This window comes from Trachypithecus francoisi, unplaced genomic scaffold (genome assembly GCF_009764315.1).
Source record: "Trachypithecus francoisi isolate TF-2019V2 unplaced genomic scaffold, Tfra_2.0 Lachesis_group6, whole genome shotgun sequence".
NCBI lineage: Eukaryota > Metazoa > Chordata > Mammalia > Primates > Cercopithecidae > Trachypithecus > Trachypithecus francoisi.
In genome coordinates, this window is record NW_022681471.1 from 113,337,164 (window position 1) to 113,409,252 (window position 72,089).

The 72,089-nt window shown below is 40.3% G+C and overlaps 1 protein-coding gene across 3 annotated transcripts; it reads left to right on the forward strand.

Annotated features, from left to right (window-relative positions):
- The first annotated feature begins 4,886 nt into the window (after positions 1–4,886).
- On the forward strand, positions 4,887–56,480 carry SMPX (small muscle protein X-linked). 3 transcript variants are annotated; one of them, XM_033201518.1, is made up of 6 exons: positions 4,887–5,250; positions 8,881–8,937; positions 19,308–19,394; positions 25,566–25,714; positions 26,301–26,304; positions 39,800–39,810. In XM_033201518.1, exons 2-4 carry the CDS (start codon positions 8,893–8,895, stop codon positions 25,698–25,700), a joined length of 267 nt encoding a protein of 88 aa, XP_033057409.1. In that variant the 5' UTR covers positions 4,887–5,250; positions 8,881–8,892; the 3' UTR covers positions 25,701–25,714; positions 26,301–26,304; positions 39,800–39,810. The 3 variants fall into 3 exon arrangements, with proteins under 3 accessions (XP_033057409.1, XP_033057408.1, XP_033057410.1); XM_033201519.1 differs by lacking the exons at positions 26,301–26,304; positions 39,800–39,810 and adding exons at positions 7,696–7,757; positions 56,057–56,480 and having other exon boundaries at positions 5,024–5,250; XM_033201517.1 differs by lacking the exons at positions 26,301–26,304; positions 39,800–39,810 and adding an exon at positions 56,057–56,480.
- Positions 56,481–72,089: the final 15,609 nt, after the last annotated feature.

Genomic DNA, 72,089 nt, shown 5'->3' on the forward strand with positions numbered 1-72,089 from the left:
ATAAATGTATCTTTTTGATACATGTTGCTCTGGCTCACTCTTTTGATTATTTGGATTCAATCAAATGAATAAATCATTATTTATTATTCTCTGTTGATAGGCATTTAGATTGTTTTCAGATTTTTTCACTATTATAAGCAATACTGCAATGAACATTCTGTTATCTGTCTTCTCATACACACTTGCCAAAAATTACAAATACTGGCCAAATCATGAAACTGGTCAAAAGATATGCACAACTTTAGCTTCATAAAATATTGAGAAATTATCCTCCAAAGTAGTTGTATGAGTTTATGCTTCCATTATTAATGCATAAGAGTATCAATTTCTTTAAAGATAATGACAACGAATTTTTTTTCCTACCTTGCACATCAGTCTTTTTAAAGGTGCCAGCATCTGCTGGGGAAGGAGGGATGTCATCATGCAGCATGCAACCCAGGGGACAAACCTTGTCACCTGCTCTCCTGGATTAAAAACAGACATTGATTTGATCACAGTCATGCTGTTAAAATTCAAATTGAATATAGAAGTAAATATTATGGAAAAGTGTTTTCATTAGATCATAGCTAGTTTCTTTTTCATAATTTTTTCTTCCTAGCTAACCATTCTTTATTTGCTATTTTTTATTCTCTTTGTCAACCTATAATGTTTTTTGGAGGTTACACGTTTATACATAATGGTACAAAGAGTTACCTATTAATTCACTTACAAAATTCTGTAATATGGTTTATTTTACTCTTTGCCCAAACTGTAGCTAGGCCTAAGATTGAGTAGAACCAAGCAAAGACAAACCCAAAAGAAGCCTGTAATTTGGGGCACATGCCAAGAGGGCATTCACAGATGGGACAATGGTATGAGCAGCCTGGCTCCTCCTGTTGGTTTGTGCATGGAGGAATAGGGGAAACACATGAAATTTGGAGCCTGCAGACCTAGATTAGAGTTTTGACTAAGCCACTTCCTAGGCATGTGACTTGACCTTTTCCAGTGTGTTTTGTCATTTATAAAATGGAGATAGACAAACAATACCTGCTTCATAAGGTGGTGAGAATTAGATGAGATTATGTGTGTGGAAGCACATTTTCCATTAAAGCTCTGTATGTGTGTGCACGTTTTGTCTGTGTCACTGCTGTTTCCTTTCTTCTTCATTGCTAAGAGCATCCCAATTTTATATGGGACATTTGATCTTAGCTAATAATTTCTATTCCATCCACCTGCTTCCATTTATTTCTTTTCTTAGCCTCCTTTGCAGCCACGAGACCCGGTTCCAGCCAAAGAGATGTAAAGGGAAGTCAGCTTGGGGCTTCTGGGAAAGAGTTTCCTCCTTGGGAAGAAAAGCCCCTTTTCCCATCATCACTGCTATTCCTTCTTGTTTGGATGCTTGTAAAATGTCCTAACACTTGGAGCTGTGGCAGCCATCTTGGGAACACACGTTAAGAAGCATGAGGATGAAAAGCTGACTTGTTGAGAGTGGCAGAGTAGATCCACCTTCCCAAAGAGGATCTGGGAAGAGCCTGAGAGTGTTTGACTTTGTAGAATTTCTGAACCAGCCCATAACTACCTTCCTTTAAGTTCCTAGGTTTGTGAGATGATTAAATGACTGTTGATTGAGCCACTGCTAGTTAGGTTTTCTGTTACTTGCAAGCAGATGCATCCTGTTACCATATTTGTATGTGCTTATGTGGGGCATACAGATGAGTGTGGTTCCTTGAGGGCACTGTGGTATAACAGGAAAGAGCACTAACTTTGAAAGTCAAAAGCTGGGGATAACTGGCTCTGAAATGACAGTCTGAGCCTTGGCTTACTGATCGATAAAATTGGAAGAATGCCACTGAACCCACAGGGCTGTTGGGAGGACTAAATAAAATAATACAAATGAAAGCACTTTGCAACTGAGCAAGGGTTCTATAGATGTAAGATGTTGTTAGATATCCTGCTCTTTGACCATAGGGGAGGAGGGGTGAAGGCATGCAGGTAGGAATGACTTAAGTGAATTTTGATTTTGTCAACATCCCCCCAACCATACCCCTCTTTGTGATCTCCACTGAAATATGCCCAAAGGACTCAACCTACCCCTCAATGCCCAGTACCCCTAGCTCTCCATTTTTCACACTTAAGGCTATGTTTTTCCAACTTCTCCTCCTATCTCAATCCTCTCAAAAAGAAATGGACTCATCTTGTGCCCCATCCCTTCAGGCCCAGTTAATTGTCACTCACCAACCTGGTATGTGTTGGTGTGTGTCAGAGACTTCTTCTGTTACCCTTGTCAAACAACATGTGTTTTTTGTGTTTGTTTGTTTGTTTTTTGAGGCAGAATCTCGCTCTGTTGCCCAGGCTGGAGTGCAGTGGCATGATCTTGGCTCACTGCAACCTCCGTCTCCCAGGTTCAAGTGATTCTCATGCCTCAGCCTCCTGAGTAGCTGGGATTAGAGATGCGCACCACCATGCCCAGCTAATTCTTGTAATTTTTTTTAGTAGAGATGGGGTTTCACCATGTTGGCCAGGCCAGTCTCGAACTCCTGACCTCAAGTGACCTGCCTGCCTCGGCCTCCCAAAGTGCTGGGATTACAGGTGTGAGCCACCGCACCCAGCCAGCATATGTCTTTTTATGGAATCTTAAATCAATAACCTGACAACAGGAGTAGAAATTTCAGGCTATTGCAAGAAGTCAAGGAAAAGCACTTGGCTTCTTGGTGCCTCTTGGAGACCCAACTGGGAGAGCTGCTCAGCTCACAACTATTCCCCTTTCTGGGAAGGACCTAATGCATAGGTATGTACCCCAATGGCCTCCTCTATGCTCGGTAACCTTGCTACTAACCAGGAGTGCGGTATTGACTCAGGCTGGGGCAACCAGAGCCCTGAGGTCTTTAAAATTGGAGCTGCAGAAATAGATTCATCATTCTCTAGTGAGGTCTGAGTTCTTGGTTCCGGTAATTGATGAGGTTCACCTGCACCCCTGCCCTTCCTCTCGCAATATGAAACCTTCCTAATAAATTCTTTTTTCTTAGTTTGGGTTGCCTCAACTCCAAATGCTGAGACAAGGACTTGGTTGCAGGTGATCTACTTGGGGGATGATCCAGAGAATGCAAGCGGGGGAAGTGAGGGAAAAGAGGAAGCCAATAAGGGTATATTAATGAGCAAATCCCCATGGTGGGCAGCTGGGGCTCGGTCCTGCTGGGGACCTCTGGGAAACTGTAGATCACACCTCAGAATCTTCCGACCACAGGATGAGGAAGTGGGGACATCTATCGCTCGACTTTCATTCCCATTGGTTGAGGCTTGTCCCTTGGGGTGTTTTTTCCTGGCACTTATGGGTTATGTCTCCTGCTTCTGGATGATATGCAGAGCCCCAGTGTAGAGAAAAAGAGAGAGGTGTGAAGCTGACAGTGTACTGGAAGCTGCCTATAGCTACAGAACTCAGGTGGACAGAAGTGATATTGAGAAAGACATTGACTGTCTGCCACACCCCTCCTGGCTTAAACTTGTTCCCTTTGGGTTACTGTGACTTATGACCAACAGAGCCCTGGTTATGCAGCTCACCTTAGTTTTTCCCACAGAGGCAGCCACACTCACATTGGGCCAGCCCTGTGTACAAGGCGAAATGCCAGGAGCAGTTTCCTCAATGTATACACCATCAGTGGCTACTGAGAGGCCACTGGGGCAAAAGGACTGTGGTAAAATGCATGGGTTAACTTCAGGACAAGGGGCCAAAAATGGCTCATTGTTGGTCCATGGAGTGATGCCATCATTTGTCTGGTGAAGAGCTCTGAACACACAGAAGTAGCCAAACACTTGGAGAAATATTAAGGTGCTCACTATATTCTCTTCTCCAGTGTATAAATAACTCACTTTTGGCACCATGTGATCTCAAAGGATGATGTCTAAACTGAATTTTAAAGATACAATTCTTTTGAACAGCACATGAACAGAACTTATGGTGAACCCCAATCTAAAATGAACCAAAATTATCTGTTGACCTCCTAAACTCCCAGAAAGTTGGTTTTCCTTTTACAGTTCTGAAAAAAGCCAACTACTTCCATCTGGAATGCATTCAGCTACAGGGAACAGAAGCCTGATGTCTAGGGTTCCTACAAATTGGAGCTTTTTTTCCTCACGTAACAAGAAGACTGGTAAGCGATGATTGCTGGCAATATAGTTCAGTGGCTTGACCATACTGTCAAGAACTCAGACATGGAGCTCACTTCCACAGTGGATGGATTTTAAGTCTCTCCACTCTGTTTAATACTTCTACTGAAGTACAACTCTATGTAAAGGTAATTTCAGAGACTGGAGAGGTTAAAAAATATTAAAAGTAGTGTTAAAAATAATGAGCATCTATCTTAGGATTTGGAAGTTTTCTCTTAAAAAATGTTTTGCCTTGTACTGCTCCTGGCCCTTGTCATATTTAAAATAGACATTTCTTCTTTGTTCTGTTGTCTCATGTGCTCTAGGGTCAAAATCTTTGTCACTAGTAGAGGCAGTAGAGCAGAGTGGGCAGGGCTCTGGGTCCTGGAACCTCACCAGCCTGTCGGTCTTGGACCATTTTTGACCTACAAAAAGGGCAATGTCATATAGTTCAACTTAATAGGATAATTATCATATTTGGTGACTATTTGTTGAGTACTTATTATTAAGTAACTTTAACAGCTCCCAAGTGACCAAGCTAGGATTCAAGCCTTGTTTAATGTCAGTACCCCTGCTGAGAGGCATGGTGCCATGCTGACACCCTCCCCCCTCCCCCCAATTTTTATTGAATGCTCATCTTCTGGCATCCAGGTAATAAAGCTAAAGATAGACTTTTCCTACTTTTTGAACTTTGCTATACCCCCTCAGAATATATGAGAAAATGCAGCCAGCATCTTCTGGAAGATTAGGAGGGCACATAAGATACCATAGCCACCTCCGGCTGACATTTGAGCCCTGCTTTCCGCACGGTCAAGCCTTTTGGAGGCAGCCAGCGTATGGCTTGTATCAAACTCTATATTTAGGAAGAACAACTGTGAGCTATGACAGGAATTCTCTTTACACTTAGCCTTAACGGTTTAAGTTCCCCTCCAGCCCCGAGCCAGGAGCAGCTCTCAATACTGGGAGAGGCACAGAGCACTCGAGCTATTTCAGCCACATGAAAAGCATCGGAATTGAGATCGCAGCTCAGAGGACACCGGGCACCCCTTCCACCTTACAAGGAGCTTTATATTCTTGCATCTGGCTGCCTGGGACTTTCCTTAGGCAGTAAACAAATACATAAAGCAGGTAAGCAGAAGGACCCAGCTCCCAGCAACTGGGTTTTCTAAAGGAAATTTCCTTGATACCTAACTTGAAGTGACTACTTTTAACTTTGTAGGCTTGTAACCAGTGAGTATAGCTTCCTTGTAAATTCATTTTTCATTGGTGGTATTGCTGATTCTGTTTATAAATTGTGAGGGGTGAGGGTGCTGAAAGAATATTGAACTAGGCAAATACTGAAGGGCAGTTTTCATCGATAGTGGCAATAATAAAATGTCCACAGTCTAGAAATTATAACTGTGACCTTGAAGCTGTGCTGGCCAGGATTAGTCGGTCAGCTGCAGATTGATTGAAGCCCTAAGCCAAGAAATCATCAGAATTTGGGCCAGAGAAAAGCTATAATGCTAATTCTTTGATTCACCAAAATGCAAATTATTGCCAGAGTTTTTATACAGTACAAGTTTAAAATGATTTTCTCCTTTCCCTAAGCACTAGGCTTGGTCTTAATGATAAAGTTCTATCAATGATAGAACCATCTTTTAAAATCTTCACTTTGGTCACAGTATTCCCATACTCAGCAGGGTAGAGGGCAGCACTCACTGTCCCTTTCTATGTGGGCACCAGGTTCTGAAGCATGAGAACACTAAGAGTACCTCTTTCCTCTCAGCATATTAAAGCAGAGTGAATAAGGAGTTAGTTCAGACAGCTGAACATCTTTCTACACCCTTCTCAGGAATTATTTTTAGCTACAGGACAGAAGATAATTCCCTTTGAGGTGGAGCTTTACCCACTTATTCGAACTTTAAAAAGAACAAACAAAGCTCTTATCTCTGAATAGTGATTGATTTTCCTCTGAATCCCTTCTTATTAAATGAGTGATATTACTATTGACAAATTTTTAGTAAGTCAAAGAGTTCTATTTAGAAGTCAGATATTAGGTGCTACCCAATCAAAGACAAGCAGGGATATATCATAGGTGACTCAGCATACAGACCATTAATGGTCCCCACCGACTTAAAGAACTGCCAGGAAAACTCAGCGGTGCTCAGCTGGCAAGCGTTTTCATTATATTATAGGCTTTGTAAAAGTCAGTATATGCCTTGTCAAACTTTCCATGTTTCAAAACTTTAGCCAGAACCGGGAGACATAGTAATTGAGTGCTGTAAAGAGTACCTCTTTGGATGAAAAGCAGTGGCCCTCATGGGAGTGGAGTGTGTATCTAAGGCATAGTTTTCTTTTCTTGGTCCGGGGACGAAGCATGCAGATGAAGAAGGAAGGTGTGTTCCACACTCTACATCCCTGATAGAGGTGACTGCATGGCCAGGGAAACAGGGAACACTGTCTATTTTATTCATCAGTATGCTTTGCCCTGATTTCTCTGAAAATAATGAGGACAGCAGGAACTGCTGCTGAACTGATTTACACAAATGTTATCCAGCCTGTTTGTGAGGAATGAGAGTTGGGATCTGACCAGCTTTCTATAGATGTCTCTTTCAAAGATTGACATGCATGTTAAGAGATTTGTATGCAAATTGGAATATACCAAAATTATACAGGAGACAAGGCCCATCCATTCTTGAGGCTCAGAGGTTCACACAAAAGCAGCAATCCAGTAGTAAGTTAAATCAGTCCATTGAAAATATAAAATTGGTTTTTTAAAAAAATACAGTATAACATTCACTGACTAATTTTAAAAAACATTTCAACTTGCTATTGTCATAACATGAAGAAATTTTCTAATCTCTGTTTCAAACTGATATACAATAACTTTTTGGACAAGTTCCCAAGTGATATTAGTTAAACTTTAGTTGTACACACACAGAGAATACCATATGCTGAGATATTAAAGTTCTATGAAAATTATTGCTTTGTATGACTTCTAACAGCTTTTGAGGAATAAAAACATTAAAAATTAAGCCACCGAGCTTTTCTTTTTGGAATTAAGCTGTGTGTCCTAGATCCACAAATTAAAAATCCTTCATTCTTTATGACGCTGCAGGAAAGACAGCAATCTATTTGAAACATATCATAGAGAAAAATGTATCCTTGACTGTTCCATTTGTTGTTGCTTTTTAATTTTGTAACCATATTAAAAATAATTCTACCTAGACCCTTATGCATGGAGGCTATATCTATATGTTACAAAGACATTCAGGTGAAACTTTAAAAAAAGAGTCCTATTGTTTTCATGTATGTGGCTCCAAAAACTATATATTTGGATACCCTGAGTATAGAGGTTTTTAAAAAATATGGAATTGTTTAACTTCACATAATAGAGCCTAAGACTTTGGAGATTTCAAAAAACTTTTTTTCACAGAGTTCTTTTCAGATCTTTTATCTCTACAGGTGTTGGGGAACATACCTATAAAAATTATTACTCTGAACTTAAAGCTGGAGATGAGTACAGCACTCCAAGGTCATTAGCTATGGATGATGGTAATAAACAATAAATATTTGCATCATTCTTTACAGTTCACAAGACCTTTTCAGGAGCATGTATGTCATATGGATTCTTACCACAACCTGTGAAGCAGGTAAAATTTAAAGAAGAGGAAATGCACTTAGAAATATTGAGTGACATTGCCCAGGTTACACAAGATGTGTGGCAAATGCCAACACTGCTTTTTGCATTCTTTTACTCACCAGTGAACACATCACTTACACCAGTTGATAGACCTCAATCAACCTGTTTTACAGTTTGGGCTTAAAACACAGCATGCTTTGAATTCAATGAATTTTTAATTTTTCAGTTGGTCCTGCTGACATTTAATAGGCCAAGCTACAAAAACAGGCCAGAGCTGGGCCATTCCCTTCTCCCCATCTCCAGTAAGTTGCATCCCGCATCCCCTAATGTGCTCTAGTCACTGTGCACTAAATCAGGTCTCACATGCTTAAAGAAAGCAAAAGTCCTTTGGGAAGAAGCACTTCTACATCTTGAGGATTTGATATGGTCATGTGTAAGTCTTCCTTGCCTCCTAGAAAGAAAAGTTTACAGGTGAGGCTTGCTGTCTGCCTGTGTTTACAGAGCCTGGGCTCTGTATGAGGCACCTGGTTGAAAGCACAGGGTAGGGGCACACAGAGCAGGAGATGGGACCTACGTCCTCAGAGCATCTCCTAGGTTGCTGGGCAGAACAGATACTGCACAGCAAGTAGAGAGCATTGCAGCAGTTAAGGAAGTGGTACAGGCCATTTCTTTTTGGGTGTTCAACAAAGAGGAGGCACTCCCAATGAACTATAGCAGCCCTGGCAATTATGAATTCAGATTAAAAGTTCAGTTTCAAACCAAGAACTTCAGAGGCCCGGAACAAAGGTGTTTTATTCCCACAATCTCTTTGCTTTGCTGTTCTTGGCAGAAGGTCAGGAGGGCAGGGAAGGAGATGATAGCACCTTTCAAGTTTCTGATTGTATATCATTAGTATCAGGGGCGAGGCGTCTCACCATTTCTCCTCCTGAATGATTTATCCTGGCGCTCTAGTGTTCCCTCACCCGAGGCATTGGGAAGGAGAGTCTCTTAGTAACTTTGGAAACTGAGACTGAAAGAATATATGGCCAGTGAAAGGGGTGACTGCCCAGTTGAATCATGAGTTAAATTCTAATTTATCAAGACTGAGAATCTGAATGCTGCCACCTCTAACAGTTTCTTACTTGTTTTTTTAGGGATAAGACTGCATGAATATGTCGAAACAGCCAGTTTCCAATGTTAGAGCCATCCAGGTAAGTAGGTATATTTGTATTTTAACAACGGCTCTGCAACTTCTTGCCTGATTGCTTAGTAAGTCATATTTCTGGTGATTGTTCACTCCTAGCTCATGATGAACTTCAAGAAGAAAATAAAGTTCTTCATAAGATTTGTAAGGTACAATTGAGAAAGGATATAAAACCAGTTAGGTACAAGTGAGACAGGAGAAGTAAGCTATTTTTGTTTAATTGTTCTGAATTATAAGACAATCAGTCTATAAGTGAGAATTAAATTATCTTCTAAAAAATGTAGTGTGTATGTTTTTGATATGTTTTTGATGTGTTCATTGATAGAGGATATATTCAATTTTATTTTTAATTTCCAATTGATATGTGCGCAAACAGATGAGTCACAGTTGTTGACTCATCTGTTTGAAATACATCTTTCTTTAAATAATATCCTTTTGTAGTTAAGTGTCCTTCCAGGGCTTGGGTATTTATCTTTTCAAATTCACATGTTATTAGTTCTCCACATGCCCTCCCAGCAAACAAATTCCTTGGTTGTTTAACTGACTTAAGTGTCACCCACAAAAAGGGAAGGAGGAAGCAGGCATTTGGAAACAAAAATACAATTATGAAAATAACTTTCAGTATTTGTTTTTACTCAATACTTAATTTGTTATTTCTCTTAAGGGCTCTGTATTTGACTCTCAACGGGCTTCCACCCTGAAACTCTGGGCACAATGCTTTATTGTAAAATTCCATCTTTCCATCAACATGGAGCCTGTCTGTGCTTTCTCCAAAGGAACTTTTTTCTTGGACTTTCCTGAATACTGCAGGTCATGTGGCAGTTCCTGAATATTTTAGGCCTAATGTACCATCACAACAGAAACACAATCATAAATGGTTGACTGTATTGTGGAGGGCTGTGCTTGTGGCCAGGTTGTAAACACGTCATCAAGGGGTTTAGAAATCCTAGCAAACACCACTGATAGAAGTAGGTGGAGGGACAGATCTTTCCTTGTCACGACTAATACAGATCCTTAAATTGAAGAGGTTCTTAAGTGGCAGGATGTACAACAACCTCTGGAAACATGTCATTGAACAAACCACCAAGGAAGGGCCTATGCATTTGGCAAGATTCCACTCTGCATTGTCATATCCAGTCCTCTCTGGTGTCTACCTAGTGAGCCTCTGACTTCCATGACAGTGGTAGTGGAATTATATTTGTATCCCAGACCTGTGGACATCCTTGAGCCTTTGAATCTTCTCTTTTACCCAGTGTAGAAGCAGTTAGTAGCATGGGCTCTGAAACTATATTACTAGGGTCCTTAATCCATCCTGGACTGGTGTAAGATCATGGGAAAATTACTCTCCCTAATTGACCTCTCTGCGCCTCTATTTCCACATCTGTAAAATGGAGAAAAAATAACAGTATTCACTTCCTAGGGCTACATGTATAAAATGCTTAAAACGGCATAGTAGGCCGGGCGCAGTGGTTCATGCCTGTAATCCCAGCACTTTGGGAGGCTGAGGTGGGCGGATCACGAGGTCAGGAGATCAAGACCATCCTGGCTAACACAGTGAAACCCTGTCTCTACTAAAAATACAAAAAATTAGCCAGGCATTGTGGCACATACCTGTAGTCCCAGCTACTCAGGAGGCTGAGGCAGGAGAATCGCTTGAACCTGGGAGGCGGAGGTTGCTGTGAGCCGAGATTGTGCCACTGCACTCCAGCCTGGGCAACAGAGTGAGATTCCATCTAAAAAAAAAAGGAAAAAACAAAAAACAACATAGTAAGCACACATTGAGTGTCAACCATTATTAGAATTATTATCATCATTCAGGAATACTTTATGTCAAAGTTGTGAGAAGTAATATCTTTTAATCACTGAATTTGAACCTCTGGAAGTGCTAAACATAAAAATTCCTTTTTATTTTTTTAGGACACAAAAACAGTCTTCTCTCGGGCTGCCTTTTTTCCCTCTTACTTTTAAAACGGAAAGTGTGTTAGTTTTTCTTCCTTAATGGTCCCTGGCCTCCCTCAAATCCACAATGAAAATTCACTAGCATTTTATTTACTAATTTTGACCTTGATATATTTTTAGATTGTAATATTTTAAAAGCTGTGACTGACTGTTCTCAGTAGCCGTTATTATATCGCATTACAAAAGATCCATCCATTCTGCCAACAAAGGCAATACAGTGGTTCCTTATAGATGTGGTATTGCCTCTTTCGATATATTTTATGCCACACAAAAGGCCCAATTTAATGCACCTTCAAATGAAATATTATTTCTTGTGGGTAAATAGGATCAGCACTATCTGATATTTTCCTATTATCTTTGCATTAACCTTAAGTAGGGTACATGAAATAAAATATGAACATGGTTACACCATACACAATGGTTTATAGTACGGACATTATCTAGGTTAGTCTTGTCTGGAACAAATAGAAGCCCTGATTAATAAGGGACTCTCCTCACTGTAAATACCATTTAAAGCTCTGAAATGTTCTACTCCATATCTTCTAGTCACTTATTTTTATTAGGATTTTATCTCCAATTCAGTTCATTTGTTATTTCCTGAGTGCATAATATGTGCCAGGCACTGTGCTAAGTGTAGGGTATACACAAAGATGAATTGATCCCTGATCCATGTGTTTGAGGCGCTCAAGGTCTCCAGTACTTACTAGATGCAAGACTTTGGGAAAGTTATTTAGCCTCTTTGTGCCTCAGTGTCCTCATCTATCAAGAGAAGAATTAGTAAAGTCTTTATCTCATAGGATTACTATGAAGTTTAAATGAATTTAATGCTTGTCAATACTCAGCTCAGTGCCTGGTTCACCATAATTGCTTAATAAATATTAGCTATTATCATCATTCACCACCATCATCTCCTTCAACAGCTCCCAAACTATGTTCCTTGGCATACTAGTTTTATGGGATGTTGTTATAGATTAGAGACTAATATGGTTAATGTTTGAAAATTTTTCTCAGAGTCCATAACTTGCTAATGGCATCAAGTTATTCTAAGAGGGCAGAAGCATATGCAATGTTTTCTAAACATATTGGACCTTTTCAGTGACTATCTTACAAGATAGTGTTTTGCAGTGCAAACTTCCAGAAACAATGACTTAGATTTCTAGTGTGTCTGGCTTGGGTGAATTTAAGTTACTTTTGACCATAGTTTGAACAGTCAGGCATTTCAGGAGTGAATTAATACACCTCCAGACAACATGGAGTCAAACAGTTACAAATCTCTGCAATGTTAGTTCACCTTTAGTCCACCTTTCTGTAAAATGGGGGCAATCATACTACTTAATAGGGTTATTATAATGAATAGACAAAATAATCTATGGCAAGTGCCTGGTTTATAGTATGTAAATTCCTTCAGAGATGGGCCTTCTAACTATCCAAATAATGCATGGAATGGCCTTGGCTTTGTCTTCAACTTATTCCATCTCCTCCGTGCACCAGAATAAGAGGGAGGCCAGAACTAGAACCACCCTTACAGGAGGTAGACAGTAGTCTTTCACATCCACACTGAAGAAGAGATGACTTTTGAGTTGTAAAGGGATTCTAATCCTACACTTCTCTTTAGTTGTATTAGTTAAATCTCTGCCAGGGGCATAAAAATATCCTGAAAGAATCAGTTGATTCTTTCTTAGCCTGGAGAGGCCTTTGTCCCCTAAGCAGCTGATAAAGTTCTATGCCAGAGGTTGACAAATCTTTTACATAAAGGACCAGATAATAAATATTTTAGGCTTTGTGAGTTGTTTGGTCTGTTCCCGCTACTGAGCTCTGCTGTTGTACCACAAAAGCAGCCATAGGCAGTACGTAAATGAATGACTGTGGCTATGTCCCAGTGAAACTTTATTTACAAAATCAGGTGGTGGACTGGATTTGGCCTGTGGGCTATAGATTGCCAACTCCGGTTCTGGTCTCTCCAGGCTGCTTCTTACAACCCCACTGTTGGTGGGAATTGAGCTGCAACCAAGGTAACATCAGCACACTCTGCATATTGGGTCCTGTCCTCAAATGAAAGAATTTGACATGACAGGTGGTGGGGAAAGCTAGAACTGCTGGAACCTAATCCCATCAGCGATCTGTTTGGTGACTCTAATGAGACCAAGTGACACCAGCCACTGGCAGCACCTGCCTGTCTTTCTTTCTCCTGAACACATCCACTTTGGGAACCACCACAGGCCTCCTTAGGGCCCCAATTCACACAGAGCCAATCTTCTCTGGATTGTCACTGATCCTTTCTCTCCACCGTTAATGAAAGTAAGCTGAGTATTACTTGTCCTCTCCCATGAGATCTGAGAACTTCATGGCTAACAAAAAAGAGTCCTGTGCCCCAGTCTTAGCTCTACTGTGTAAATTCACACCCCTGGTCCTTGTGATCTTCAAAGGGAGAGGCTTCAGTTAAATGACTTCTAAGTCTCTGTCCAGCTTGTAAGTCTGTGAACTTCTTGAGAATAACTTCTAAGGTTTATTATCAGGATGACAATAATAGTTTCAGTTTATTCAAGGTTTACCATATACCTGGCCCAGTGCAGTGGGATTTCTATGGATCATAATATTAGGTTTAGAAAAGTGAAGTAACTCCCCCAGGATTATACAATTTGTAAGTAGGATAGTCAAGCCCTAACATCAGTTATTCAGTCTGATCCCAAAGCTTGTGTTTGGAACCACTCTGCAATGCTGTCTTTACTTACTGTCCCCACCATTGGCACAGAGAGTAAGGCTGGAGGAGTGGGTGTGGACCATCTTAAGGATAATCATAAGCACCAAGGCTACTTGAGAGGCAATTACCGTTTTATGGATGCTTGCTGGGTGCCTCCCTTTTAAAGAACTCAATATTTAGAAACACTGTCGGCATTTCAGTGAAGAAGATAGTCTACACTGATTAAAGTCACCTTAAGAGTAAGTTGCCTTGGAGTTAAAAGTACAAAGTAAAGAGACGCAATGATAAACATGGTCCTGAAATTCAAACAACCATGGCTAAATCAACTTAAGCCGTTTGTAAAACTAAATCTAACTTATGATACATTTGAAAAAAATTATATGAGTCCTACATCATTAGTGAGTATGTGGCGTCTTAGCATGGGAAGTTTTCTGTTGCTACCCAATCTATGTGTAGAAGAGAAAGAGAATATTCTGACGCTCCATGTTTCAGTACTTCTTTCCTTCCCCACTAGTTGTCATTGTTCTTCCACTCTTCTTCATCTAGGGCATAATGTGGAAGAAGAAAGCAGTTTCCATGAAAGATGAAAATATTTACAGATAGGCATTAAAGACTCTAAGTGTTTCCTGTGTAGGATTTCCAGTTTAAAAATGATTCCAAATATATGACAATCATTGGTATAGAGGAATAGACTATCACCATCCATTGTTAATCTGATAGATTAAAGCTAAAATCATAATGATCATACATGCCTTCTTTCAATATTTTATTTAAATTTAAAACATTAAAAATTAACTTTCATTTGCCATTTGTTTTAATGTAGAGACAAGCCCTTTTCTTTGATCATAGATCTACTGTTTCTTACATAAACCACTATAATACATTGTTTATGATTTCCAATGCTGGTTTCTTTTAAGTGTATTAAGAACTGGAATGTAGGAGTCTTACTCTCAAGTGGGTTCAGTATTACCTCCAGCTAATGACCATTGCGGCTCTGCCTAGCTCTATATTTGTGACATGAGGCAAAGCAGTCATACACTTGCAAAAATATGTCATGTTTTTTTATATTGACATCCAAAAGCACTTCAGAAATACAACCTGCCCCCGACCAATTGTGCACATTATCTTAATAGCTGTACAGTACATTCTTGAAATCTGCCTTTCTCTGGATGATGAGATTACAGTTGAGTCATTCAGGAAATTATTGAAGAGAACAAAAAAGTGTTGAGAACAGAGCAAAAATAAAAACATTTTCAATGTGAAACATCATGGGTGAAGAACACTGGCAAAGTAGAAGTTTCTCAAAATTGTGTTATGTGGGAAAGTTTTCCGTGTTTTGAATCCACTCCACATTTCAAGAATCCCTAAGCAGTTATGCATTCCAGTGATAAAGAATTTTATTTTAAAATAAGTTGACTATATTTTAGTAGGTAGATATGTATGTGTCTCTCATTTTATATTAATATATCAAACAAGAATCTCATTTTCTAATCTGTTATGAAAAAACAAACCTCTTTCTGAAGTCTTCTGTAAAGATGCTATAAATCTCAAAATGTCATATCTTGCTCCGTTCAGAGAACGACTAAGACTGTGAGAATAGGAAGAGCAGAAAGAAAAATAATGCAAAATGCAACCCTGTAGAATTTCCTCTGCCCATACTACAGAAGAATGGCATGGGGGAGGCTATAGATTCTGGCACGAGCTGCTGGAATCCTTTGAAAAGTAAAGATCGAATCAGTATGGGGTCATCTGAAACAAATAATGCATTGGGAGGAAACTCCAGAAGCCTCTGAACTGTTCAGAAAACTCACAGTGGGTTCAGAAAAGGAGAGACAGAGTGGGACAAAAAGAGAGGGGGAGATAAGAGAACAATGACTGTGGAAAGCAAAGTTCAATAGGAATTGTCAGTACCCAGCCGGCTGGCAGCTATCAGAATCCAACCCACTGGGAAAGAAGATGTCATTCCATTGTAAGCCACACAGAAAGGGGTGTGGAGGAAATATTGTTTCCAGAATCCTCTGGGCTTAAAGCCCGGAGCCAAGCAAAGAGAACAATACAAATAATTAAGGGAGTAGTGGAATTAACTTACAGGGAATTCTTTCTACTTTTCTTCACCTAGTGAGATCAAGTGTAGTATTAATTTCACATCAGATAGGTCTTCTATCAGGGAACTGTATCCTATTCTGGCAAAAGATGATCTAGTGGATTTTTTTTCCATTCCCAACTTGGAGGATGTAACAAATTATATATCGCTTGGGAAAGTGATGCACCAGGTCTGCTGCATCAGGGGCGTATTTTTAAATCTCTAAAATGAATAAACCTCAAGGAGGGAAAAGAAATACAAAAGATTGCATTACAAAAGGAAAAAAAGAGACTGCTTCCTTTGCATTTACATAGAATCTGTGGGGAGAAGGAAGCTTAACCTGATATCAACTCTAGCTCATTGATGTTAAACATTTCTGTTTGTTTATTCTTTCATAAAAGTTTAGCTTGTATTTTAAGCCTATTTTTAGTAGCAAATACCATACTCAATTTGTAGGTAGAAAAATTAGTCGCTGAGAAAGTATTTCATTTGTGTTTAAACACAGAGTAAGTCAGTGAAAGAGACAAAATATGACCCAATTTTCTGGCCAATGGAATAAAAACCGAGAGCTACAGATCTACATATTTTCATCAAATTCAAATTATAAGGAATTTTTCTTATGGCTATAATTTATTCTATGACTTGTCACTCAAAGATTACTGCCCTACAATTATACTAATGAAACATCTCTAATCGTCTTGTTAATAGTATAATGCATGCTGCAATTGACAAAGCATGCCTCTTATAATCCCTTATTGGTGCACATTATGATTGAATGTTCGACATATTTTCAGGCTGCTTTGGTTCCTGTCAATATCTGCTGTCAAAAAAAAAAAAAAAAAACTCCATTTAGGTTTTTCTGATTTCTTGAGTGATGCTTTTAAAGAAGAAAAAGTGTCAAGTCGGTGAGTTAATGGCTCATTTTTCAATGTGGCTTTTCTTGGTATCTATTATGAAATTATCCATTTTATGTGCCCCTTTTCAAAGGCCACTCAAAGGGTAAGTCTCCAATATCAGAGCTGCTTTAGAGAATTTTAGAGCTGGTGAGAGTTATTTTTGGCCACGTGAAAAGAGACGGGTTTGAGAGAGTGAGAAGGTCTGTCCCTAAAGTCAGGCAGCTTCCATTTGGAATCTTGCCTTTTCCTGGAACTATATGTATGACCTTGAGGGAATTAGCCTCTCCGAGGATTCATTTCTTCATCAGTAAAATGAAGATGATAATACTAACCTCAAAAGTTTGTTGTGAGGATGCAGGTATTTAAACCCTCCACCTCTGCCTGCTTTGCACTGTAGATATTCTTACAGTACTTCATTTGAAGGAAGGAAGGGTTCCCTGGTTAAGACGTTTGAAAACCATTGGCACAGCCTAACATTCATATTACAAATGGGGACAATGAGACCCAGAGCAATTGTTACGTTTTCAAGCACAGATAACTTGTGGCAACTGCTAGCATTAGGCTCTTTTCACTACTGTAAGCCACCCATGAAACATGTAGAGGCCACATGGGGGCGCATCACTAAAATTAATCTCCAAACAGGAAAAGTAGTCATCTCATAACATGCCCTTCACAATATTATATTATTCTGGATGACCTTTACATGTCCCCTTACTAAAAACTACAATCTACTATAGAGCATATATACTTGATTAAATGAGTTAATTTAGCAATCAAGTCTTTCAGAAACAATATGATAACTTGAGCTCACCATTAGGAAGATGCCCCCTGTAGATGCTTAATAAATGGGTTGGGGTAGGGACAATTTAACTAAACTTTTAACTGGTTAACTTTTTCCCCAAATAATCTCTATATTGATTTTTCCTCTCTTTCATCCAAACTGTAGTGATGGAAATAGTCTATTGGTCCAATATGGATTATCTTCTGTATTATTTACACTGTCTTGGTCTTCTTTATTCAGGCCCCTATGATATTTCATCCAATCTAAGATGCTGTCAATTGTAAAATACCATTATTTTACATCCTGCCAAAATAAAGCAAATGTGCCAACTAAAATTGTAGGACACTGCTGGTTGTAAGACACATTCTGACCAGAGATATTAAAAGAGATGCATCTTGGAATTCATGGAGTATGGCTCCATATTTGCCACCACATAAGACAAGTCTTTCTCCTCTCTTATGCTCCCTCCTCCTCCCACTCTAGGCCACCTGGTATTTCCTTGCACGTAAGAATAGCATAGAAAGCTCAGCCTTAGGTTTTTAAAATGCTTTTCTCTAAAGTTGTGCTGGGTTTATATTTTAACATATGTGGTACATACTGATTAAAAATACTCCTTGGTTTGTTGGTACTAGGAATGGCTCCACAATGATGTACCTCTCTGGTTACTTTCCACGAATACTTTGGATCTATTTCTTTCTGTGGTATCAGCATTATTCTAGTAAGGATGGGGTGTTTTAAAGCTCCTGGGTAGAAAAGTCACCTCCTGCTCCTGAAGGGAGCACAACACAGACCTGCCATGTTGCATGAACATGGACACTGGATGCTTCCTGTTTCATAGGGTTAATCATTGCCCTGGCAACAGAGCTTGTACCAGGCAGTTCCAAATGGGACTTACCACACTTCCTAATAACTTCCTTTGGTGTGGTGCCAAAATCATACAATCCATGTCATAAGATAAAAAAAATATTTTGCTCCTTTTGTTCAGGCATCATTTACATGCATAACATCAAAACGAAATTTCAACTTTCAAGCCCACATATCCAATTACTCATAAGGCAACACTTTATCTTCAGTGGAAAAATATTGTATTCTACTTTAAAATAGTATTTGATGGTTGTTTTATGTGAGTGATAATACTGGTTGAAGACATTTTTGATCTGCATTACATATTTTCACCATTTGACATCAAATAAGTATGGGCAAAATTCAAATTTACACATTATCTCACCAAGTTCAAATTACAGTGTCAATATATCCCTACCTAATTCAATGTTTAGAGGATGTCATGAAGGTATTTTATGTTTACCACTGATGGAGATTAGTATGTTATCAACATGAAAGAGAAGAGTCAATGAGTGGTGATACAAAGGGAACTTGGCCAAGTACCCTCTTTACTCCTTACTGACTCATACAAGTACATGTTGGGAAGAAGGTAGAAGAGTGTCAATTTCAGAGACTAAGGCAATAAAGTGCAGGACATTATGGAAAGGAGGAGGTAGCTTAGGACGTGTAAATGTCTCCCCTCCCATGTGGAAAATTTGAAGGACTGGAAGGAGGGCTAAGGTGTGGGATGACTTATGCAGATGCTCTTTCCTCCTTGCCTGTCATTATATGTTCCCTCTTTATCCTCGAGAGAGAAAAATAATATGCACCTCAGGAGGGCAACAGCCAGAACAAACTGTCTTCCAATTCTTCCATCCAACAAGAAATTGTAAAATCACTGCACAGACCTAAGCATGTGTAATAAATGAAATCTGTAATAAATGTAATCTGTAATAAATGGAAGTCAAATTTTCCTTTGCATATTTTTATGCTGTCATTACAGCAATTTTCCTGAGATAAAAAGCTTTGAAGATGTACTTTTCAGATGCATTTTTCTTCACAATGATTACTGTCTCAGAATGTCATTGCAATTCTTACTTTTCTTGAGCTAAACTTACCCCATTTTCTCTTTTAGGCAAATATCAATATTCCAATGGGAGCCTTTCGACCAGGAGCAGGTCAACCCCCCAGAAGAAAAGAATGTACTCCTGAAGTGGAGGAGGTGAGGAAACCTCAGCTCTAAGAACACAGCAATGTTTTTCCTTTCTAAAATCTTCACTAGAGGGGGCAGAGGCAAGGCAAGGGCTAGCTCTCCAGGACAAAGGAGGGGGCAAATGACTGTGTGTCAAGGAATCACATACAGTATGTACGTTTCTTTAGTTGTCTTACTTAATCAGCCCTGAAACGCACTGCCTCCTCCCTTCCCTTCAGCCAAATTTAAGTACTGTACCTGGCACCATTATTTGAAGGTACTGAGTTTAACTTCCAGTCTGTTGATTGACTGATTATTTGATTGATTGATTGATTGTGTGTACGTGTGTGTGTGTGTGCACATGTGTGTGGTGGGGAGGATAAAGCCTCTGATAAGTTTTTGGTCTAGCAGTAGTCACTAGATTGGTAAGTTTTCACTTGGGATCATTTATCCAACTGAGCAGGATGTAATAATATTTAGTAGAGCTTCTGATAAGTGGGAATGCAGGAAGTAAGCACATTAAATTATTTGGGGATTCAAATAAACAACAAACAAACAAAAACTCAATCTCTAAATGTTTCCTTTGAAAAGGGTACTTTGCAAGGGAGTCTATCAAGCCTCCATTTCTGTAGTTTACCTCTTTCTAATTCTTTACTTCTCCCCCAAATTCAAGTACCCGGTCTGCTAAATTGGAGGCTACAATTAATAATGAATGCCATAAAAAGGGAAGAGTTTCTTCTTCAGATGTTTTTATTTCTTACCCAGTTGTAACTTTTCTGCTGAAACCTGGAAGGTCTGATTCTGAAAAAAGATAGTGAAGGTTTTGGAACATTTTATTAGCACAAGACATGGAAAATGGAATCAAATAAAGCCACAAGGCACAGCAAAATGTATTTCATCTTTTTAAAAAGGTAAAAAGGCTTTTAAACTTTACCAAGTGACATTTTTGGTATTTGTCCCAAAAGAATATCTATTACCATTTCAAAGGTTCCTAATAAAACTTTGTTCTGCCTGTAACCTTTTTTTCCTGTGAATATTCCTGATGTGGTCCTAAATTAGTGGTTCCAGTCTCCTATCAGTAGAAAGATAATTTTTGAAAGGAAGAGATGGAGTATTTGAGTGATATCATCAAGTGCCGAAATTGCAGCCACTAAGTCACTCTTGATGAATACAAATTTTGAACATACCAGTTGGAAAGACCTGGCCTTACTCTGCTTTTATGGTTACATAATCTCAAGTTCTGGTGCTGTTAACTTTGCCATCAAGTTTACTCATGATCATAAGGTCTCCATCTGGGACTTGGGCCAAGCATTTCAGAGTCTGCGTCTGCAAAATAGGATCCCCTCCATTCCTCAGAGGGTCACTGTGAGGGAAGAGGCATGATATAATGGACATAGCATAGCTTAGTAGGTATTCCATAAACTATTTTTTATCACTTGATATAATTATCCAATTTTCATGAAGCACTCCTGGGCCTATTGTTTTTGCATGTTGTGAGGAAAAGGCATGGGGAGGTAGAAGGGATGGCAGTGGAATTCCTCTATACTTTCATTTATCTGTAATTATATTTTTCTTTGCTTCCTGTGCTTCCTCTTAAACTGTGTCTGTCACTACCATGGCAATCAGTCGGAAGGTAGTTTGACCCACTTTTCTCACTAAATTGACTGATGTAACAGCTGTTTTGGTGGCTCACATTTCATTTTCCACCTGTGGTACAGATGGCCCCTGGTTCTTCTTTGTACAACTGGTACTTTCCTCCACACAAATGTCTCAGGGGACTGGGGAAGCACTTTGCTCTCTCTTGCCTTGTATCTAATCTGATGGTTGCAGTGCATTCTAAAATAGATAAGAACTGATACAGCTTGGTTTGTGAACACCTACTTTATAATTAATCACATATACAAATGGCCAACTAGTATTTTTCATAGGATGGAGGGAGTGATGTATTCACAAAGATACAAAGACCCCAGGGATGTTTCTTTTTTCTTTTTGCCTTTCTTCCTTTTTTTTTTGGAGCAACTTACTGCCCAACAGATGGAGTGTGTTTCTTGAACTGTACCATACCTTTCTCATAGGGCTCATTGGGCAGGAGGGTGGAGCTAGGGATGGTATTTCTTTACCATAAAAGCAGAAATAAACTCTCAGGATTTGTGGAGTCTTGGGGAGGGAGTGGGATCTAATGATTCAGTCTCTGGCCTGGACCTCAGATTAAGTTTCTTACGAAGACAACATTGTGAGGGGAGTAGTTAGACAGCTTGGCTTAGCCACAGGGTGGGTTAAACAGGATTTTGTCAATTAGCTTCAGGCCCCAGTCACATTTTAAGGCATAGTTTGAAAGGGAAAATAAAATGTGGATTTGAAACAACATATACATCCACATTTATTATCATTATCTAGTTTGCAAACTTGGAATTGCTTAATTTTGTAGACTTAAAATTGTTCATTGCCTAGCCTTGCATGAGGATAATTACTGTATAGAGATCACAACATACCATCTCTGAACAGAACAGATCACCTCTATCACATTCAGTAGGTTCCTCATCTAAACTCAGAAGGATTTTTGATCTTGACACCCTCTCAGATGTGAAGAGGATGTTCCCCAGCAGGAAGCCAGAATGAATCTTTGGCTGTCTGCCAAGGCCTGTGAGCACTGACCCTGTCTTTGGCCCACCTATACTTCTGGTAAGACCTTTGCTCTGCTCACAGAGCTGGAGTACACCTACCTGCTTGGCCCAGCCATAGATGGGCACGTGCCCAACACTGAGGCCTTACAGCCAAACCTTAATAAACAGGGCTGGTCTTTTGCGTAAGACAATCAGCTGCTTGCTTGAAGTGATTTGAAGGGTATTGACAAGCCTCTACTAAGCTTCCCAACTCTCTCTTTTGACGGAAACACTATCATCATTAAGCCACAAAATAGCATGTTGGGATTTTGTGTTAATTATTTCCCTCTCCACCTGGCTCCTTTACAAGATGCAAACATTTAATTCTGGTCTAGCCGCTTCCTAGCTGTGTGGCCTTGGGGAAAGTTTCTTAGCCCTTCTGTGCCTGAGTCTCCTCAACTGTAAGACAGGGATGATAATAGTACCAGGTTTATATAGTTGAGGTGAGGATTAAATGAGTTAGTACATGTAACTTAGAACAGTTAACAGTGTGCCGTTATTACTAAATCTTTGGTGTTTGAGCATGAATAAGCAGGTCAGATTGTATTGTCCCACACAGGAGAGTTTAGGAAAAACTCAGTAGGATATCTGGCAATAATGAGGGAGATGAAGGTGTATCACTTGAATATGGTTCACTATTTTGCCAAGTTTTACAAATACTCTGTGACCCCCAATGGAAACATTTCCTTCACAACAGCCATTCCTGAAACTGAGAATGCTGCTGTAGCTGGTAAGGCTTCTTTTACACTCTCTTTATCTAAGCCAAAGAATGTCTTTCATGTCCCTTCTTCATTCAAATATCCACTTACAAAATTAAAAAAGGACTTAATTAGTAGCTAAATGGGGCCATCTGGAACCCTGTTTGTTTATGCCTTAACTTACTATAATTCTTACAATTACAAATCCACAAAATAAATGGAATCTGATTCCTGTTATGTTTTTAAAAGATGAGAGAAGTTTCATTTAAGAAAATGCACCATTAACCCCCTTCTTCCTGAGTCAATATCATGTCTAATTACTAAATATATTGAATTATAATTTCTCATTATATGTGACTTTACCAAATCAAGTGGTAAAAGTCTTACACTGATAAATAAAAAAACACAATGCATTGAAGTTTTAATAACTTGAGAGGAAGGTACCTATTAAATATTGTTATTAATCTGCATATGTTCACTTCAAAATTTCTGCATATAAACATGTAAGTACAGACATTGGCTTTAATGTGTTAAATGTGCCAATATAGAACATTTTGATGTTACAAAGTTAGTAAATGTGACTTATCCAGGAACTTAACAGAAGGAATTGGAAACATTTTTCTCTTTCATGCTTCTTTATTAAGATCTACCCACCTAACAGCCGTGGGAACATTTATAAGTGAGGAAACATTTTTCATTTCACCACTACACGTATATAAAACACACACACACACACACACACACACACACACAGCACTTTATAGCCTTGTTAAAAAATTCCTTCTGAAAGCATAGCAAAGAACATTTTGGAATATCTAGTCCTCCAAGTGGATGCTTTACGGTTTTAATTATTGCTTCTAAATCTACATTTATAAGTGATAAATTTGTATGCATGACAAAAACAAAACAAAACAAAACAAAAAAACAGCTGATTCTAGGGCTCTGTACACTGACCCAGGGAAACAGTATTTTCCAGATATTTACAGCAGGTATAGTCTACATTGAAATACTTTATCATTTTGTTTGGGCGAAACGTTAGCTATTTCATCAGCACTGTACCAAATCTAAAGAAAATGACTGTAGGAAAAGCCATTAGCCCTTAGTAGAAGAATAGCACCTCAATATTTTATGTCTACTCATCCCCTCTGATAAACAATTTAAAAACATTTCTATAAAGGACGTGTCTACTAAGCAATTTGTTAGAGTTTGGGGAAGCTTGAATACTTTCTTCCTTTAGGTTCTAACCAATTTGAGAACTAGACATAGGATCCAGACAGGGATTAACACACACCATCAGCTTTAATACTCAAATGACAGGGCTGCTGGTGGGGGTTGAGGGTAAGGGTGGGGTGGAGGCGGGGCATAGAGCATAGGGCCCACCCTCTCTGGTGAGAGGCAAACATGCAGTTACTTATTTCTTTTCCCGGGAAATGTATTGGTTCACCCAGTTGTTGGCCAAGCAGATGGAGCTCTCCGCCAGCCTGTGTTAGTTTGGGTCCTTCAGGAAACTGACCCAAAGATATTTGCTGGGGAAAACATTTGTAAGGAAAAATGGGAGGGAGCTGCATGAGGCTGGGAGGGAGAGAGGGATAGAGGGTTGGGTGGAAGCATCTCAGACTTCAGTGCTGTACTGAGGCAAGTTCTCCAGGTGAAGTCGCTCCGCAGACGAGTCCCAAGTCTCCCAGGAATGGGCCCGCCTTAGAATTCCTGTCGCACTCACTCATTGGCTACAAGCAGCCGTGGGAAGTGTGACCTCAGCTTGGTGATGGATGGCTGGATTTCAATGTGAAGCAGCTGGAGCCGTCATTCAATTATCCTCTCTGCAGTAAACTGATCCGAGAGGCGCGTTTTCAAGGCTGCCACGGTGATCAAATGTTCTCCAACACCTTTCCCTGGGGCCACGGAGAACAGTCCTCCCCTACCCACCACCTCTAGCAAATAGAAGGAAGGGGCTAATAATCAACTTTTTTTCTGTATACATGAGTTGAATTTCTTGGAGCCACACACAGCAACTGATCTTGTTTTATAGTTACCATTATATGTGTGTTTGGTGTATGCACATAGAGGCATAGATTTTCATTATGGTACATTCTTGGGATTGATCCAATTAAACAACAGTCAACAAGTATGCACGCGCATCTCTGTGCCAGACATTGGAAATGCCACAAAAAAGGATAGGATGTGGGTCCTGCCCTAAAGCTGCAACAAAAATATAACATTCAATGAAAGGAAATTTAAAATACTTCCCAAAGCAGGAGAGAGCTGGGCTTCCTCTGCCGCTCTCTCTTGTGGTGCCCATATTCAAAAGGTTTTGCTTACGTTTGTTTCAGTTTGTTTATGCATCCCAAAGATGTTATTTGAACAAAGACTGGCAGCCACTACACCCCAAACAAAACAGGAAGCTCCTGTACTAAATTATTGTTAGAGCCTGCTATGCTCTAACATTGTACAAATCTTTGCTGTCATCAGGCATATTATAATTGTATGATTATAAATTAAAGTCAATCTTGTAAGATGCTTCTCTTGGAAACACAAATCCTTTGAACTAGTGGTAATTTTTGTTAGTTATCAGAAGTTGAATGTACTCTAGTGTTTCCTAAGTTATGTGGAAATTACTTGTTTTCTTCTTCCAACTTTATTCCACACTTCACAACAAACTTTAGGAGATTGTTTTGAAACTCTAAGGCTGTCTCAACAACACAAGGGACAGTCACTCTGCTAGAAACACACTTTGACATCATTGTTGCTTTAATTTTTTTTTTTTTTCTGGTTCATACTCATGGCCCAAAGAGATCAAATGTCTTTTTTGGTGAGTTGGATTTCTTCTCCTTTCTCTTCAGGGTGTTCCTCCCACCTCAGATGAGGAGAAGAAGCCAATTCCAGGAGCAAAGAAACTTCCAGGACCTGCAGTCAATCTATCGGAAATCCAGAATATTAAAAGTGAACTAAAATATGTCCCCAAAGCTGAACAGTAGTTGGAATAAAAAAGGTGAGTGAGAAACTATCTTCTTTGTCTCAAAAAGGCCTCTGTAAAATGATTTAAGGAAGCCTTCCACTGAAGAAATCTGGAAAATTCTACAAGAGTTCATTAAATACCAGGGGCCTTCAATTTAAGTCAGTATTTCTGGTGCAGTTTTCTGGTAAAGCCAAGTTTTTGGGCCTGTCTTATTCCATCACTAGTCATAGATCCATTGAGGATGTTAGCCTGCCATTCTCTTTCTGATCATCCTTCTTAGTTGTGGAAGGATGAAGTTGGGAGAGGAAAGATGTTTGGGAAAAGGCCTTGAGGTTTTGATCTTGAGGTCCAGGGAGCCCTCCCTCACTTCATGCTTCAGTTTCCTCACCCAGGTATCACAAAAAGCAACAAGCTATTCATGAGCTAGAGGATCAGAGGATCAAGGAACTGAACAAGTTTGGGAGTATAAAGAGGTAGAGACCCAGGAGTTCAGTCCTTTAATCAAGTAACCCAGGTTTGTGTAAGGCAGACCAAGAGGATGCCATAACGACTCTAGGTGTGGATGAGATTAAGGGTAGGCTCAAAACTTGCATGCTGCCTTACAAGGCACTGCAAGCAGGCTTGTGATCTTATTTTCATTTTAATTGCATCTGTTCAATAATGATCCCCTGGTGAGGGTTCAGAAAACCCTCCACCTGGCTCCTGTGGATTGGTATGGGAATTCTGCCAGCAGGGGAGTGTGGAATTGGCCCAAGTCATCACTCTTTCTCCTAGGAGACCCTGGGAGCAAATCTACCCTTTTCCAACATTACTAAGCCCACAATGTACAATCTATTCCATTTCTTAAGCAGAAATTTAAGTCTAGAGGAGAGGAATCTGTATTGGGAACATAAAACAGGTTTTTATCTGGTTGATTGTCCATTCATTCATTTAGTCACTCACCCATTTATTCAATCAATATTTATTGAGTGTTCATTACATACTGAACACTAGAAACATTTATTCATCTCTACCATGAGCAAGATACTATGTGAAGAGCATTACGTCCATTGTTTCTTTTAAGCCTCATGATACCCAATTATTGCTCTCATTCTTGAGATGAGTCTTAGAGAGACTGAGTTTCCCCATCTATCATGTATTCTAAAAATGGAGTCTGCCTTCAAAGTTAGTGCTATCACCTACTTGTTATATTGCTTCAATCCCTTCCTCCCACCACACCTTACAGATGGATTGCACGCTTCCTGTTGGTGTTGGGGTGAAATCTTCTGACTGGATGGCAGAGGCAAGCAGTGGGGCAGATAGGGCCCCGCCGTATCTTCTCCTCTAGACAGAATAAGGAACAGAATGTTCTGTGAGACAGTCCAATGCATTGTGGCAGTGTTATTTGTGTCACTTACGCTGACTTACTTGGATGTTTGCAAGTTAGTTCTGCCGAAAGGTTTCTTTATAGTTAGAGAAAGTGAGGAGCCATTTTGAGTTAAAATAAAAGAACAGTAACTGGTGTTTTCAGCACAGTTACATAAAAGAACACAGGAGTAAGAGTAAAACAGAGTGGATCTATGACCATAGATTGAATCCCAGGAACCTGGATGGGGACAAATTGATGTGAGCAGGAACTAACCTGACACGTGGCTACATGTACTTGTTACTACTGATGACAGAATGGAACAAATTGATGAGTGAGTATCACATTCAGTCCTGCTTGTGTTGCCAAGTCGAGATGAAATATTTCAATGTGGAGGATGAAGTTTCAGAACTTCCTTGTTAGAAAGCCTGGAGAGGGGAACTTAACTTTTTGTCATATTGATTATCATCACCCAACCAAGGCTGTTCATTTGGACACATGATTTTTTAATACAAACTTTAAAGGTTTTTTACTTTTATGAAATCCATGTTGACCTAAATTTAACCTCAGTTCCAGTTTCAGAAGAATTCGGTTTTGAAGACTCAGAGGAATGCTGTTTTAAAATGAGCTTAGAGAGGATCTTGCAGTGTTACTCAGCAGTGGGGTTGATTCAGTAGCCTTTGCTGTGTGATTACAGGGAACAAGGAAGAATAACAACTCAATCAAATATTGAAAATGTACCAGAATATCCAGAACACATTCTTGTTACTTTATTTTCTCAAAGAAGACTTTAATGATTCTTCTCTCCTTAACAAATTCTAATGCAAAACCACTCAGAGAGACCTATTTTTCCTTATTCTTACAGTAATGTGAAAATCTAAGTTGTCAGGGTAATCGACCTGAATTCCAAATGAGTACAGTCATTGTTTTAAGCCAAGGAATGATCTTTACTTTTTGTAGCAAGCTGTTTTGCTTTTGACTTATTTTTCTCCTGCAAATATGTCAGAGATTTTGAGACTTCAGTAGTCATAGTCTGTGGTTGCAGAAGGAGAACATTTCTTAACATTGATTGATTCAGTGAACTCACAAGCAGTAAATACCCTGGACCAGCCATCACTTAACTCTTCACCGGTTGGATTGATTATTTTTCTTCTTGGGTCACCACTTTGTCACCCACCCTCACCCTGTGTTGTCCAGTTATTTGATCAAACAGATCATTGGTTTGAAGATTGAATAAGTCCATCACGTCCATAGTGCCAAACGCAGTGAAAACCACAAGGCTCAAAGTCCACATAATACTATAACTATTACAGTACTTCAGACGTATAAGACAGGTTAGCATCTCATTTTAGCCAAGATCAGTGCCTCCTTTTATGTGGGATTTCAAATTCTTTCCATGCCCTGTGTCATGGATAGAATTGTTAACAGAAATCAATTAAAAACATTACAGAACAAGAATCAGAAAGGCCAGTGACTACCCCGTTGGGCACCAGAAACGATGGCTTATGGGAAAGGACTTGGGGCCTAGATCCAAACTGGAACCAGACCAGGCAATATAGAGACAGCACATACCAAGTTAAAGCCAAAAGACACAGGAGTGTCCCAAATGGGGCCTCAGTCCAGGCTGGAACTGGCATGGGACAGGGAAGGTAAGATGTTCAGCCATATAAATTTTGGAATCCTCCTGGCTGTGATTTAAGGTAGCCAGATGACTTAAGAAAGTCCAAGAACCAGATGAAAAGGAAGGACTAGTGGCAAAATCTAGAAACCAGGTGTCCTCCAATACTTCCAATCCTGCTTGTTTGCTGCATTATCAGGAATCCTGCAGGGCCGCTATCAGAAGCCAGTGTCAACTTGTTTGCTTACAGTTGTAGCAGATACCACCTCAGGCTTCATGGAAAAAGGTCTGGGGAACCTGCAGAACTGCTCTGGGCTGGTGTCCAAACAGACTCTGTGTCCATTTCTGTTTGCTCCCGACCCTTAGATCAGAGCATAGGTACTCAGAAAATAACCCTTGAAACTAGCTTCTATACCATGAGCACTTTCTTCTTTCTGTAGTAAAATGTATAGCTATAAAACTTGGTCCCTGCTCTCAGGATACTTAAGTCTTGATGGAAAGATAAAATACTTCAAAAGGTAGCTAACAATTCAAGAATTAGATAGCAGCTTAATTATTAAAGATATCCCAAGGCTGTTTATGACCACTAACAACTAGGCAGTAGAGATAATGTTATGACTTTTGAGGGGCTAAGGTATGATTTGGGGTCAGGGATAATTTCAAAGAGGCAGTGGGAATGGAATGGTTAAACAGAGGCTCAGAGATCACCTCTGGACATATGGAGCGTTCAGGGTATTGTTAATAATTAGACCAGCCTAGTGAGACCAAAGAGTTCCTCTAGGCACTACGTCTTAAACTTCTGGAGCATAACAAAATAAAACCCACAGCCCGCCTACACCATCTCATCTCTTTTTCCAGTGGTAAAAGAATTCAGTGATATCAAAGAATTGAAGAGGAACAAAATAAGTATCAAAATGGTAATGATGCATCAATTATAGAAAAAGAAATGATTAACAGAGGTAAAACCTAAGAATAATTCTACAATGATGCTGATGAGCACCAAGAAAGTTGCAATTGAAAGCCTTGGGACTGATGAAGCTCTAAAAAGAAATTCTCATTCTGAAGTTGCAGGAATCCCTTCTCTCTGTGTTGGACATTTCAGCATGGCCACATGTGTGGCAGTCAGACTTCATGATTATATACTAAACTAGGGTTTTAGAAAAATGCAAAATTTTAGTGATTCTCGATAGCTCACTTAGCAGGTTTTGGTTGTGTATAGAAGTGAAAATCTATGGAATTAATCCCCATTCGTCATTAGGAACTGAAGAAAGCACTTGCGTTTTTGCATTGAGAAGTCTTTTGAGGTCAACCAGTGGGCCTTGGACCATACTTTGAGAAACATTGCTGTAGGGCAGTAAATGAGAGTGAGTTGGAATGATCTGCAGCTCCTTTTGTACCCATATACAGCCTCATAATCTCAAGTTAGTCTCTATCTCATACCCCACATCAGCTAGCCAGCCCTGATTTTGGATTTTGTAGATTTGAAAAGAATCTTTATAATGCCCTGTTGGGGGAGGTGTGCCCTCATCTTAGTCTGCTCAGGCCGCTATAAGAAAATACCATAGACTGGGTGGCTAAAACAACAGACATTTATTTCTCACCGTTCTGGAGCTAAAAGTCAGAGATGAGGATGTCAGTATTGTTAGGTTCTGGTGAGAGTTCTCTTCCTGGCTTACAGATGGCCATATTCTTGCTGTGTCCTTTGATGTCTCTTCCTCTTCTTATAAGGGTGCTAATTCTATCATGGGGACCCCACACTCATGACCTCATCTAAACCTAATTAACTCTCAAAGGCCCCACCTCCTAATATTATCACATTGGGGATTAAGGCTTCAACATATGAATTTGGGGGAGGGACACAAACATTCAGTCCATAACAGTCCTCTTCCTCCAGCACTCTGCCCCATCCCTAGCATCTTCTGTTTATCCTGTCACAAACTTACCGAATCGTAATGTATTTGTTTTCTTGTTTACATCTTCTTTATGATGCTATCGCATAGCTCCTTTAAAGGCTGCAATTCACATGATACATATTAGGCACACAGGGCAAGTCTGGAGGATGTTGCCAGGGCCCTGACCACAGCAAGTCTGGATCACTTAGAAATGTAGACATTCCAAGTCCTTGTAATCTTAGGGAGCTTACCACTTTAAAAGAAAGACTAGCTTCTCTCACAAAGGTCCATAGTTAACATTGTTGACGAAAATCAGTAATGGGCCCAGAAATTTGACTTTAAATTAATTGATTGTATTCCTCTGGGAAACTAAAATATTAAGGAAAATGTCAAATTTGTCTCATATTCCTCAAAAGAGGAGAAAGACGTGTAAACCAGAAGAAAACTTAGTAGTCGAGAATTCTTTGGCCTTATTTTTCAAATAACATCTATGTCTAGATAAGACATATTTACCAACCTGTCATCCAGAGAGTTGTCATCTCTGATAGGGGAGAACATAAGGCGCTCATTACTCTTAAATGTTAAGCATTATGCATCACCATCATTCCTACTGATTCAAGGGCTAATTCTGAGAGTGTTGGCAGGAGGGCAAATTGATATACCCAGACAATTGATAAAGAGTGTATTTAGTACGTAACAACAGACCTCCAAAACACATGAAGCAAAAAGCGACAGAAATGAAGGGAGAAACAGACAATCTAATGATAATAATTGGGGACTTCAATATCCCATTTTCCATAATGGCTAGAATAACTAGACAAAAGATCAACAAGGAAATATAAGACATGGACAACACCATAAACTAACTAGACCTAACATATATAATATATAATGTATATATACATGTATGTATACACACATATACATTATATACATATATACACATATACATTTGTATGTATACATTCTATATGTATATATACATTTGTATGTATACATTCTATATGTATATATACATTATGTATACATTCTATATGTATATACATTATGTATACATTCCATATATACATATATACATTCTCTATACATGTATGTGTGTATATATATTATATATATAGTGTGTGGATATGTATATATACTCACATATAAACACTGCCCAACAACAGCAGAGTACATGCATACACATTCTTCTCAAGTGTACATGGAACATTGTCCAGGACAGACCATATGTTAGGTCATGAAATAAGTCTCAAATTTAAAAGGATTGAAATCATACAAAGTATGTTCTATGACCATAATGGAATGAAATCAGAAATCAATAACAGAAGGAAGTTTGAGAAATTCACAACTTGTGGAACTTAAACAACATGCTTCTAAATAACCAGTGAGTCAAAGAAGAAATCGCAAGGTAAATTTAAAACTGTTAATACTTTGAGGCGAATGAAAACAAAAATACAGCATATCCAAATTTATAAGATACAATGAAAGCAGTACTTAGAGGAAAGTTTACAGTTATAAATGACCATATTAAAAAAGAAGATCTCAAATCCCATAACCAACCAATCAAATCAATATTAGCACCTATTCCATATTTGGGAAACATGCCCTTTATCATCTTATAGTAAACTTATGATTAAATTGATACATGAATGGAAATATCATTCCTTTTAAATGGTAAGGCATAATAAATGTAATAAATCTATTTGTATAAACACTATAACAATGTAACAGAGGCTGGGAAATAAAAAATGATTGCCCAGTAGATCACCATTTTAGCAAAATACTGACTTTGGTATTTCCCCTTCTAGTCTTTTCCTCTGGGTTTACATGTGGGATGCAATACAACCAAGTTGCTAACAATATGTTGATTTGGGGTTGTGAAGCCTTGGTCTCATTTCCTTCTGCACTTGCAACTTTGCACTCTATGTCTCTATTTTCTTGTTTGGTAAAAGCAGAAAATGGCACCTCTCTCAGTCAGTAGTTGTGAAGGGTTAGGGAGATGTATTTTTGAAAGTATCTCCAAGCACGGTACCTGGGATGGGTAATTACTCACTAAATAGGAACTGGTTCTTATATATTTTTCTTACATAGCATCATTTATAGCACTTGTATAGTTTTGTATCTTGCTTTTTCCACTTTACATTTTATCACAAGATGATTTTTCATGTTGCTTTGCAGCCTTCAGAATAAGATGATTTATTTCTCATAGTCTTTGACTTATCATGATTTCATAACCTTTTCCTTTTGCCAAAAGACAGAGGACTGATTTATTGTTTTACATAGAACTAGACTTAAAAACACTTCTCCAAATGTCTTCTATGTGGTTTGTGGAAATTTTTTGTCCTCATTTTTGAAATGTTCCCTGCTTTGACCCAATTACAGAGCTCTATTCACTTTCTCTGAAGGAAATGGTTTTATGCTGAAATTTTTCATTCTCTAGTGAAGTCACATTTCTTTTGATTTGTGATGCTCTTTTTAAATTTTTCCTGATCTTCACTTGCTTGGATAAAGACAGGTTCTGCAGTGATTCTGAACTGTATCAAGGTCTTGTTCATTTGTTTTCCTGGCTGGCAAACCTCTCGTTTTAGACCCTGGTTACAGCCTGTGTGGGTGTAAAGGACTCTTGAGAGTGAACGCAAGAAGCCTTTGAGTTGATTGTGGCAGTTGCTTTAAGAGCCTCTCAACAGTAAACACACAGAAACTACCAGTGTAGTTTCTATTAAAACAGAGGTTTGGAGGGTCTAGTGTGTGAATTATCAGGAAGAAGTTGGAATTGGTGCGAGAGCTTTTAGGAAGTAGACGTGAGACCAGAGAAACACATTTGCTTTAGCCAGCTTGGTGGAAAGCAGAGGTGACTCAGAACCCAATTCTGTTGATCTTCCTATACTGGCACACACATTTCCATGGGCCAAAAGACAGTTACACCTGGCACCTGTTCTACTCTCAATGTAATGGAACTCATTACTCTATCTAATTTGTTCTCAATGGGGGGAGGGTGTGGATTTTTCCTCCCAGGGGACATTTAGCAATGTCTGCATACAGTTTGAATTGTCACAACTAGGGGTGGGCTGCTACTGTCCTCTAGTGAGGAGAGGCCAGGTATGCTATTAAACATTCCACAATGCCAAGGATGGCCTCCTACAACAAAGAATGATCCAGCCTCAAATGTCAGTACTGCTGAGCGTGAGTAACCCCCTGATTTATCTGCTTGAAAGGTTGATGTCAGGTCCATCTTGCTGCGGACTTTTCTTTCCAAGCAACCAATGCATTGCATTTCACAGAAATTAAGACAGTAATAAAAAGAGTAAAGTAATTAGTTGCCCAATATTTATAATCTCTTCACAGTAATCAAGACTTAGGAATGAAGCACTCTTAAATATGTTTCTTGTCAATTGGCAGATTAAACATATTTATGGTATATGGTCTATGTGGAATTGCCTCTAACCCAACTATTTTTATAGGTTATCTTTTCATCTCAAATGTATCAGAAAGCAGTAGGTTATCTCAGCAGTTCATCAAGTCTTCTAAAGTATTAATGTTAAGCATTAGTAGTCACCAGCATCAATATCAATGTCATCATTTTGATTGTCTTCATGAGCATTCTGATTTATTATATGCTTGTGATATGCCTGGTACCATATCTTGTACCTCACATGCATTATTTCATTCATTCCTTGGGCTGATTGCATGAGGTATATACTACAATGCTCATTTTATTTATGGGAGAGTGAAGGCTAAGAGAGTTTATGCAACTTGACCAAGGTCACCCAGATTGTAAGTCACAGAGGTGAGGTGCAAACCATCATCTGTCACACTAAACAGCCAGTCCTTTTAATCACTATCACCCACTGCATTCTTTAAAAATGTTCTTTTAGTTATAGTCTTTGCAAATAATATTTCACCATGTTGAGTCAGAGCAAAGCAAGCAAAGGATAAGAGATTACAGAAACTGTCACTGTCACAAAGATGAACACTGAAACACAACCCTGGCATGTTGGTTGGTGGGTTCCTTTGTTTGCTCATTTGTTTATTCATTCACATATTCATTCTTTTAGTTAGTCAGCATTTACTAAACACAAAAGATGCACCAGCTGCTGAGTATATCAGGCATTAGGGATTCAAATATGCCAGAGCATCTACCCTAGTTCACAGTTTAATGGGCAAAACATTGCATGGCAGCACAAATAATTGGCTCTTTTGAAGGATTTTGACAAAAAGGAAGAGTTAATGCCCATAAATATCAGAGAAAGTATGAGAGAGAGAGAGAGGAGAGAGAGAGGAGAGAGAGAGAGAGAGAGAGAGAGAGAGAAAGGGAGGGGAGGGGAAAGGAGAGGAGAAGAGACAGAAAAACACTGATTATGGCAGTGCTGGGGATGACATGGACTTTGCCCAGTGCTGACAAAACTGCAGCAGAGGAATACCAGATCGCTGCAGAGCCCACCTGCCTTTGCTCCGGAGATGAGCAAGGGCTTGTCAGGAGTCTCTGTGTCATTCATGGTGCAGCAGTCTCCGACCCATGAGGCCTTTTCGCTCATTCCCTCTCACGCTGTGTGCAGCCCACGCAGAAAACTGGGGAAGTGAATTCCAGGCTGTCTAATCAGGGTTGGCTGCATCGTGACAATGCTGCTCGTTTTAACTCCCTGCACATGCTGTGGCATTTGAGAAGGAGAAGGAATCACGAGGAGCAAACCAAGACTTGCAAATTTAACTTGTACTCCCTTGCCACTGCTCCCTGCCTGTGAACTGATCATTCCACACCCTCTGGTTTAGGACTTTATGCAGATGGTGAGGGGGTGGCTGGTTTAATCGGAGGCAGGGTCAGTCAATTGGCTTCTCACTGAGGGAAATTTCTATTAAGCAGTCGACAGATTGGAGTCTCTTTCGTCCAGGCAGGTGGCACAAAGGTTGCTCAGAACAATTCATCTGGACTGCTGGATAAACAGCAGAAAGCAAGTATGTCCTATTGCCAGAAAGTCATTGGATGCCTTCTATAGGAAGGACAGTGGCACTTCCTTCCACCTGTCACATTTAATAGAATCCTTCACAAGTAATACACATTTTACTGCCTAGCTCTTACTTGATCCCCCAATTTTGGATACAGATGATAAGAATCATGGCTGCATTTTAGTTTCAGAGGCAACAATTAATTCCTGAAAACTACCCCAACAGGTTTATTAAATTCTGAGTGTTCAATCATCCATCTATTCAGACTGTTTTCATTGCCTGATCATTTTGTACATGGGCTAGTTGGAATTTACCGTGGCCATATTAACCTTCTTCTTCATAATGCAAATTAGCAGCATGAATTGGATTTGAGTGGGAAGGATTAAAGTGCTGGGATAAATTCACTCATTTATGAAATGAACATCTATTCACTGACTGTTTCAGGCACTACCACATTAGAAATAGGTGATACAAGACAACATCCCTCAAGGGACTCACAGTCTAGTTGAGTAAGGATGTGAGAGGGGATATTAGCACATAATGGTTGCAGCAGGAATGGAGAAGAAATGACAAGGTACAGCCTTTGAACACAGGTGACAAAGAAAGAGTCTAGACAGGATTTGGAAAACAGTTATTCCACTGAAAGAAATGTGGAAGAGAGGTGATTCAAGTGTAGGTTTATACCCTGGCTTTGCTATTCCCTTGTTTTGTGATTTTATATAATTGCTCTGCCTCGGTTTCTTCATCTGAAAAATGAGAAAAATACCTAACTCCCAGAGGCAATTCTGCTGTCCCCCTGAGGAACATTTAGCAATGTTTGAAGACATTTTTGATTGTCACATCTCAGGTGGGTACTCTTGGCATTCAGGGGCTTGAGACCAAGGATGGTACTAAATACCCTACAACACACAGGACAGTCCTCACAACAGGCACCGATAGTTCCAGGGCTGAGAAGCACTGAATCACATAGTGTGTATATCTAAAGTTCTGTGTACCACGGGAGCTATTACCATTATTAACTACAAAATGTTACTATTAGAATGAACTTAATTTAAGATCCCCTATCTATTAGCAGTGAGTCCCAGAAGCAATGGAATCAAGGTCAGTACCAGTCTAAAATCCCAGTGTCCTATTTCCCAGTTTTGTGTTCCTACTTTATAGGAAAGGCAAACAGTTTTCATTTTGAGTGTTATATCTGTTTCATTGGTACTGACTGCTGAGAAGGGTTGGGAGCCTGAGTTCTGCGGGAAGAAGTGGGGCAATCATAGCAGAGTGGGCTGTGGCTGTGTCAGGTGGCATGGACAGGCTTTCTGCAGCACATTTGCCCACTTTACAGCAGCCACTGGACACTGGATGTGCTGGAAAGAGTGGGACACACCTGTCCTTCACTTGCAGCTCTGGCACGTAGTAATTCAGTGACCTTGGGCAACTTCCTGACCACTCTGAGCCACATCTATAAATAGGAATAATAATGTAAGTCTTGAGAGGGGACCAGAAAGATAGTGAATTGACTTAGATAGGGCTCCTGGTACACAGCAGCTTCCAGGAAGTCTTCATTCCCTTTGCTGTTCTCACGGTCTGCCCATACCTTCTGCCCTGTGCCCCTTGCTTCCAAGGCTAGGAGTTGATTGGTTTTTAAGTGAAATACTGTCTGAAGAGTAGCTCTGCACATTTCCCCAAAGAATATGAAGAAAGCTCACTGAAAATTAAAATCCATTAATTATCTTATCTGTAACTAATATGAGCTCACTGAAGCACTTGCAAACATCTGGGAGGATCTCTTTCTCAATCATCTGAATCCTTTGAGCTTGAGCCAGTTCATGAAATGATTTCTAACCTGCAACTGTCCTCTTTCTCCTGGAGGAGGCATTGCAGTTCCAGTTTTCAAAACCTGCAGCAGCTCATGTTTCCAAGGCCTTTGTCTCAAGACAGCAAAATTACAAACATTTCACTTTAGCATTTTCATTTTGTTTTGGAGACTTCAAGGAGTTTCCCTCCTCTCGCCCTAATTTTTAACTAGCAAATGCATCTGGTTTGTAATTTCTGATTTTTCTCTGAAGAGAATCAGTTTTAAGAAATACTCAGAGAGTTGAGCTGCCATTGCCCTACTCTCAAGGAAAAGTCAAATAATGGACTTTATACAGCATTTCCTGAGCATTTTGAATGAACTTTATGGCCAGAAATAGACATTTCACCTTTTTAGTAATCTTTCATACATAGGCTATGTACTTTTGGAGTCTGGTCCAGAAAATAAAATGAGAGCTATGGCGATCTCAACGTCCAGAAGTGCCCTGGGTATCTTCTCTATGACACCCTGTCCTGGGTTATGCCCCATTCACATTCAATTTCCAGCTATGATCACCTTACAGAAGTGTTTTCTCCCTCTATCTGACATTACTTAACTTGATAATCAAGTTATGTCTACGTTGCAATAATAGGTAGGCAGTCGCTAGTAAATACAGGTGCCAGAGAACCTGGCAGCCGGGAGACTTTGTGAAGTGGCTGCTTAAGGGGCATCACAAAGGCCAGGCAATGTGGAAACAGGTTTATTTGGAAGTTTTATAACACATGCAAAATCACATCTTTTAACTAGGGGATAATAGTAGCAATAATATTAACAAACCCTTGCACTTGATTTTAAGAATTGCAAAGTACTTCCATGTCCATTCTCTCTTTTGAACTTCATAACAGTTTTGTGAGATAGGTAGGGCAGGAATTGACTTTGCAGTTCATTCTTACATGACTTCCAACTTCACAAAGGGTGGAAGATTGTGAGTTGTATTGTCTTCTCCCTCCAGAGAAGGTTCATTTTAAGACTAATTATTAATTAAGCCTATTGAAGTCCATCTGTAGAAAATGGTTGTAATCCCTTTTAATCAGAAAAGTAGGATCACCGTGTAGTCTGCAACAGGTGCCAAGGAAGGGGATTAGTTACAATCCATTCCATGGGCCAGAATTGAACAGCTAATGGCTCTGTTTATACCCAGAAGGACTTTTGTCACTGACATGGAAAGATATTCAAGGTTAATCTACCCACCTTTATCTATAGATATATTTCAAAGGAAATGTATTATCTCAATTTCTACCTCTATTTACTATTTTCTTGTTTAATTTTAAAAAGTCATACTGTAATCTTTATACGCATACAAACATACCACATACACATACACACACACTTGCACATACATGCTTACACATGGTAGAGGACAGATTTGATCCAGGATTTGGAAATTGGGTTGAAATGTCTTCATTTCAGAAAGACCAGGTGGCAAACAAATGGGTCTGGGGAAAACTTCATTTCAAGATGTCCTCAAACCATTGCCCTAAAGGTCAACTCTTCTGGAAAGCTCTTCATTTTCACTGACAGCAAAGAAATGGTGTCCCGGACACCCTGCGAGGTCATATACAAAGTTTACTGCTTGTTATCCGTCGGGAGAGAGAGAGCCTGGGAGTCATTCTGAGCCAAATCCAATCCAATTATGGGCCAATTATAGACCTGCTTTCACTGCCAGGAGCAGGCCACCCCAGCAACCCAGCTGGTGTCAGAGCTCCTGGTTGGCAGGGATTCCCAGCACATAGGAAGACGAGCTCATGCCCCAGATAAGACAAAACAGCTGATAATGCTCTAGACCGGCACAGATGGCAAATGCAAGTGCAATAGAATGGTTCCTGATCCTCCTCACCACCCTCACTGCCATCCCTTCATAACTGAGTCCAGATTCAGTTTTCTCTCCTGTGTGGCACCCCCCCCTTTTTTTTTTTTTGACTATGTGATCGAATTCTGAAATACCAAGAGGTGGTAGGCCAGACTTTGCTCCTGTACTCAGGGCCAACCTTCCATTACTGGTTGGATTTCTGAAGCCTATGCTATGGTGCTAACTGGAGTCACAGTGCCTAGATACCCACAGCACCACTGACAACCTCACTGAACATGTAGGAGCTAAAATGCCAAGAAACTTGAGTTAGAAACTTGACTTAGGTAAAAATAAAGCGAAACTACCATCAGAGTGAACAGGCAACCTACAGAATGGGAGAAAATTTTTGCAACCTACTCATCTGACAAAGGGCTAATATCCAGAATCTACAAAGAACTCAAACAAATATACAAGAAAAAACAAACAACCCCATCAAAAAGTGGGCAAAGGACATGAACAGACATTTCTCAAAAGAAGACATCCATACAGCCAACAGACACATGAAAAAATGCTCATCATCACTGGCCATCAGAGAAATGCAAATCAAAACCACAATGAGATACCATCTCACACCAGTTAGAATGGCAATCATTAAGAAGTCAGGAAACAACAGGTGTTGGAGAGGATGTGGAGAAATAGGAACACTTTTACACTGTTGGTGGGATTGTAAACTAGTTCAACCATTATGGAAAACAGTATGGCGATTCCTCAAGGATCTAGAACTAGATGTACCATATGACCCAGCCATCCCACTACTGGGTATATACCCAAAGGATTATAAATTACTCTACTACAAAGACACATGCACACGTATGTTTATTGCGGCACTATTCACAATAGCAAAGACTTGGAATCAACCCAAATGTCCATCAGTGACAGACTGGATTAAGAAAATGTGGCACATATACACCATGGAATACTATGCAGCCATAAAAAAGGATGAGTTTGCGTCCTTTGTAGGGACATGGATGCAGCTGGAAACCATCATTCTTAGCAAACTATCACAAGAAGAGAAAACCAAACACCGCATGTTCTCACTCATAGGTGGGAACTGAACAATGAGATCACTTGGACTCGGGAAGGGGAACATCACACACTGGGGCCTATCATGGGGAGGGGGGAGGAGGGAGGGATTGCATTGGGGAGTTATACATGATATAAACGTTATGCACATGTACCCTAGAACTTAAGTATAAAAAAAAAAAAAAAAAAAAAGATCCTCCTGCTTCAGCCTCCCAAAGTGCTGGAATGACAGGTGTGAGCCACCGCACCCAGCCTGATAGGCAGCTTTATAGCTTTTCTCAAATATTATGACAGAATAACTGAAGCTGGTTTCTGAACAACTCAGTTGTCCAGCCTTGGGCTTTGGGTGAGAACCATTGTTTTTATTCTAGTTTTCTTAGCTACAGAGTCAGGCAGCAGCAAAACGCTGGATACAGTTAGCTCTATGGTGCTCAGCACTGAGTGCACATTAGAATCACCTGGACTTGCTGAGTGCCACTTGCTATCAGTCAATTCTTGGAGGTTGGCAGGATAGGCCTGGGAATGAGTATGTTTCACAGAATCTTCAGGTGATCCTTATGTGTGTCTTGGTCTGAGAAGGACTGAGAAGGTGTTTCTCAGAGTGTCCTTTGATGAACTAGACTGAGATCTTTCTTGCTTGGGTAAATATTTCTTTGGTTGAATGTTGCTGAGATGAAAGGATCCAACGGTGGAAAACAGCCAAGCATTCTTGGAAAGTTCATGCAGCATACATGTGTATTTATTTATAGGGTGAACCAGTGGTGAGCCATAGCCTTTATTTGGGATAGACATAGGAAAGAGATACTAAGTTCAGGACTGCCATATGAGTCCAAACAATGGCCATATTAAGCCTAGAAGGGGCTGAGGATACTCTAGCTCCCACTAATAAATGTGCTGTCTTGTCAGGGTTGTGACTCGTGTCTACCCAGCAATATGTAGAGTCATATTCTCACAGGTTAGGGGACCATAAATGTCACTTAGTCTAACCGAGACCCAGCCTAATGCAGCGATCTCTCTATACTCACTGCTTTCCAGATATGTACCCTACTCTGAAGAATCACATGGTTTAACTATGAACTCAGCAATTTTTAACCCCTATCTAATTAATCTCCCTCTAAAAACTGCCAGGGCCACTATTCCCTTCAGATAATCCCACTTGCACCCTTTCGGAATGACTCATTATAGGGAGAACCAAGTAAGTCCCCATTCCATTGGAGTTTTTTTTTTTTTTTTTTTTTTTAAACAAGTTCAGTCTCTGCATGTATAAACATAAGTGGGTTATGTTTGTGGTATGACATGCTAAGGACTAATCACTAGGTGCTGAACAGTTGCACTGTAAACTTTGGTTCAAGGTCAGCCAGCTGTGTTGGCCCACTCCCACAAAGCTGAATCCATAAGTTCTCAGGATGCCAGCTCTCTAGAGTCTGGCTACTTATCTTTCTTCCCCATTTCATAAATGCCCAAAGCAATATGGTCCTACCCTGTAGCCAGGATCCAGTTTTTGACATGTCACACTAAACACGAACTTTTCATGATTTCCATCAATTTGCCTATTCCTTGACACATAAAATACAAGAGCTGAGCTTGAGCTAAGGCAGCTGTATTAGTTATCTTTGGCTGTGTAACAAATTATTCAAAACTTAAAAGAACAATAAATATTATCTCACAGTTTCTGTTGATCAGGAATTTAGAGTGGCTTAGCTGGGTGGTTCTAGACTAGGGTCCCTCATGAGGTTGTAGTGAGATGTTGACTAAGATTGAAGGATCTACTTCCAGGATGGCTCACTCACATCACTGGCTAATTGGTAATGACTGCTATCAGGAGGAGGCCTTGGTGCCTTCCCATGTGGACCCACCCATTGGGCCTGCTTGAATGCCCTCACAACATGGCAGTCAACTCTCCCTGGAGTGAGTAATCCAAGAAAAACAGGGCAGAAGCAGCAAAGTCTTTTATGGCCTAGCCTTGGAATTCATACTTTGTCATTTTTGTAACATGCTACTGATTACTCAAGTCAGCCCTATTCTGTGTTGAAGGGGACTACACAAGGATATGAATACCAGGAGGCAAGAATCACTGGGAGCCTCTTGAAGGCTGCCTACCATAGCCACCTATCCCCTCATTTTTTAGATGATAAAACCGAGGTCCAAAGAAGTGAGATTCTCAAAGTTACATAGCTGTGACATTTCAGTATTTGCTTTTCTTTCACCCCTCCTGATCCTTACCACCCAGAATTTCTTATATTTATTTAAAACACCAAACACTGTTTATCTTTGGGGAGATTAGGAAGATTATTTCCAAATGTGAAGCCAGTTTCTCTGATGCTTCTAACAGAGAAAGCCCTTATAAATCAGACAGTACACAAGCACAGTGCATAGTGTGAGCACTGAGGAAAGTCTTTTCTTCATGTCCTTGAGTCATTAGTGGGGAGAGGCTCCAAAAGAGGGGAGAGGAAGGCAGAACCTCTACAGGGAGGCAAACCAGAAGTGAACTAAAAATCCATTGTTTGAGTGATACATCTTAGCTTTTGCACACTGTTCCGTCTCCTCAGCTTGCTCCTATATGCAACGGTTTTCCTGCTCTCTCTTTTTTTCTTTTCTTTCTTTCTTTCTTTCTTTCTTTTCTTTCTTTTCTCTGTCTTTTCTTTGTCTTTGTCTTGTCTTTATCTTGTCTTTGTCTTGTCCTTGTCTTGTCTTGTCTCTTTTCTTTTCTTTCTTTTTGAGATGGAGTCTTTACTTCCCAGGCTGGAGAGCAGTGACACAACCTCTGCTCACTGCAACCACCCCCTCCCAGGTTCAAGCGAGTCTCATGCCTCAGCCTCCAGAGGAGCTGGGATTACAGGCATGCGCCACCACACTCGGCTAATTTTTGTATTTTTAGTAGAGATAGGGTTTCACCATGTTGGCCAGGCTGGTCTCGAACTCCTGGCCTCAGGTGATCTGCCTGCCTTGGATCCCAAAGTGCTGGGATTACAGGCGTGAGCCACTGCGCCCAGCCTCTCTTTTGATTTCTGAGGATCAAAACCAGAACAAGAAGAAAAAAGCAGAGGATATTATGAACGATCCAACCAATGGGAGGGAAAACTCTCCTCAGGAGTTGGAGTTCCATTAATCTCAGATGAAAGTGAATGAATCCCAAGTAACTTCCTAGGAGAAGCACAGAATTTTTTTCTGTGAAAACGTATGTTTCTGAAAACACAAACACACACAGGCCAACATACACACACGTTTTAAAGCACAAAACTCAAAATTGTGCTAAATATTATCAAGTTCCTTTTCAGGATCCTCTTTGAAATAGCCATCTTCTATGAAATGAAACAAAAAGAAAGCAACCTCTTGTATATTCTCTATCCTTTTTCAATCAGGTCAAAAACGACAAGGCTTGTCATGTCTGATCAGCTTAACTAGTCAGGAAATGACAACTTTCTCCCCGCCTGACCTATTTTGTCTAATGGGGCCCACTCCTCTGCCCTCTGACAAGCTACCTTCTCTCCTGAGTTCCATTTATAGCAAGGCTTTATTAATGGTTAAATCGTTAGGAATGGAACTGTCTCCCTCACAAGGCTTATTTCCCCTGTTCAATAAATTAAGCCAAGGGATCTGAGAGACTGCCCATTTCTGCTTTATTTAAGCTCAAATTCCTCACAGCCCACAAAATACTGCAAATTGCCAGAAGAGAGCTCAGTATGAGTTCCCACTGCTTGCCCAACAGTATGTGGTCACTTGCAGGTTGTCTTGGATTTACTGCTCAAAGTAGTGTTTGTGTAACCTGTGGGAATTTTCCTCAGCTCTCGATGGAAGTTTGAGATCTGGAACTGAAATGCTTCAGTGAGGAGCCCCTGAGCCTTTGCTAATGGACAAGGGACTCCCTTCTCAATCCTCAGGCATGAGCCATTGGACAATTGCTGTGATCTTCTCATATGTTTGACCCCTCTCTTCACCTTGAAATAAGGTTTGCAAATTTCATTCATCCACTATGTATTCTTGTTGCTGTCACACAGGTGACCTCGCTGAACAATTGGAGCATTAATGGCCCACAGCTGTCAAAGTGACCTGTGCACTTCAGTACTCAAAGCCTTTTCTCACTTGTTTTCAGTTGCCAGAGCCCTGCAGTCGGTGGATCTTTAAAAAAATACAAAACCAAACCCCACAAAATAGATCGGGTCACTGCCCTGCTGCACGTCCTTCAGCAGCGCCCCATGACCCTTCCGGCCTGTGTTAACTGTCTCAGACTTGGCAGGCTTTTTTCATCTTGCATTTCTGCCTGCGCAGGACATTCCTCGCTCCAACCCTAATGAAATTCTCCCAGCTGATGGAGGTTCCATGCTGATTCCAGGCCTTTACACATGCTCAGAATGTTATTTTTTGATCTTTATTCCCTCCCGTACTCATTGTCTGGCTAACTCCTACCCATCATTCAAGTCTCAGTTAAATACTATTTTTTAAAAACTTTTCTGTTGCCTCTTAAACTGGATAAAGCATCCATGGCTCCCTGTGTTTGTCCCAGGATAGCAGCACCCACCACAATGGAGGACTGGATTGCCATTGTTTATTCTCTCTGATTTTCCTTCTAGATCTTAAGTTCCATGAAGGGGGTAACTTGTCTGACTTGTCCACTAGTGTATCCACAGTGCCTAATACTTCTTCTAGCATATAATGTAGCCCAAATAAAACTAGGAATTCTGCTTTCCACTTTTAAGACCATTTAAGCATATTTAAGCACAGAGTTGTGTCCAAAAGAAACATACATTGATTTCTAAAAATGGCCCCTGTATTAGTCTGTTCTCACACTGATAATAAAGACATATTTGAGACTGGGTAATTTATAAAGGAAAGAGGTTTAATTGACTCACAGTTCAGCATGGCTGGGATGGCCTCAGGAACTCAATTATGGTGGAAGGGCAAGCAAACACATCCTTCTTCACACGATGCAGGAAGGAGATGTGTCGAACAAAAGGGGGAAAAGTCCCTTATGAAACTATCAGATCTCGTGAGAACTCACTATCATGAGAACAGCATGAGGATAACCATTCCTATGATTAAATTACCTCCCACTGGGTCCCTCCCACGACATGTGGGGATTATGGGAACTACAATTCAAGATGAGATTTGGGTAGGGACACAGCTAAACCATATCAGCCCCCAGAAGGAATGTAAATCTTCACCTGAGAAAGATTTACATTGTAATCAGGTACACGGTACACTCTTTTGGTGGTGGTTACACTAAAAGCACAGACTTCACTTCTATGCAATGTATCCATGTGACAAAATTGCATTTGTACTCCTTAAATTTAAACAAATAAAAGAAAAAAAGAAAAAAAAGATTTACATTGTAAAACACATAGTAAAACTACCTAAAAATATTCTCATTGGCCCAAGATTCCCTCATCCTAGAGACATTTTACCTCAAATCTCTTCTTTGTTTCCAAGAAATCGTATTTTCCACTGAGTTCCCAAACCCTTTTTCTATGTAATTTAGACTCAGTTCACTTTTTTCAGTTCCCTCTCTACACATTTAGATCTCCCCAACCATCAGCACCACAAAGAGCTTGAAGCCAAGATGACAAAGATTGAATCTTGTTTGGAAGATAGAAAAGGAGGAAGGGATGTTTTAATTTATAAGCTCTTTGTGGACCTTTGTCCCTGAATAATAGTAATAGTATATGTTGACTATGTCAGAGGCACTCTGCTAAATGCTTTATCATGTTATCCTCCCAACCACCCTGTGAATTTGACACTACTATTTCTCTATCCTTTGAAACACCGGGGTTCACGTTGTTGGGTAAGTTGCCCAAGGTAGCATAGGTGGAAAGCCAGAAAGCTGGGTTTGAAGGCAGAGTGGGCTGTGAAAATGTCTCCACAGTAGGCACTCAGGAAACATTTGTTGACTGCAGAGACAGGGTCCCACTTGGGAACCAGCCTGTACACTGACAAGGCAAAGGGTGTAAAAGCAATTTCTCTGCTGAATTTATTGGAAACACATGTCAAAGCTTTATTTCAAAGTTGCTTAAAGCGGCTTCAAAAATCCAGTTCTAAAACTGGAATAGGAAAACATGTGGTTAGATAACACTGTGAGACGAGGTACAAGTGATCAGTAAACTCTGTTACAAGGTGACTTTAGTGAGGCAGGTATATCAGGTCTCCCAGAAGGGGCTCTTAATCTTATTGAAGTTGATTATAAAATTACTAATATGTTTTATCAGCAATGCTTCCAGAAGGGACCACTTAACACACCAGTGCACAAAGCTCTGTTCTAGCTCAGGTTTGAGATCATTTTCTTTCATCAGAAACAGCTGTCTCTAAACTGGCAATTTTTTTTTTTTCCACCTCAGCACTATTGACAATTGGGTCAGACAACTCTGTCACTGGGGCCGTTCTGGGCATTCTAGGATAGTTAGCAGCATCCCTGGCCTCTACTCACCAAATGCCAGTAGTACCCTCCTCTTCCTGATTGTGATAACAAAAAATGTCTTCACATGGTGCCAAATGCTCACCACGGGGTGGGGGGCAAAAATCATTCTCTCCCTCTATTGAAAACTACTAGTCTAGAACTTTCATTTTCAAGTGGTCCATGTACCAATAGCAACAGCATTCCCCGGTAGTTACTAGATATGTGTGGTCTCAGGCCTCTCCCCAGACCTCCTGAGTCAGAATCTGCAGTTTAACAGGATCCCCAGGGATTCATATGGATGTTGAAGACTGAGAAGCCCTTCTAGGCTGTGGTTCTCAATCTTGTCTGCATATCAGAGCACCTGGGAGCTTTACAAATTACTGATCACACTTCCAGAGACTCTGATGTAATTGGTTTGGGGCAGCCTGGGCTTTGGGATGGTGAAAAAAACTCCCTCCAGGAGATTTAATGTGCAGCCATGTTTGAACTCTCATTCTAGGTGGTTTAAACCCCCATCAGCACACTCACGTGCGCGTGCACATACACACACACACACACACACACACACAGCAGAGTGAGTTACAACAGCCTATAAACAAGATCTCAAATCTCCAAATCAATTATGCTTTCTTCCTTTCCATAAACATCCTTCTTTATTTGGCCTCATCTCTTTTAAGATTATAAAATTAAGTCATCTGATGATAGCTTCAAAAGGTAAGATTTGGATATAAGTAGCTTTTAAAATAATGGTTGGAATGATTTAGAGGAAAAAATGAAGGCATTGATTTAAACTTCCCCTGGTAGCTTTTAAAAGAAGAGCCATCAAAATCATCCCTCAAATTCTCGATAATTAAAAAAAAAGGTACTTGAAAAAAAAAACCCAAACATTAAATAGCAAACTCTATCAAGAAAATTGTTTTGCATGAAATATATAATTATGGAAAGAGCCCGTGTAAATTGGAAAGCAAAATGGTAACACCTTAATAGACAAAGGAAATGAACTCACAATTCACAAAAGTGGATGTATAATTAGTAGAGAAGCCTAAGAAAATGTGCAGCTTCAGTAGAAATCAACGGAGTGCTCAAGAAAACAGTTACTGATTTTCCTTTAAGTAAATCCACAAAGATGAATAGGAAAATGATCGTGAAAAAGACATATGCACATTCTCAAAAAATATTGAATGTCTTCTGTATAGCAGGCACACAGTAGTATAAATGATGAGGGTTGGGGGGTTAATAAATGGAAAATTCCCAGTCATTGTGGATTTATATCTCTCCCAACCCAGTCGTGTCTTCATGGAAGCCCATTCTAAAGAAAATGTTCACATGGAAAAGGTTGTGTTCATTTATGGTAGCAAAATTGATTAAGAACCTAAGTGTCCAATAATAGGATTCCAATTAAGCAAACTCTGGTGCAGCCACCTGATGAAATGCTATGAATACTATTTGTGATATAATGAATGATAAATAATTTATACAGTATAAAACTGGAAAAATGCTTCAGTGATTGAGTGAATTTTGAAAATGATACAATGGTATGGTCCCCACACCCAACACACACACTATATATTTGTATATTTAAAGTTCCAAGGAGCCCTTAAACTAAGAAGGTTGTTTATCTTTGCTTTAATCCAGTATTTCTCAATTTATCTGATGATTGATGGTTTCCTTTTTCTCCCTCTTTTCCTCTCCCTTTCTTTTCAAAGGAAAACTTGTTTTATCATCTCTTGAAACTAGTATTTCTCAAATGAACAAAACCTCATGGATTTGCTGGCATATACAGTAGTATTTAAGAGCTATGTAAAAATAAAGGCCTTACATGGGTATATATATGGTAAAAAATTTATCAAGTTCACTTAGATTTGAGCATTTTACTCTATATAAAGTATTTTTAGAAACACTGCTAGATTCTGAGAAGGCAAGAAATATTTTTAAGTGAAATTTTGGTGTTCATTAGAACAAATGCATGAATATTTGTTAAGTCAACGTTTTGGTACACTACAGATATATTTCTGTGTATCAGTTGTTAATGTGTGCCTCTAATGTACTGTCAATATGTACAGATTACTTATTGATATGGTTTGGTTGTGTCCCTACCCAAATCTTGAATTGTAGCTCCCATAATTTCCATGTGTCACGGGAGGGACCCAGTGGGAGGTAATCGAATTATGGGGGTGGGTCTTTCCCATGCTGTTCTTGTGATAGTGAATAAGTCTCATGAGATCTGATGGTTTGATAAAGGGGAGTTCCCCTGCACATGCTCTCTTTTGCATGCTTGATATCATGTAAGACATGACTTTGCTCCTCCTTTGCCTTCCACCATGATCATGAGGCCTTCCCAGCCACATGGAACTATGAGTCCATTAAACCACTTTTTCTTTATAAATTACACAGTCTTGAGTATGTCTTTATTAGCAGTGTGAGAACAGACTAATACATGTATGCTAATTTTTACAAGTTTTGCAAAAGAATTTGGTGTAGCAGAAAGAGCTCCAAAACTCATCCTGGATCAGCCAATAGCTAGCTGTATGATCCTGGACAAGTGACTCAGCCCCTCTGGATCTCAATTTCCTAATTTCTAAAATGAGGAGCAATACCAAAACTCTAGTTCCATTTGTCTTTGAAAAAGTTTTACTATTTTAAAAGATTATAAAGCCTTATAGTTACATCTTTGCCTAATAATACATCAAAGGTCATCTTTTTATCTGACTACTGAGTCTTTGGACCACTCATTACCATCACTGTGACTGTGAAAACAATCAATCAGCTTTAAGGTGATCTCTATGACAATGTGCTTTCCAGGAATGCATTATGGGAAGAAGGCAGGGAGGCCTACATTTGTTTCACATGCTCTGTTAGTTAAATGTCAAAAAATTAGTTTTCCGTTTGGTTGCTCCAGAACCCCTGGCTGCCACAGATCATTGCTGGACAGTTGTAGGAGGATTCTTGATACTTCTGATATAATCACCATTGTCTCTAGGCCTTGAATGCCACGGCATAAATAATATAGAAAGATTTTTGTCATCTTTAGAAAAGCTGAGAACTCTTGGTTAAGACAGCAGTCTCCTTGACTTATTTATCACTTTGTCTACTTCTAGAAGTTATTGAACTCTGCCTTGGTAGGGAAATCTTGGGTCAATATTTCTCCAATGAAGTCAGTAGCCCCTTTAGAGACAGGGAGGACTATGTTCTGATGGATGAAGAGAAATGTCCCACAAAATCTGGAGCTGCCTATGGTGACTGGTCTTTGATGATGCCCCTTTCTCCACCAAGATCTTACCAAACAAATGTTGTATCTCAGTTCCCAGCCCCTAACTCTGAGTTGATATCCAATATAACAAACTCTCAATACAATAGGATTAATAAAAAATATTTTAATGAGATTCAACCTGGATACGCAATTTGCCTTTTCTTTATAGTCACTTGAATTCTCCAGGTCCTGCACTTAACACTACTTTAATCTGGATTTCAGGTGCAGGATTTGACCAAGGCAAATATTCTGGTCTTTGTGCCTTCCTCTTCTTCCTGTTTTTATGTAGTTATTGTTAGAAGCATTTCAATTTTCACTTTAACCACCAAAGGCTTTATGAGTTGCAAAGGCAACTTTGGTGGATGTTTCACAATTTAGGAAAAAATGTTCCTAATTTTTACTTAGAGTTTTGTTTCTCTGACTTTACGAGTACCTGTTTGGGACAAAAGAAAGAGTTTGGGTTTGGAGTTGTTTGGGTGCAATTCCAGGCTGAGCGCCTCTCTGACCTTGGGTATGTGTTGTTCCTTACAAGCCTTAGTTGTAGCTTGCACCACCTTCCTTAGGGTGTGGTCCTGATGATTACAAGGGACAATATGTGTGAATGTGCTCTGTAAACTCTAGAAGACTATAAATGCTAGGTGTTTGTCTTTTTTCTGATGCCCTCTAAGGAACTCCAGAGATTTAACCAGTTTGCTCTGGGTGCATGGTTGGCCATTGCATATGGAACCAGACCATGAGGCACTGCCTTCTCTCAAGTACTTCTGAGTGTCACTGTGTTTATGGCTCTATGATTTAGCACCATGTAGGAGGAAGTAATCATTGCACTGCCCCCGAGTGTGTGGTTAAAGGACCAAGTGCAGACAAGTGTTGAGTGGACTCCATTTCCCACATGATGTATGTGGGGCCATGGCAACTATGAGTAACACAGCTATAAATGGGTCACAGCAAGGCGTAAACATCACATGTTCCTCAGTCTGGACTTACGGTGACACAAGGGAGATATTTGGTGTATCATCCTCACACCAGCCAAGATGTACCCTTCCCAAATGTAAACTAGAGGTTGTGCTTCCATGCCATTTTTGGTCTGGGTACAAAAGGTATGTGGGGCAGCTACAGAAGGACTTTTTCAGCTGGTTGCTGTACCTTCCCCATCATTCTCACAAATGTCCCCTACAGGAGAACAGGGCACAGGAGAATAGCTGACAACTGTTGTCTAGGCAGCAAAGCAGTGTGGCCCTGGAGACAGCCCAATACACTTGTATTCCAACACCCTGACAAACAAGAGTGCTTTACAGTATGGGCAATTTTAGCTCTGGATCCCTTCCCATTGTTTCTCATTTCTAAATTCGAGCCCTGATGCAGAGCAGGGAGCTCAGGTCTCCAGATTCCCTAATTTTTGTATTCTGGTATCATGCCAGCATCCCGAGCACACGCTGAGTCCCACAAAGCCAAGGATGGAGATTCTTGCCCTCTGGGGACTTTGGACTCTGGGATGGACTATATCTGACCTTATCCATCATTGCTGTCCTGTTTCCAGGCTTGTTGGGCCCTCTTGAATTATACTGAGACCCGGGAGTGGGGGAAGCTGAGGGACAGGGTGATCTGCAGGAGGACACCTGCAATGGCTCCTGCTTCATCTGTCACCTCATGCCTAGTTCCTTCTGCAAGGAAGAATCAGGTTTATTTTGTAGGCTGAACAAGGTAGCTGTGTAGTCAGTTGGTGGAGTGCCTGGCACGTAGTAGGTGCTCAAAACTGGCACTGCCACCATCAGCTGTTTCTCCACTCCCACACGAGCACAGGCTGATAGCATTGGCCCAGCTTCCCCCTCTTCACAGTTTTTTTTCAGGTCTCCCTTGGCTCTCAACTGCAGTAAGAGGAAGAGCAAAGTTCCCCTGGGGCTAATGTTATATTAAGAATTCCATGCATTTATTTTTCTAAATATGGTCGTCTCACAGTAGTCATGGTGGTCTGGGAAAACTGGATCAAGATTTCTCTATTTTTTAAAAAAATGCTTATTTTCATAGCTTTTGGGGCACAAGTGGTTTTTTTGTAACATAGATGAGTTGTATAGTGATGAATTTTGAGATTTTAGTGCACCCATCACCTGAGTAGTGTCCATTGTACCTAATATGTTGTTTTTATCCCTAGCTCCCCTCCCACCCTTCCCCTTCTGAGGCTCTAAAGTTCATTATATCACTATGTATGCCTTCGCATACTCATAGTTTGGCTTCACTTATGAGAACATACAATTTTTTGTTTTCCACTCCTACGTTACTTCACTTAGAATAATGGCCTCCAGCTCCATCCAAGTTGCTGCAAAAGACATTATTTCATTCCTTTTTATGGATGAGTAATCTTTCATGGGGTATATATACCACATTTTCTTTATCCACTCATTAGTTCTCTATGTTTACAAAACTGTCTCAAAGTCAGAGAGGCCTATAAGCTGAACCCACTTGTGAAGGACATCTTACGGCTCTCCAATGCAAATGGCTCATTCTATGTTTCTCAGTATAGCCATAATTTCACCTATGTATCTGGGACAGATAAAGAATTATCAGAGTCCATGTCAAGCCTGCCATAGAAATGGTACCCATTTCTGGGTTGCAGATGGTGCTTCTCAGTCTGGACACATCTTGGAGAGAAATCACACCTCATAAAACATGCTTCAGTGACAATTTCCTATGGATCATCACCCATTCCATGCTGCTCAGAGAAGCCGAAGGAATACCTCGGCTTCAAGGGAAGCTTGTCATGGGCCTCTTACTTAGCCAGAGAGACTGGCCATATGTCATCCAGCACAGTGACCATAGCAGTAAAGTGGCTAGAGCATACCCTGGCCATCATGGGGCCAGAGCTGGAACCTAGGGCAGAACTGGCAGCATAGCAGAAACATAGCACATCAATCCAACACTCCTGGATTTCTGCATCTATGGGCTTCACTCATTACTGCTGCCTCACATTGAAGAATGTGGGTTTGGCTACAACTGCAACTCCAGTTCTTTTCCTATTTTCATTTCTCCAGTAGTCCAACTCATCAATCACTGGACCCCTGCCATGTGTCAGGTGCCATGATAGCCAATGGGATGTAAAAATTTATTTATATCCTTAAAAGAACATATTTATATCCTTAAAAGATCCTAGCCTAGTGGCAGGGCAGCTATAGTGGGAGACATGAGAGGAGTGAGATGATGCATATAAGCAAATAATCACAATTCAGCATGTTATATGGAGAGTCATGGGGTGGTGGGATTTTAGTCAAAAGTTATAACCAAAGAGGGAGAGGCCAAAGGCTCTTGTCATTACAGGAGCAAAAAGTGGTCTAGTGAACTCAGAGTATAGGGTACCTAAGAGAGAATGACCAGAGATGAGCCTGGATCCTGGTACCCCAGGATGAAGCTGTGAAATTGCTAGTCACCCAGAAACCATGGGCTGGGAAGGAGGTGGTGTCTTACCTCCACTTAGTGACTGGCATGGACTGAAAATTGATAATTTCTTTAAAAAATTAGTAAACAACCTAAATGTCCATTGGTAGATGTATGAATAAAGAAAATGTGGTACACATACACTGGAATTTTTATCCTGGAATAAGAAGGAAACTGCAATATGTGACAACATGGATAAACTCTGAGGACAGTATGCAAAGTAAAATAAGTCAGTAACACAAGGACAAATACTGCATGATTCCACTTATATGAGGTGGCTAAAATAGTTAAACACATAGAATCAAAGAGTGAAGTGGTGGTTACCAGGGGGTTAGGGGGAAATGGGGTGTTACTAATCAATAGGCATAAAGTTTCAGTCAAGCAAGATGAGTAAGCTCTAGAGATCTGCTGTACAACATTGTACTTATGGTCAACAATAATGTATTATACACTTAAAAATGTATTAAGAGAGTAAATCTCATATTGTGTTCTTTTGATAATAAGATAAAATGCTGGGGAAATACAAGAACCTATGCTGACTGCTGTTGATAGCATTTTCAGTTTTGCAATCATTAATAACTTCCTACTTTTTCCTCTGGTTCACAAACCATCCATACCCTGTTAGTGGAGTAGAAACAGCTCCAAAGTCAGGACACCTCTGTTAAAATCCCAGTTTTTCTATCTACCAGCTATGAGACTTTGAGCTAGCTACTTTGATTTTTGAACCTCTATGTATTTCATCTCAACAGTGAGTACAACACAACCTGCATCACAGCAATGCTAGAAATGTTCAATGACACTATGGGCTTTGTGATCTCTAAAGAAATATACAAGAAAGGGAAGCTTTCTTAGACAGATCTCTGCTATAGACTTCTTCGGGCTCAATGGCCAGAACTGGGTCCCATGGCTCCCCCTAGCTGTAAGAGAGACTGAGAAATAGAGTGTAGTATTTCGCTCACCAGCCTTTGTAGTAGAGAAAAACAAGGATTATGGAGGGTGCCAAACCAGAGTTTCTGCCCCAGCAGGGGGAAGATCCTTGTTTATGGAGTTTTCTTTCTCCAGCCCTTGGCAATAAAAAAAGGTGAGCATTCCATTTTTAAGAAAAGATTCAGCTCATTCACATAAGTAAAACACACAAGGAATGACACCAAAGACTAATGGAAAACAAATGTGTAAATAGTGTTCAAGAATCCCTGCATTACAAGAGCTTTGAAAAGAAGTGGCACCATGTCAATTAGCTATTGCTGCATACCAAACCACCCCCCAAATTCAATGTTCAAAACAAGATAATTTCTTATTCTAACTCATGTGTTTTGGCCTCAGCTGATACAGGTTGGGCTCAGCTGATCTTGGCTGGACTCACTGATGTGTCTGCAGGTCATCTGGGGGCTCTGCTCTACATGGGGCCTGGTTAGGGTGCTTTAGCAGGGGTGGTTCTGCTCCACATATTTCTTGTCCTTCTTCTGGGATCAGAAGGCTAACCTGGGCATACCCTTGTTATGGCAACAGCAGAAATACAAGAGTAAGCAAAAACACGTGATACCTCTTGAGGCATAGGCTCAAAACTGGTACACCATCATTTCTGCCTCATTCTGTTGGCCAAAGCAAGATGTGTGGCCAAACTCAGGCATGAGGAATTATACCCCACCCACAGTGGTAGAAAACTACAAAGTTACATGGCAGTAGGGAGAGGTGAAGAACTGGAGCCATAAATGCAAATTTACCTCAGGCACCAGTGGTCTTACAAGCCATAATCATAAGACTAACATTATACTCTAATCCTTCAGGAGAAGCTATCCTAATTTAGTTTAGAATTACTTAAATCACTAGAGCCAAAGTTGATGGCCACAGCATCTACCCATAGTTCATTTACATTAATGGAATTGAGAGATGAAATTTTCAAGTGAAAATGGGGTCTTCAATTTTGACTTGTTCTTATCATATTGATTTATAACCTGGAGGACATTATGCTAAGTCAAATAAGCCAGACATAGACAAATATGGCATGATCTTACTTATATGTGGAATCTAAAAACATTGAACTCATAGAGGCAGAGAGTCAAATGGTGGTTGCCAGGGGCTTGAGGGGTGGTGTGAATGGGGAGATAAAGGTTAAAGAATACACAGAATTTCAGATACATAAGGTGAATATATTCTGGAGATCTCGTATTAGTCCATTCACATGCTGCTATGAAGAAATACCTGAGACTGGGTAATTTATAAAGGAAAGAGTTTTAATTGACTCACAATTCTGCAGGGCTGGGGAGGCCTCAGGAAACTTACAATCATGGCAGAAGGGGAAGCAAACACGTCCTTCTTTATGTGGCAGCAGAAAAGAGAAGTGCAGAGCAAAATGGGGGAAAGCCATTATAAAACCATCAGATCTCATGAGAACTCACTTGCTATCATGAGAATAGTATGGGGGGAACCACCCCCATGATTAAATTATCTCCATCTGGTCCCACCCTTGACATGTGGGGATTATTACAATTCAAGATGAGATTTTGGATGGGGACACAGCCAACCATATCAGATCTGTTGTACAGCATCATGACTATAGTTAATAATGTATCCTTGAAAATTGCTAAGAGATCTTAAATGTCCTCCCACAAAAATAAGTATGTGAGGTGATGGATATGCTAATTATGGTGACTTAAACATTTTACAATGTATGTACGCATATATCAAAACATTGCATTGTACACTGTAAATATATACCATCTTCATTTGTCAATTATGCCTTAATGACACTGGACGGGAAAAACTCATGGTTCCTTTGGTTTTTCTTTTGCAGGCTTGATGTGAAGAATTAAAGAGGAAGAAGATGAATTCAATAGCTCACTAAAATTTTATATATTTGTATGATGATTACGAACCTCCTGAATGCCTGAGACTCTAGCAGAAATGGCCTGTTTGTACATTTATATCTCTTCCTTCTAGTTAGCTGTATTTCCTACTTTATCTTCATTTTTGGCACCTCACAGAACAAATTAGCCCATAAATTCAACACCTGGAGGGTGTGGTTTTGAGGAGGGATATGATTTTATGCAGAGTGATGTGGAAATGTGTCTAATGATTTTGATGAAAAGTTTCTCAAGCTACTTCCTACAGTATTTTGGTCAATATTTGGAATGCGTTTTAGTTCTTCACCTTTTAAATTATGTCACTAAACTTTTTATGAGTTCAAATAAATATTTGACTAAATGTAAAATGTGAATCTAGACTAAATTAATTTTTATATTTCAGATAGCTACATATTCCCTAACCTGGAGATAAATGAGATATGAGTCAGCCCAATCCCATAAGTGAGGGCCTCTCATTCTGAATTATTGAGTACCATGGGTAAAACCATGGCTGACTGATCACTCATATGAAGTTAAATATCACTTGAGGAATTGGATATCATTGATATTCTTCCTCCAAGGATGAGGAGTTTTACAGTGAGTGCATTTTACATCTATAGAGGCTTAGAAACTCCCCTCACCCAGATGGAATAGAGTTCATTATAAGTTAGAAACTCCCCTCACCCAGATGGAATAGAGTTCATTATAAGGCACAATAAAGTAAAGCTGAGCAAACAGAACAAGAGAGGAGAAGAGCCGTCCAAAGATGAAACATGTCTCCTGCTGCTAAAATGGAGAGTCTCTATGTCAACTGAATCAATGTCCAACACGATCATAGACCAAAAAGAATCACCTGTGCTCCTCTAGAGTCTTATGATCTTCTGAAAGGCTTGGACAACTTCACACTGTGAAGATTTGAGGGACCAGGTTATCAAGAGCACACTGTTTGAAAAGCAAGCATGTCACCTACCTGGTATGCAGAGACCTCAACGTCGTTTCTCAGGCTGAATGACTTTGATTTTTGCTTCAGAGTCAGCCATTGTAAAAAATCAGATGTACTTTGAAATATCCCAAGTGTAAATTACTCTCCGCTTTTCTGTTTCATAGAGCTCAGCTTCGAAAAGCAGGGCTATCATTGCCTACACATGTGACTGGCCACAGAGTCAGCAGTGCCTGATGAATTTAAGTTTTCCCAAAAAGGTGCCTGTCTGGTCATAGGTCCCATGTGTTTCACCAGACTGTGATTTATCTGGTCATCTACATCTAATATATACATATGGCAGGGGGAATATCAATCAGAACAAAATATGCCAGCCTAATAATCTGTCAGCAGATGAGGTAAACAGGTTCTAAATAGGCGCTAGGTTGCCTCAGACTGTCTCACTCTACACTGATTAGAGTAGTTGGGTAGGGTTACCAAATTTACCTCAGGGTTCACTTTGTTTTAATGTAAATTATCTATGTTCAGTTTCAAAATTAAGTTCTGGTATAAAGTTATAAAAATTGTCTTCATATTTTAATGTCTTCCAAGGCAAATTTGCAGCACAATACATACCAAAGTCATTAGACAAATTCAATGTATTTTTTGAATTTTAAATTTAATATGTATTGTATTTTGTTAAGGCTCAAATTCACTATATAGGAAAAGACAGTCTTTACTTTCGATGAAGTTATAATTTTCAAAATTCACACATTCTATGCTAAATGGCTCTTTAAAAACCCATATGTCTCATGGAAACAGCCTTATTTATCTTATAGGTTTATAAACAACCAATCACGCAACTTTTCCATGAAGGAGAAGCAAAGTACAAATAGATGAAGGTTCATTAGGAGGGAAACAACTCTGGTGTGAATAAGCATAAGGTACCATACCCAGTTATTAGTGTGCACATTGTAAATGGTATGATAATCATACTCTACTATAAGGAGAGTGTCTTTGAGTACAATACAACTTTCACTCCACCCACATTTCCTGGATGCCTACTAGGTGTCAGTCTATATGCTAAGTGCTGGGGGAACACAAAGCATGTTCGTCTAGAAAATCACCTTGCTTTAAAAAACAAAAAAACCATACCTCTCTGTTCCCCCTCCCCCATGTATGGAATTTTCCTATATTGTGCTTGAGGCATGAGTGAAAGAAGGCCCCGCTGGGTCCAGGACCTGCGGGACACTTGGAAAGCTTCTCTGTTTGGAGCAGAAGCCATTAGGAACACATAAGCCTCTCCAGAATTATCTCAAGCACTCATTTTGTATGATCTTTACATTTCAACAGTGCAGACCGAAAGGTAATTAGCTTTGTTTCCAAGGTTACTTACTGACTAGCTGAATGACACAGTAGTTTTCTAAGTTACGCCCAGGGCATGGGAGGTGATAATTACCCAAATGAATCCCTCATTTTTAACTAGAGCAGTTAGAGGATTTACAAAAAGCCTCCCATTATGATCAGGCCCATGTAAGGAACACTACTAATTTTAATGTGCCATCCTGTGAATTCCCCTCTCCTACATTCTTGAGCTGACCTAGAATTAGGGTTCCCCCTTTGGTGATGAGAACAGGGCTCATTTGGATTCCACGACTATGGGTTGATCAATTAAAATTAGTTCCCTTTGAGGGCCTCTGGCATTATCCCATTGCTTTGCAATCTAGCTTGAAATAGAAACTGCATTTAACTTGATAATTGATGGTCTCTTGGGATTTTAACCTGATGCTGAATGTATGCATCTGTGGCCCATCGCTAGTTCTTTGCCTCACATACCATTAATTACATTTCTGTGCTTCTCCAAAGGAGGATATATTACCATAATGTTCATATGCAATCATGTATTCATTCAGCAAGCCATAGAAAGAGCACTCATGAAGACAGGAAGCAACCCACCAGGATGTTGCCAGACTAAGAAAATCCTTAGCGGTCATGTATTTCATTTGTTTTCTCTACGCAAATGACCAAAGTTGTTTAGATCTTACACTGAAGGCAAATCACACTGTCAAAAAAATATATATATGCTGATTATTAAAAGAGGGGATTCAGCCGTAAAATAAGATTGCAGCCTTAACAACATCATCACCTTTGTGTTCTTCAGAGAAAGAAAAACAACCTCAATTAAGCAATCATTTTCAGATTGTGGAATGCACTTGGCCTCACATCCTTCGCCCCTGTGCTTGTTTATTAAAGGAGGAAATCAATCCCTTAACGTTTGACTTCTTAGCAAAACAATTCAGTGACACCACCGACTAGGATAAACCACGCTATCAAATAACAAGGCTCTTTTTTTATGACCAGCTCTTTCCCTGGTTCAGTGAGGATATATTACAATGCAGATTCCAGAGGGAAGGAGGCTTTCCCCTTGGGCTTCAAATGTCTGCAGATTAGCTGCAAAGCCAAAGGAGGTCTGCACTCTCAAATTGAATTTTTCAAATCTGATTGTTTGTTGGGAGGGCCATAGAGGAGGTGTGTCCACAGGTTTTACTCCAGTGTGGGGGTAGCTCATGGTCTCTAGACATACAGAATGGGGGTCTAGACTTCTCTGGAAACTATTCCTGCTGCTTAATATTGTTCACACATCAATGGTGCACTAGAAAAGACAGTATCCTGGAGGAATTTCTTTTCTGAAGTATTTGGAACACACCAACATCCAATCCACCCACACAAGCCATGCTGCTTTATGGCTGATGGCAAGGTTTAGGAAAAACAAAAACAAAAACAAAAAACAGGGAAGGCTTTGTTCTTGATTTATGATTTTCTTTTGCTTTGTTTGATACTGTGTCTTCTGGTCCTGACAACACACAGATTCTTGATCTCAGGCAACCCTTACCCTCCTCACTCTGATGGAGGTGAGTTTTCCTGCATTCAATGGGAGAAGAGGAACATCAGAAGAAGCCAAAGGAGACATCTCAACTTGTAGAAGGCCAGACACCCATGAGGGCCTGGGATTTCTGCTTAGTATTGGAAATTAGGCCTTTGCTTAGCATTCTAAAATCATCTAGTGGATCCAACTTTATTATAATTTCCTTAAAATGGCATGTTGCATTTATTTAAATTTGCAGATGAGGAAATAGGAGATAGCATAGGTGCCTCCAGTGATATAATAATAGTGCATGGACCAAAACTCCTTATGTCTTTTTTTTTTTTATTTTTCCAGACGGAGTCTCAGTCTGTTGCCCAGGCTCCCAGGTTGGAGTACAGTGGTGTGATCTCGGCTCACTGAAACCTCTGTCTCCTGGGTTCAAGTGATTCTTGTGCTTCAGCCTCCTGAGTAGCTGGGACTACAGGCACGCACCAGCACACCCAGCTAATTTTTGTATTTTTAGTAGAGACAAGGTTTCCCCACATTGGCCAGGTTGGTCTCAAACTCCTGATCTCAAGTGATCCACCCGCTTTGACCTCCCAAAGTGCTGGGATTATAGGTGTCAGCCACCACGCCTGGCCACGACTCTTTAAATATTGAAAAAACAAACAAACAAAAACTCCAAACTTTTCTTTTTCCCAAATTCTGAATTCATTGCTAGGCATCATGGTTGTGATAGTGATGGCCCAGGAGCGGGAGAGTGGGAGCTCTATTTGGAATCCGAACAAATCACACACATAGGGTAGGGAATTCAGAAGGAAGAATTAACCAGGAGAAATGACCCTTCAAGAGACACCATTGGACTTCAAACTTTGTAGTTAGATCCTGGTCTACTGCAAGAACCCCAACCAATACACCCAACATTTTGGCCCTACTTTGCTTATTGCTTATTTCCCCAGACTTTTATTGACATATTTTCTTTCCTAGCTTGGGAGGGGAGCCATCCCCTCTCTGTTGTGTGGCATTAATTTCCTCGGAGAGCATGCTTTCACTAGAGGATTTACCAGTATCTGTCACGCTGGAATCATTGGTTCTATTTGGCCCTGCATATAAACAATAATGTCTATTGCTGGCTAGAAAATAAACCGTGGGAACTGGAATGTTTTTCAACTTAACAATAACCCACAACACTTGGACCAACTATCTGGCATGTTTTTCAATGAGAGGTCATTGAGAACAGCACTGGCAATGGCCCGTTGTATCCCCCAGACCTTTCTTTTAGAGGCCGAACAGAAGCAATGATCTTTAACATATGCACCATTAGGTTAGGCAAGACCTACATCTGAAAGCTTTGTTGATTCAGACACTCAAGACACTCAGTAATTAAGTTATGGGCCAGTGAGCACATTATCTGCAATGAAACATGTCCTTGATCAGCGATTAGATGGGTAAACATGTGACCTCATTGTCTCCACCAAAGGATGATTATGTAACAGTCTCTGGTCCTCAACATCATGGTTATTTGCCAACTTTTGATCCTGGTAAATAAGCTAAAATCACTTGCTATGGTCTGGAAATCAGATTTTTAGGACAACAGACTCTTCCTCGGGAGGCCTGATGCATTCTATCTGATTACAGATGTACTGGGAACTTTACAGATGCCCAAATACGAGATGGATGGGTCATAGGGAGGTGGGAGCTGTGAAGAATGACTCAAGGGCAGTCTGGTGTCACAAGACTTTACCAAAACAAAGACATGTAAAAGATCATCTGTTTATTAAGCTTCAGAGCTTGCTTGCTGCATAAGACATAGTAAAGAGGAAGACATGTAGGAGGGCTAGGGGGAAAAAAAGGGAGGAAGAGAAACAGAATGAGAGAAAGGGAGAAGGGAGAGTGATTTACTCCTAGAGCCCTTTGGTGGGTCACCAAAGGTTTTGTGGCTTCTTTGCAGTCTAGCTAAGCAGAGGAAACCTATCTGCTTCATGCACAATCGAACACTCATCATCTATTTTCTTCTGATGTGTAAGGAGTATGTGCAGGAACTTCCAAGTATAGCAAGGATTAGAAGAGAATCTGGCTTGAGATGACCCGAGACATCTAAATGTCACATAGTCTTGATGCACATGTGACCTGGAACTGCCCTGGGATGACTCGGGCCCCAGCCCTTCCTTAATCCCCATTTGCTCTCCTTCCTCCAGTGACATTAGCATAGCCACAGCCCTCCCGCCTGCTTGCAGCTTCTTATGGGCCAGAGCTTGGTCTCTCACTCAGACTGATCTACATTTTAACCTTGGCTGCCATATTAGAAAGAGCAATAATCACTTTAAATGGCTGCATATGTTTTCAAAACTAAACCCACGGCAAAATCAATAGGTCATGAGCCCTGATCCAGCACATGGCCATGTGCCATTGGAGGAAAGGATACTACACTTTCCTTTGCCCAGACACTTCCAAAATAATCTATTGGAGTTTTGATAAGCATTTTTGAGGGCTACATTGAGGACTATACTTGATGAGTATATGGAGGACTATTTTATATTAAAAAAAGACCAACAATGATTTAAAAATAATCTATACTATATAGTGATTGAAGTCATGATTTAAATCATTTTGACTTAATTTCAGTATCTTCCATAATCCAGATTTCTCTGTCTAAATCAGAAGTTATGATTCAGGCCAAAGTCCAGTGTAGTTAGCACACCAATAAGCTTTTCTTTTCTTTTTGGCTTCTTAGTTTGCTTTCCCCAGCACCAGACTCTGAGATGAGGGTTCAAGTGAAGGTAGCTTGTTTAGGCAGGAAAGGAAACACCAGTAGGGAACTGGGGAGGTGAGATGAAGCAGGGAAGGCAACTGGAGGGAGGGGCTGTGAAGTCAGATATGACTATGGGTAACAGGCTTAATCTCACCAGGGAAGCTCTGGGAGTCTGAATAGAACATACACCCCAGAGTGATCTCAGCTGAGGAGTGAGGGAGCTAAGGTACTTGTGTACCAACTCCCATCCTTCTTTTATTGAGGACTACCTGCAACACAGGGCAGGCAAAGTGTGCTTTGTTGGACACAGAAAGCCCTTAACAAAGGAATGCAGTGGTTGGCAGTTTGGGAGCTGGGTCATGTGCACTGAAACGTAGTAGCCAGGAGGATATGGGTGAAGTACAGGGCCCATTACAGCTTCTACGTATAAATGGCAAAATAAAATACTTATTGTAGTAGATCACAGTACACATTTTCTACTGAAGATGTCACTTGCTAAGCATATGTCATTATCTTAATTCAGGAATTGAATCAACGTGAATTATTCCTGGTATTTTCCCACTAAAAACTGGTGAGGGGTCTAATACCTGATGGATAGGGAAGCGGCATACTTGCTTTTGCCTAGCAGAGCTCCCATTTTGGAAACAGTATTGATGATGAAAATAATTTAAAAAATAGAAATTCGAAAGAACATCCTATGTCATATAATTCCACAAGTATCTCTCCCCTCCTGCATATTTTCCAAACTACATTTTCATCATAATGATGTAGAGATAAAGCCAGGGAAGCATATATTTATCTATCCATGTATCTATATTCACCTAATATATTTCTGTATAATAACATTACATGGTTGTATTACTAGCTCTTTCATATACTATTAACATATAAGATTATTATTATTACAAAGGCTTGTTTTTATTTTAAAAAATAGATGTGTCCCTAAGAAAACAGTTGATCAAATCCAAATGTCCCTTTGAAAAAGCGGCATGTTTTAATCTATTAGGATTTTTTGAAGGCTTCAATAAAATATCCTTATGGTTAAATCCCATGGTTCAAAAGCATACCAGACTTTCCCTCACTCTTATTTGTGCAAGTCATTACAAAACTGTACACGATTTGGGACTTAAGTATTAGTTCAATGAGAAAGCATCCTTGAATAAATTGATGAAAAGAGCAAAAGAGAAAGAGGACTTGAACAGAACATGTAATCAATATCAATGATTTGGTCGCCTGCTAGGCTCTGCAGTGATAAGGGCAAATGAGGTAATGGCATCGAGAGAGAATTAGGAAATGAAACTATCAGCAATGGAAATGTGGTTGAATAGATTGTCATATGATGTCCTGGGAAGCCCTGGGCTTGAAGGGGAGTGAGCAAGTCTTTTCAGTTGAGCAGCTTCCATACCATGGTGGTTTGGAGGTGATGGGGACATAGAAAAGGTAGAAGGCAGTTTCACCACTGTAAAATGTAAAAATACCTTAAAAGTGGCAGAAAGATCTATGTGTCTCACAGCATGCATTCTCCCCTTCTTCCTCAGTAATAAAACCCCTGAATTTTAACTAACCTCTTACCAAAAGGAACAACTAAACAGAAAGCCACTTCTCACACTCTAATCCTACCTCTAGAGTCAGATCAGCATGTTCTGGGGGCCAATCACCAAGTCTCCACAGAAGAAGAAGGCTTACATGCCAAAATAATTGCAGGTTGGTGTTTTACAATCTATAAAAATCTGGGAAATATATGTGGAAATGGATTCTGAGGTGCTAGACCAAAAATGAAAAAAACTGACAACTCTATATTGGGATGAATTGATCAATATGGGTCCACTTACCAGATATTCTTGATCCAGTAGGCTAACTTGAGGCTGAAAGTAGTTCTAATAGTTTATTTACTTGGTTGCTTGGCTAAAACCTGGAGTCAGTTGTGGCTTATTATAAATAAAGTTGAGATGCAAGAAATTCATTTGCAATAACTCTAAAGACTTACGAACATAGTAATGTTTGAGTTGATTCATTTCCACATTTACACTGATGATGTTACTTGAGAACCCCCAAAAGACAATTCCTTCCCTCATGGCCTTGAGAAATTAATTGGTGAGGGGAGTGCCTCTCCTCTGTCAACCAGAATTACTGACAGGAGATAATATGTAGAAACAGGCTTCATGATGTTAATGTGTTATGAGTATCTTGACATGATGGAGACCAGCAGGCAGTACTTAATTCCAGAAGCAAGATGATCATGGTTCCTAGACTGAAAATTAGAAGAGTCTAAGCCACAGGGATCTGTGGCAGTAATGGATTGATGATGGGATCCCCAGGTGTGAGGATCCTAGATAGTCTATTAAGCCGCTAATTTGGATTCTATAACACCACCACTACCATTCCATATCTGATGAACAGAGGTTAGACATACGCCAAAAAAGAAAAATACCAAGTTGGGGGGGCGGAGCAAGATGGCCGAATAGGAACAGCTCCAGTCTCCAACTCCCAGCGCGAGCGACACAGAAGACCTGTGATTTCTGCATTTTCAACTGAGGTACTGGGGTCATCTCTCTAGGGAGTGCCGGACAATCGGTGCGGGTCAGCTGCTGCAGCCTGACCAGCGTGAGCTGAAGCAGGGCGAGGCATCGCCTCACCTGGAAGCGCAAGGGGGAAGGAAATCCCTTTTCCTAGCCAGGGGAACTGAGACAACACCACCTGGAAAATCGGGTAACTCCCACCCCAATACTGCGCTTTAAGGAAACAGGCACACCAGGAGAATATATCCCACACCTGGCCGGGAGGGTCCCACGCCCACGGAGCCTCCCTCACTGCTAACACAGCCGTCTGCGGCGATCTATCCGCAAGGCAGCAGCGAGGCTGGGGGAGGGGCGCCCGCCATTGCTGAGGCTTAAGTAGGTAAACAAAGCCGCTGGGAAGCTCGAACTGGGTGGAGCTCACAGCAGCTCAAGGAAGCCTGCCTGTCTCTGTAGACTCTACCGCTGCGGACAGCGCACAGCTGCAGTCCATTAGGGGAAAGAGCGGGCGCTGCAGACCCGAACGACTCTGTCTGACAGCTTAAGCTTTGAGAGCCGTGGATCTCCTAACGCGGAGGTTGAGATCTGAGAACGGACAGACTGCCTGCTCAGGTGGGTCCCTGACCCGAGTAGCCTAGCTGGGAGACATCCCCCACTAGGGGCAGTCTGAACCCCACACCTCACAGGGTGGCGTCACCCCTGAGAGGAAACTTCCAAAGAAAGAATCAGACAGGTACACTCGCTGTTCAGCAATATTCTATCTTCGGCAACCTCTGCTGCTGATACCCAGGCAAACAGGGTCTGGAGTGGACCTCAAGCAATCTCTAACAGACCAACAGACAGTCCTTCTGACTGTCAGACGGAAAACTATCAAACAGGAAGGACACCTATACCAAAACCCCATCAGTACGTCACCATCATCAAAGTCCAGAGACAGATAAAACCACAAAGATGGGGAAGAAGCAGGGCAGAAAAGCTGGAAATTCAAAAAATAAGAGTGCATCTCCCCCTGCAAAGGAGCGCAGCCCATCGCCAGCAACGGATCAAAGCTGGTCAGAGAATGACTTGACGAGATGAGAGAAGAAGGCTTCAGTCCATCAAACCTCTCAGAGCTAAAGGAGGAATACGTACCCAGCGCAAAGAAACTAAAATCTTGAAAAAAAAGTGGAAGAATGACAGCTAGACTAATTAATGCAGAGAAGATCATAAACGAAATGACAGAGATGAAAACCATGACACGAGAAATACGTGACAAATGCACAAGCTTCGGTAACCGACTCGATCAACTGGAGGAAAGAGTATCAGCGATTGAGGATCAAATGAATGAAATGAAGCGAGAAGAGAAACCAAAAGAAAAAAGAAGAAAAAGAAATGAACAAAGCCTGCAAGAAGTATGGGATTATGTAAAAAGACCAAATCTACGTCTGATTGGGGTGCCTGAAAGTGAGGGGGAAAATGGAACCAAGTTGGAAAACACTCTTCAGGAAATCATCCAGGAGAACTTCCCCAACCTAGTAGGGCAGGCCAACATTCAAATTCAGGAAATACAGAGAACGCCACAAAGACTCCTCCAGAAGAGCAACTCCAAGACACATAATTGCCAGATTCACCAAAGTTGAAATGAAGGAAAAAATCTTAAGGGCAGCCAGAGAGAAAGGTCGGGTTACCCACAAAGGGAAGCCCATCAGAATAACAGCAGACCTCTCGGCAGAAACTCTACAAGCCAGAAGAGAGTGGGGGCCAATATTCAACGTTCTTAAAGAAAAGAATTTTCAACCGAGAATTTCATATCCAGCCAAACTAAGCTTCATCAGTGAAGGAGAAATAAAATCCTTTACAGATAAGCAAATGCTTAGAGATTTTGTCACCACCAGGCCTGCCTTACAAGAGACCCTGAAGGAAGCCCTAAACATGGAAAGGAACAAACGGTACCAGCCATTGCAAAAACATGCCAAAATGTAAAGACCATCGAGGCTAGGAAGAAACTGCATCAACTAACGAGCAAAATAACCAGTTAATATCATAATGACAGGATCAAGTTCACACATAACAATATTAACCTTAAATGTCAATGGACTAAATGCTCCAATTAAAAGACACAGACTGGCAAACTGGATCAAGAGTCAAGACCCATCAGTCTGCTGTATTCAGGAGACCCATCTCACATGCAGAGACATACATAGGCTCAAAATAAAGGGATGGAGGAAGATCTACCAAGCAAATGGAGAACAAAAAAAGCAGGGGTTGCAATCCTAGTCTCTGATAAAACAGACTTTAAACCATCAAAGATCAAAAGAGACAAAGAAGGCCATTACATAATGGTAAAGGGATCAATTCAACAGGAAGAGCTAACTCTCCTAAATATATATGCACCCAATACAGGAGCACCCAGATTCATAAAGCAAGTCCTTAGAGACCTACAAAGAGACTTAGACTCCCATACAATAATAATGGGAGACTTCAACACTCCACTGTCAACATTAGACAGATCAACGAGACAGAAAGTTAACAAGGATATCCAGGAATTGAACTCATCTCTGCACCAAGCGGACCTAATAGACATCTATAGAACTCTCCACCCCAAATCAACAGAATATACATTCTTCTCAGCACCACATCGCACTTATTCCAAAATTGACCACATAATTGGAAGTAAAGCACTCCTCAGCAAATGTACAAGAACTGAAATTATAACAAACTGTCTCTCAGACCACAGTGCAATCAAACTAGAACTCAGGACTAAGAAACTCAATCAAAACCGCTCAACTACATGGAAACTGAACAACCTGCTCCTGAATGACTACTGGGTACATAACGAAATGAAAGCAGAAATAAAGATGTTCTTTGAAACCAATGAGAACAAAGATACAACATACCAGAATCTCTGGGACACATTTAAAGCAGTGTGTAGAGGGAAATTTATAGCACTAAATGCCCACAAGAGAAGCAGGAGAGATCTAAAATTGACACTCTAACATCACAATTAAAAGAACTAGAGAGGCAAGAGCAAACACATTCAAAAGCTAGCAGAAGGCAAGAAATAACTAAGATCAGAGCAGAACTGAAGGAGATAGAGACACAAAAAACCCTCCAAAAAATCAATGAATCCAGGAGTTGGTTTTTTGAAAAGATAAAAAAATTGACAGACCACTAGCTAGACTAATAAAGAAGAAAAGAGAGAAGAATCAAATAGACGCAATAAAAAATGATAAGGGGATATCACCACCGACCCCACAGAAATACAAACAACCATCAGAGAATACTATAATGCCTCTACGCAAATCAACTAGAAAATCTAGAAGAAATGGATAATTTCCTGGACACTTACACTCTCCCAAGACTAAACCAGGAAGAAGTTGAATCCCTGAATAGACCAATAGCAGGCTCTGAAATTGAGGCAACAATTAATAGCCTACCCACCAAAAACAGTCCAGGACCAGATGGATTCACAGCTGAATTCTACCAGAGGTACAAGGAGGAGCTGGTACCATTCCTTCTGAAACTATTTCAATCAATAGAAAAAGAGGGAATCCTCCCTAACCTTTTTATGAGGCCAACATCATCCTGATACCAAAGCCTGGCAGAGACACACAAAAAAAGAGAATTTTAGACCAATATCCCTGATGAACATCGATGCAAAAATCCTCAATAAAATACTGGCAAACCGGATTCAGCAGCACATCAAAAAGCTTATCCACCATGATCAAGTGGGCTTCATCCCTGGGATGCAAGGCTGGTTCAACATTCGCAAATCAATAAACGTAATCCAGCATATAAACAGAACCAAAGACAAGAACCACATAATTATCTCAATAGATGCAGAAAAGGCTTTTGACAAATTTCAACAGCCCTTTATGCTAAAAACGCTCAATAAATTTTGGTATTAATGGAACGTACCTCAAAATAATAAGAGCTATTTATGACAAACCCACAGCTAATATCATACTGAATGGGCAAAAACTGGAAAAATCCCTTTGAAAACTGGCACAAGACAGGGATGCCCTCTCTCACCACTCCTATTCAACATAGTGTTGGAAGTTCTGGCTAGGGCAATCAGGCAAGAGAAAGAAATCAAGGGTATCCAGTTAGGAAAAGAAGAAGTCAAATTGTCCCTGTTTGCAGATGACATGATTGTATATTTAGAAAACCCCATCGTCTCAGCCCAAAATCTCCTTAAGCTGATAAGCAACTTCAGCAAAGTCTCAGGATACAAAATTAATGTGCAAAAATCACAAGCATTCTTATACACCAGTAACAGACAAGCAGAGAGCCAATCAGGAATGAACTTCCATTCACAATTGCTTCAAAGAGAATAAAATACCTAGGAATCCAGCTTACAAGGGATGTAAAGGACCTCTTCAAGGAGAACTACAAACCACTGCTCAGTGAAATCAAAGAGGACACAAACAAATGGAAGAACATACCATGCTCATGGATAGGAAGAATCAATATCGTGAAAATGGCCATACTGCCCAAGGTGATTTATAGATTCAATGCCATCCCCATCAAGCTACCAATGACTTTCTTCACAGAATTGGAAAAAACTGCTTTAAAGTTCATATGGAACCAAAAAGAGCCCGCATTGCCAAGACAATCCTAAGTCAAAAGGACAAAGCTGGAGGCGTCACGCTACCTGACTTCAAACTATACTACAAGGCTACAGTCACCAAAACAGCATGGTACTGGTACCACAACAGAGATATAGACCAATGGAACAGAACAGAGTCCTCAGAAATAATACCACACATCTACAGCCATCTGATCTTTGACAAACCTGAGAGAAACAAGAAATGGGGAAAGGATTCCCTATTTATAAATGGTGCTGGGAAAATTGGCTAGCCATAAGTAGAAAGCTGAAACTGGATCCTTTCCTTACCCCTTATACGAAAATTAATTCAAGATGGATCAGAGACTTAAATGTTAGACCTAATACCATAAAAACCCTAGAAGAAAATCTAGGTAGTACCATTCAGGACATAGGCATGGGCAAGGACTTCATGTCTAAAACACCAAAAGCAACGGCAGCAAAAGCAAAAATTGACACATGGGATCTAATTAAACTAAAGAGCTTTTGCACAGCTAAAGAAACTACCATCAGAGTGAACAGGCAACCTACAGAATGGGAAAAAATTTTTGCAACCTACTCATCTGACAAAGGGCTAATATCCAGAATCTACAAAGAACTCAAACAAATATACAAGAAAAAAACAAACAACCCCATCAAAAAGTGGGGAAAGGATACGAACAGACATTCTCAAAAGAAGACATCCATACAGCAACAGACACATGAAAAAATGCTCATCATCACTCGCCATCAGAGAAATGCAAATCAAAACTACAATGAGATACCATCTCACACCAGTTAGAATGGCAATCATTAAGAAGTCAGGAAACACAGGTGTTGGAGAGGATGTGGAGAAATAGGAACACTTTTACACTGTTGGTGGGATTGTAAACTAGTTCAACCATTATGGAAACAGTATGGCGATTCCTCAAGGATCTAGAACTAGATGTACCATATGACCCAGCCATCCCACTACTGGGTATATACCCAAAGGATTATAAATTACTCTACTACAAGACACATGCACGTATGTTTATTGTGGCACTATTCACAATAGCAAAGACTTGGAATCAACCCAAATGTCCATCTGTGACAGACTGGATTAAGAAAATGTGGCACATATACACCATGGAATACTATGCAGCCATAAAAAAGGATGAGTTTGCATCCTTTGTAGGGACATGGATGCAGCTGGAAACCATCATTCTTAGCAAACTATCACAAGAAGAGAAAACCAAACACCGCATGTTCTCACTCATAGGTGGGAACTGAACAATGAGATCACTTGGACTCGGGAAGGGGAACATCACACACTGGGGCCTATCATGGGGAGGGGGGAGGAGGGAGGGATTGCATTGGGGAGTTATACATGATATAAAAGTCATGCACATGTACCCTAGAACTTAAAGTATAATAAAAAAAAAAAAAAAAAAAAGAAAAATACCAAGTTGGGACCTCTCACCTACTTCTAAAACCTGGTCCCCGAACTTTCAGACCAGGGCTCCTTGAGTGAAAGGGAGGCTGTGTGCTCCAAGAAATAACACTGCAAATACTCCTCAACTCTCTGGATCTCCCTTCTAGCCCTCATCAGTGAGACTCCACTGGGAGACTCATTTTACCTTAGTAAATGTGCACTGGGAAAGGGAAAAGTGTACATCTTTGGGGGATTATTGGACACTGGCTCTGAGATCTCACTAATTCTTGAGGACCAAGAATGTTACTGTGACCCATTAATCAGATGGACAGAAGTTAAATGGAGTTTGGACAGGAGTCCACCTAATGGTAGGGCCTGTGGGACACTGAACCCATCCCAGGGTTGTTTCCTCAGTTTCTAAATATTACTGAAACATTCTCAGAAACTGTTTATGGCAGATTGTATTTTCCAAAGATGGTGGCAATGATATCTACAATCTTGATGGTGTTCTGAATGTGACTTTAAGACTCCCTCAGAGACTCCCTCCCTCAGTGGAGTCTATTTCTCCACCCTCTTGAATCTGAGAGGGCCCTATGATTGCTTTGATCAATACAGTAGGATAGAAATGACATGGTGTCAGTTCCAGGTGTAACCCTTATCTGGCCAGGCAGTTTCTGTTTCCTGACTCTTGGAAAACCACCACCCTATAAGAAGTGAAACTGCTCTGAGACCACCATGCTGTGAGAAGCCCAAGTCTCAAGGAGAGTCTCTAGAATATAAGATGTCACATGACAGAGAGGCAACTCTTACTTGACTAATTGGTTTGACAATGAGGATGGGCTTTTTTAGATTGCAGTATATGGCAGGCATCTTGAATGAGCTAAAGCTGCACTTCCAAGCTTTTAATGAAAATAGAATTAAAGCATGTGTTGAAATGAAAGTTCTTTAGAAAT

Excerpts from the sequence above, each read along its gene's own strand:
- SMPX (XM_033201517.1), top strand. The coding sequence starts at position 8,893 with ATGAATATGTCGAAACAGCCAGTTTCCAATGTTAGAGCCATCCAG. Across the intron at positions 8,938-19,307 it reads CCAATGTTAGAGCCATCCAG|GCAAATATCAATATTCCAAT; the intron begins GTAAGTAGGTAT and ends TTTCTCTTTTAG. Across the intron at positions 19,395-25,565 it reads GTACTCCTGAAGTGGAGGAG|GGTGTTCCTCCCACCTCAGA; the intron begins GTGAGGAAACCT and ends CTTTCTCTTCAG.